A 71,766-nucleotide genomic window follows, 5' to 3' on the forward strand; every position below is an offset into this window, starting at 1 on the left:
ACAAGACGATAGGCAAAGGATAGTCGGGTCACACGCAGGGTCAATACCAAAAGATCAGATCTATAAGGGAACATCCAGGAGCAGAGTCAGGCAAGCCAAGGGGTCAGGACAGAAGGCAACAAGGTCAGACAATCCAGATCAGAGTACTCACTACACAGGAAACAGGATACAAAAGACCATTCGACAACAAGCGTCTGTGCAGGGCTGGCTTAAGTAGCCAGTTTTTGAAACACTCCAATCAGCCTGTCTGGCACCAACAACCATGCATTATTCAAAGTTACTTAAATCCCCTCTCTTTCCCATTCTGCTGCTTGGTTTAAACTTCAGCAAGTCGTCTTCACCATGTCTAAATGCATTGAGTTGCTACCAGGTAAAATATTGAACATGTCACCACTTTTCACACCAAATATATTTCTAAAGGTGCTATTGGCATTAAATTTTCTCCACATGTCAGTAACAACCCATGCAGTCCATACGTAACAAAGAAACCAGAGCTAATACGTTCAGAAATTAAGTTATCTGTAATAAAGTGGAATTACACAGGAAAAAAGTATTGAACACATGAAGAAAGGGAAGTGCAAAAAGGCATGGAAAGCCAAAACACCACCTGAAATCTATCAGTAATTAGAAATACTGCCCCTTATCAGTGCAAATTAATATCAGCTAGTTCAGTCTCAACTGATGGCCTATAAAAAGGTGTGTTATTACCAAAGGGTCACACAAGAAACATCTCAGGATGGGTAAAAGCAGAGAGCTTTCTCAAGACCTTTGCAACCTTATTGTTGCAAAACATACTGATGGCATTGGTTACAGAAGGATTTCTAAACTTCTGAATGTTCCAGTGAGCACTGTTGGGGCTGTAATTTGAAAGTGTAAAGGACATCATTTCTCCATAAACCGGCCACAACCAGGTACTCCTTGAAATATATCTGACAGAGGAGTGAAAAGAATTATCAAAAGAGTTGTCCAAGAGTCAAAAACCACTTGTTGAGAGCTTCAGAAAGACCTTGAATTAGCAGGTACAATTGTTTCAAAGAAAAAATAAGTAGTGCACTCAACTGTCATGGCCTGTATGCACGCTCACCCCACAAAACTCCATTGCTGAAGGAAAAGCATGTTGAAGCTTGTTTACAATTTGCTGCACAACATTTAGACAAGCCTGTGAAATACTACGAGAATATAATCTGGTCAGATGAGACCAAAATTGAACTCTGTATGCCATAATACACTCCATTTTCGGAGGTCAAATGGCACTGCACATCACCCCAAAAACACCATACCAACAGTGCAGTTTGGAATATCATGGTTTGGAACTGGCAAACTTTGTATCATTGAAGGAAGGATGAATGGAAAAATGTTCCAAGGCATTATTGATAAAAATCTGTTGCCATCTATCAGGATGATGAAGATGAAACAAAGAGAATTCCAGTAAGACAATGATCCCAAACACAAAGCCAAGGAAATGCTCAACTAGTTTCAAAGAAAGAAAATAAAGCTGCTAGAATGGCCCAGCCAATCACCTGACTTGAATCCAATAGAAAATCTATGGAAAGAACTAAAGATCAGAGTTCATAGAAGAGGCCCATGGAACCTTCAAGATTTGAAGACTGTGTGGAAGAATAGGCCGAGATCACACCTGAGCAATGCAAGTGACAGGAGGCATCTTGAAGCTGTCAATACTTTTCCCTGTGTCATTCCACTGTATTACAGATAAAACCAATTTCTGAACTTATTTGTTTTGGTTTCTTTGTGTGTATGGATTGCATGGGTTGTTACTGCCATGTGGTGAAAAATTCATGTCAATGGCACTTTTAGAAATATATTTACTGAGAAAAATAGTGAAGTGTTCAATACTTATTTTACCCGCTGTATGTATGTATGTATATATGTGTGTGTGTGTGTGTGTATATATATATATATATATATATATATATATATATATGTGTGTGTGTGTGTTTTCATTAGACCATGAAGCCATCATTTAAACTGACATGTTTGGGTTCCTCCACTTGTATGAGTTACACTTTTGTAATTATGCAGCTAAATGTTCATGAAATGTTTTTTTTTTTTGCATTCTTATTCAATTATTAATAGTTTGCAGCTAAATACACAAAGTTAATTACCCAGTGTGTAAAGGTGTATTTTTATAGACTTTAATTAGTGGCTGGGCAGATGATTGGTAAACAGGGGATATTTGTGTCAGCAGGCGATTGCTCCAGCACATTTACAGCTCAGTAGAGGGCGACTTGTCCTTTTGTTCAGTGACTGTATTGGAAGGGATCCCAGGGGACCCTCCTCAGACCACTACCTATAAATAGATATGTTCATCTCCAGTAAAAGTGTCCTATTAGCAGCTCGCTGTAATTCAATATTATTCTTTTTACAGGTCTCTACAAACCAAGGTCATCTTCTGAACAAGTACAGTCTTTCATTAGCAGACACACAATAACAACATGAAAATAGTATAAAATTTTATTTAATTTTTATAATTAGGTAGATTATATCAGAGGAGTTGTCATCTTACAGGTTAATGGAAAATAGATTACACATAGGTTACCTTTTACATTTACATAAGGTGCAAACTACAAAAGCTTGCTAAACACATCTCCACCAATAGAATATAATTTCTAATGTGAAATTTGTTAGCTGATCAGTGACAGATTATTCATGATACTACAAGAAAACCAAAATTAGGTAGCACAGACAAGGCATGATACACGTGGCAACATTCTCAGGGCAGGGTTGGGCTAGAGATCCGTTTACATCGTCGCCTTCTACACTGACATGCTGCAGTATGCATCAAACAAGATGCAGTAAAGAATTTAAAGTTAAGGCTGCCATGAAAAATTTGTATTTTATAATAAATGACACTAAAGTCTTTCAACATTTATTTTCTTTCCAGAGTTCATGTTATTAAATGTTTCTTCATCAGATTTACCAGTTCAACAAGGCTTTTTTTTTAACCTGATATGTGTGATTTATAGAAGATAATGATATCTGCACAACTCCTGAAAATTCATGAACATAACATTTACACATGAATTATATCAGCAGGTAGGCATTACAGTGCAAATTTTCACCTCCACGTAGTAAGAGCCATTTTGTGAGCTGTGCCAAGATTCATCAGACCAAGAATCTATATCTCCCATTGAATTGATAGTATTGCTTTAAACTGGTTGTAAACCTCTGATATGAAAAATGAGCAAAGCATATCCATCTATAGTGTGTACTTATAGTATAATTTCATTCTGCCAACACTTGAGAATGTTGCGAGACAGCCTTGACCCCCTCCTTACTTAACACACAGAAGATGGTTGACAGCCTTAGCTGTGCATGTTAGCCTATGAGACTGTTTGGGGGTGGGATCCATACCCTCTACTCAGGTCTCAGATTACACTCCGCTCCCTACTGTATGCTGTGTAGTGTGTGTCATCAGATCCCCACCCTGCCTTCTGAAACTCAGAAATGCTGTGTAAAATATGTGCTTTAGGAGGTTGTACAGAAGAGAGGGCTACAGATAAACAGGTATAACCTATGTAGGAGGATTTGATTCATCTCTTTTTATCACCTGAGACCAGTCATTTCAGTGCATATATGTAAGGGTTTACAACTACTTTAAATTCTGTCTGTCATAATGAAGATCTCACTGCATACTTGTCTGATTTTCCATAGGAGTCCAACTTCTAGTGAGAGGGGAGCAATGAGACAACAAGACTTGGAAGGTCTTACAGAAATGGATAGAAAAGTGAGTAATATTTTAGTCCACACACTCATGTAAACTATCTAGTTTAATTTTGGTTCAGCTTAGAAATGGCACTTTTGTCTTTAGATAGCCACATCTATCAGTATGATAATGTTACAAAAAATCTGCGGACATGTACCTTTTAAAGTCCCTAAGATATCAAGGCACATCAATTAGGTTTTACATTTTCTACCAGTTTTATGAGCTATCCTGCCACTTCTTGCACCTACCTACTGGCCTGTTACTAAGATGGTAGACCTTACTGGCCAATAGGCAGATGAGGGAGAGGGCTGGCCAGCTCTTGACACTTCAAAGAAATGCTGAAATTGGTATGATATGCTTCCCCAACATTTTGAGCTTCTGTGTCTCTCAGAAAACCTTCAAAAGCCTTTTAGTAAAATAATAGTATTGGCAGGTATCAGCTTAAGCACATGTGAGAATTTTAATCCCTTAGTCCCATTCACTTCAGATTCCAACATTTTGCAGATGAGACAACTTTCATCAAATGGGTCAATTACATCAACAAAGCGGTAAAACTATCACATGTAATTAAGCTAAACAGAGGCGTAGCTAGGGGGGCAGGGGGGTACATACAGTGAGGAACAGAAGTATTTGAACACCCTGCGATTTTGCAAGTTCTCCCACTTAGAATTCATGGAGGGGTTTGAAATTCACATTGTAGGTGCATTCCCACTCTGAGAAACAGAATTTTAAAAAAAATTCAGGAAATCACATTGTATGATTTTTAAAGAATGTATTTGTCTTGCACTGCTGAACATAAGTATTTGAACACCTGAGAAAATCAGTGTTATTATTTGGTACAGAAGCCTTTGTTTGCAATTACGGAGGTCAAACGTTTCCTGTAGTTCTTGACCAGGTTTGCACACACTGCAACAGGGATTTTGGCCCACTCCTCCACACAGATCTCCTCTAAATCTGTCAGGTTTCGGGGCTGTGGCTGAGCAACACGGAGTTTCAGCTCCCTCCAAAGATGTTCTATTGGATTTAGGTCTGGAGACTGGCTAGGCCACTCCAGAACCTTGATATGCTTTCTTACAGAGCCACTCCTTGGTTATCCTGTGTGCTTCGGGTCATTGTCATGTTGGAAGACCCAGCCACGACCCATCTTCAATGCTCTGACTGAGGGAAGGAGGTTGTTGCTCAAAATCTCACAATAAATGGCCCCATTCATCCTCTCCTTAATACAGTGCAGTCGTCCTGTCCCCTTAGCAAAAAAGCCCCCCCAAAGCATGATGTTACCACTCCCATGCTTCACAGTAAGGATGGTGTTCTTGGGATGCAACTCATCCTTCTTTTTCCTCCAAACACGACGAGTGAAGTTTAGACCAAAAAGTTCTACTTTGGTCCCATCTGACCACATGACTTTCTCCCATGCCTCCTCTGGATCATCCAAATGGTCATTGGCAAACTTCAGACGGGCCTGGACATGTGATGACTTGAGCAGGGGAACCTTCCGTGCAATGCATGATTTGAAACCATGTACCAACCAACCAGTAGTGTTCTACCGATAGTGACCTTTGAAACTGTGGTCCCAGCTCTCTTTATGTCTTTGACCAGCTCCTCCCTTGTAGTTCTGGGCTGATTCCTCACCGTTTTTATCATCAGTGATACCCCATGCGGTGAGATCTTGCATGGAGCCCCAGTCCGAGGGAGACTGACAGTCGTCTTTAGCCTCTTCCATTTTCTAACAATTGCTCCAACAGTTGATCTATTTTCACCAAGCTGCTTGGCAATTGTCCCGTAGCCCTTTCCAGCCTTGTGGAGGTCCAAAATTTTGTCTCTGGTGTCTTTTGACCGCTCTTTGGTCTTGCCCATGGTAGTAGTTGGCGTCTGACTGACTGTGGGGTGGACAGGTCTCTTTAAAGAGCTCAGACAGGTGCTCCTAAGTTAGATTAATGAGTGGAGTAGAGGTGGACTTTTTATAGGCACAGTAACAGGTCTTTGAGAGCCAGAATTCTTGCTGTTTCTTAGGTGTTCAAATATTTATGTTCAACAGTGCAAGACAAATAAATTCTTTAAAAATCATACAATGTGATTTCCTTAATTTTTTTTAAATTCTGTCTCTCAGATTGGGAATGCACCTACAATGTGAATTTCAGACCCCTCCATTATTTCTAAGTGGGAGAACTTGCAAAATCGCAGGGTGTTCAAATACTTCAGTTCCTCATTGTATGTACCCGGGAGCCAAGGTACAGGGGCGCCGAAATGAGGCTTACAACCAGGGGCGTGTTTGCCTAGGGCAGCACTTTTTAGGGGGGCGGCGCCAATTTTATAGTTCGTCCCCGGGCGCAAAATATCCTAGCTACTCCTCTGAAGCTAAATTAGCATTGCTTTATGGAATCTTGTGGCAATATCTGTCTAAGTTAATAGTCTAAAACAGTATCATTTTTCTTGTCAGATGTAACGTTATTTTATGCCAATTATCAGTTTTAAATGTGAATATTACATTATCTCTGAAATATATATACATCTTACACTAGTTAAACATTTATGCAGCTAGCTGTAATTATCAAAATTCTTCTTAAATATAATTAATATATTGCTTACTCCATCAAGTATTAGCTCTATTTAAAGTGTGATTCAACTAGCGGTCCAGTAACCTTTGGCCGTTATTATTTGTGAAAGCTGCATGACCACATTGGGTGAAAGAAGACCGATATTAAAGAACTAGTTCTTGGCTCTTAAAATGTTACAAAATGGTTAGCTCAAAAAAAGCGCCGTGTAATGCCACAGCCTCTATATTAACCATTTATAAAGTATATCTGCTGTTTAGTGCAAAAAAATAAGCAGCGATTTGCAGCATCCCATAGCAACCAGCTTTTATCTTAGCAGTGTTGTTTGCTATGGGTTAGTGCATTTGCTTTTTTCCTTTTTAAAGGTAGAGCTATGTCAAAGATTTAGGGCCCATTTACACAATGACTTTTAACAAATGTATTTCTTTCTAAGATGTTTGGGGAATGTACATTTTCTACATGTGTTAATTGGAGATATGAGAGAGGGGCAGGTGTAGACTGTCTCTGCAGTATTTAAATTTATATAAAACATAAGCATAGTGTATTTGATATGCTGAGACTAAGCAGGATTTTTAATGCACAATACAAAAACCAATTGATGAAACTTCTTGCACTTGGAGTTGTAATGTTAGATATGGTAAAGTATAATAAAGTGTAAATGGACCCTAAAACTGTTTTGCCAATTTTCTAAATAATTGTTCATATTGCTATAATGATATTCATCATGGACTGGTGTAGAATTTCAGCAAATGATAACCCAGATAAATATTAATATTCTCCCCAATCTCTTAGTTTGTCTGAGCAAGTCAGATACACTGTCCAGGCTATGCAATTATTTAGTACTTCCAGGAAAAAGGCCAGCCCATAATAATGGGATGATTAGAAAAGGGACATCGGTGAAAATGAAAGATTCCCATAATGGAATAAAATGAGCTTGTAATATAGAGCCTGGAAAAGAAATAGTGAAAAAGTTGGCCAACTCTACCTTTTTTACAAGCAATTTTTAGAAAAGAACTTTCGTTATATTTTAGGAACTAATTTTATTTAAAATTTCCAAGGAAGCCAGATCCCTCTTCTGTTTTGCTACCAGATCCATTGTCTGAGTAATCATGGCAGCTATAATCCACTTTGGGAGATCTTCCGGGGGCCCATACCACATGCAGATTACATGACACCATTTCCTAGGGGAGAGGAAGTGTATTATAATTAAATACATAATTCTTTTATTTAGAATTGATCTCATAAATATGTTTATCTGCTGACAAGTTATTTACCTCTGATGGTTTTTCATAAAGATAGAGCTCATAACTAAAGGCAATGAACTTATCCTGTCGTGGCTGGAAAAAAAACGAAAAAAAAAACAACACATTGAACATTTTGTAAATCACAAGAACAAACGTTCACAAACTCATAGTAGAATAGGGAACTGATCTGATACCAATACACAGTATGAGTTGAGTAGTGCTACTGATATTACATATAAGAAGTTTGCTTTTCGCATGATGGAAACCTCTCTGAACTACAGGAAAGAAAGGGCTGCACATGTTCACCCTCTTCTGAGTATACTTGCCATCTGCAGTTCAGTTACTCAAAGTAGAGCCATTCAATCAATAGGTCAACCAGAAAACAAGCATTTTCAAAAAGAGTTTAGTAAACTATAATATTGCAGTCCTCTTCCCCATATTGCAGTCCTCTTCCCCATTTTGCAAAGAGTCATTCCATTTAAAGTATATATGTCCTTATGTTTTCATATACAGTATGTGTTCCCCCTGAAACCTACACTACAGTCTTGACATTTTCATTTTTTTCTAATACATTGGAAAATAAAGCCAACAACTGCTTGCACAGCACCTCCAGTTCTCCTTTCCACATCCATATGTGCAAAACATGCATTACAGTATACATACATAATTCATTACAGTCTGTGAGCAACGTAGCCTACAATTTAATGCCTGTAGCCATCCAGGTGCATTAGAGTCAAGTTTGGTGTAACATTCCAATGTTTTGGAGGTTTGGGAGAAAACAAATGCACCTGCAGGAGACCAACACAAACTTGGGATGGATATGCAATATTGATGCAGACTTTGTCCTGTTTGTAACTTAACCAAGCGTTACAGCATTGTAAAACAAGCATGCTAACCATATACTGTAACTGCTTTTTAAACATGCCCAGGGCCAGATTATGAGCATCATTGGCCTGGTGCTGAGGATTTTGGTGGGCCTTTTTATGGCTGCAGTGGAGTAGATTTAGGAGTGTGGCAGAGATATGACGATATGTTGTATTTGATAACCACTGGGGTTTTTGTACTATATAAATGAAAAAAGACTGAACATTTTGGAAAAAACAATATTTTCTACTTTCTGTTCTAAAACATATCCAATTAAAAAAAATAATTGTTTCATAAGTTTAGGTTAATATGTATTCTGCTATATGTCTTTGGTGAAAAAAAAAATCCCAGTAGGTGTATTTTAATTGGTTTGTGCAAAAGTTATAACGTCTACAAACTATGGTGTATATATAATGGAATTTATGTAGCTATGAGGCTATACTGGCAATGGCGGTGATTAGACTTCTAGTGGAACTGTGGAAAGCAATCTGGCACTAACTGATGCTGACTAACTGACATTGACATCAACAATGACATTAATGAAGTGATCAGTGCTAATACTATACACAGTCACTGTACTATTAACACTGTCCGGGAAGGGGTTAACATCTAGGGGCAATCAAAGGGTTAACTGTGTGCTGAACAATGTGTAATATGTGCTGATTTTACTTTACTATCTGGCTGTTTTTGCTCCCTGCTTTCCAGGGAGAAGAAACAGACAGATCACTTCTCACGGTTTATAGAGTTCTGTATTTTTTTAAACACAGAACTCTGTGTGATTGGACACAGCCGATCAGCTGATTTCAGATGAAATCAGTGGCTGAAATCAGCTGCCAGACTCATGCTGTGTCCAATCACAGCACGGGCCGACAGGAGATGCGCGCCCCAAACCCTGAAGAAAGCGGATCATGTATATGATATGTGATTATGCCTGTACCTGCTGCCCACTTGCAGTACATTTACTGTGAGTGGTCGGCAGGTGGTTAACCCTGTCACCCGGCCCAGGTAGTGCGTGCGGAATGCAGGGCTGGTCAGGGGAGATTTCTATGTGTAAAACTATTAAATATCTAATCTGTGCTCCAGAAGCACCTATTAGCAATGCACGGAACCCTAACCCCAAAATGGTTGGTACTTTATACTTACAATTTGCTTTACACTCCTTATTTGGGCCATAGCATATTCACGGTCTTCTGTGGCCTTATCCACTATGACATAGCTGCTTCCCAAGATGGCTAATTGCCACACTGGCTCAAACTGTGGTTCAATGTTTCCATAGCTGTCTGATACCAGAAAAACGAAAGCCCATCAATACAATGTACCAAAACATATTGGGGGAATTTATTAAAACTAGAACAGAGTCTGGAGCAGCTGTGCCTGGCAACCAATCAGCTTCTGCCTTTCATTTTCAAAGCTTAACTGAACATGCTAAAGCTAGAAGCTGATTAGTTACTCTGCACAGCTGCTCCAGGTTATGAATGCACCATACTTAATAAATTTCCTCCATTGTATTTCTTATTTTAGTACCATAGAAGAAATACTTTAATTGATGTTATCAGTATTATGTAGTGTGTAAAAGGCTCTGAGTTAAACAAAAGGAAAGCAAGGAACTTTAATATTATGTGTATAATTTACTAATCGTATAAAGGAGAGAATATGACAAAATCACTAATTTCCTTAGCAGCCTTGTCCTTTCAAAACTAATAATAATAAGTGTGTTACATTTGTCTTGAGACTCTTGACAAATATTTTGTGAAGTCACCCCAGCTCCTGCCCTTGTATTGTAGCTAAACCTTAAGGGCCCTTCCCCTAATGCGCCTTAAATGCATTCCCATTCACTTACAGTGGAAGGTGCCTTTTGGAAAACTGCACAAAAGATGCAGCATGGATGACGTTTCAAAGCACAGCACACCTGCAATGTGAACAGTTACAAAGGATTTAATGGGGAATAGTTTCCATGCACTTTTGCCGCCGTGGACAAGAGCAGCAAAATTGCGTCAGCGTGATAGGGGCCTAGGCAATGGGAACAACAACAGTAACATGGGTCTGTTGTATGACCAGGGGTTGACTGGGAACTTTTGACCTGGGAGTCAAACACAATCAACTGGTCCATTCATGGTTAGGGCAGTTCTTGTTGGCTAAAAGTGCATTATGTAAACTGTGAGCAGGTATTGGTGGCCATTGGGAAAGGTGGGTCTTAAACAGCATGGTTCTGAGCATGATAGATGCTGTTACCAACTGCAGGTCCTGTGTTTGTTAGGGTTTGAATGGGGCAATATCTTCATTCAGAGCCACCAACCCAACATGAATTATTTGTACTGGCCCTAAGGAAAATGCCACTCTGCCACCTAGCTCAGTCCTACTCTGAGTCTTGCTGGGGGGGGGTAGGCACCTCCTTGTCAATGCATGGAAGAGAGATTAAAAACAGATGAATTACTAGTTAGCAAAAAACTAACCAGGAATATATTCTCCAGTAAGTGGGGAGGTTCGTGCTTTCATTTTCTGGTAGAACTCATAGTCATCATCCATAGCTTGCTTCTGAACTGTAGTGCCTGAGCAGTTAACGGAAATGGAAGGCCGAGGTTTCTCATCCAGGAAGAACACCGATGCGCTACACAATCCAACATTCTCCTATAAAGAGGAGAGATCTCAGTGGGTTAAATTCATGTACAAGTGTCCTCTACCATAAGTGCCAGTCATAGCTCAGCATATAACATGTATTTTCTGTTAGTTCCAGTCTTTATTTGGACTTACCATGGTTTGGTAGACATTGGCTGAAAATTCTACGTAGTATTTGTGTCCAACAAAAGGAAATGCCTGCAAGAAAAAGGGTCACATGTTAAGGTGGCTGCTCTGGTAGGACATAGAACAAACCATTAATAGATGGCCAAATAGTAGTGCAGCTACGTGGTTTACTCAACAATGTCTTATAAAGGATATACTGAAAGTTCTCTTCCATTCTTTCCTGTCAATCTGTGATCACTGACAAACTTCTCCAATAACCAGGAAGTTAGGCATATAAAATATCTGGGAAACAGCCAGCTCACTGAAAATCTGAGGAAGGACAAAGTAACCTATCAGTTCAGGGATATGTAGGGTGCTGATGCATGATTATAATATGTCTGGTTTTTATTGCTGTCTGTGCCCCCAATTTGGATTTTCAATCTATATTTGTCTTGGTGACTATTATCATCAAATGTGAAGGAAAATCCTAAATTTTGGGTTGTCACAAAAACAGGAATAGAGGAGGAATCTTTCCACCGAGAAGTACTGTACTGTATTTTTGGTGATCCTGGTGACAACCAGGGATTCCCTCAATTTGGAGGGATTTACTCTTGCTTCCTGTTTTGCAAATGGAATAGGAAATGAATGCAAATCTGGCATGTGTTATAATCCTTCCCTGCTCTATCCAAAATAAAAAGTTTTGCCCTTAAACTGGTTCTACAATCTTAAAGTATATATAAAACCTCATCATGGAAAATAACCCATACAGTTAAAACGAGAGATGAAAGGCAAACCATTTGTGTGAATATATATATATATATATATATATATATACATACACACATTATAAATACTTCTTTTTATAAGTGTTCACATACCCTCTGTTCTCAGCTGCAGAAAAAGCTGAGAGAGCTGGGGCAGTTCAAGTAGCAGTACATTGGTCTTCCCAGTGAATGGCTTTGCAGAGGGTGTGTGAGCAGAAGTTTGGTAATTGGAGGAGAGCAGGCTATGTTCCCAGCATAGCTAGAGAACTGACCACACTGTTCTGTCTAGTGTGGTCATTTTTTAATAGGAAAGCAGAGGGATTGGCAGGAACACCAGGGATTTCATACAAAGGAAGCAATACAAAGAGAACAGGATAATTTTTCATACAAATACACAGTATATATCAGGAATATGAAATGTTGGGTTTGCATACTCTTTAAATTGGTTGTAAAGACTGAAGGTTTTTTACCTTCACACATTCTATGCATGAAGGTAAAAAACCTTCAGTGTGCGGCTCTCCCCTCAGCCCCCCTAATAGTTACCTGAGCTCAATCTCAATCCAGCGATGTGCACGAGAGCAGCGACTCTCCTAGGTCTCTCCTCCTTATTGCCTCAGCCACAGCAACAGGAGCTATTGTTTCTCACCACTGTTAATCACAGCCAGTGAGGTCTTATAGACACACAGAGGCGGGAACGAGCACACACAAGGGCCCCCAGAGCAAGCAGCTTGCTCTGGGGGCACTCGATGGGAAGACCATTGACCAGAGCAGGTAAGTATAACATGTTTTCTGTTTTTAAAAGAAAACATCTGAACTTTTAGTATCCCTTTGAGTGAACCTGGTGCGTTGCCCTACAGAGTCAGTTCCTGTGTGACCGCACAAATCAAGCATAGCTTAGGGTACCTACCACCATCCTACAAGAACACTATAGGTCCAGTTCTTATCAATTATTTAGCCAATTAATCTTCCAATACATTTTGGGAGAAAACTGGAGCATTGGAGAACCCAAACAGAGAAGATGCAACATCTATGCAGAGGAGTCCAAAATACTGCTCATTGCAAAATATTCATTATATTAATTAGTGGCTACCATATTTTAATCTTTCAATAGCCACAGTTTTTGTAGGAGTGGAGGATAGTAGGAAAGCATGTCAAGTTTTGTTCTTAAGTGAACAAGATTTCTATGGCTACTGTCCTTTATTGGTGCTTCCGGATGTCAGAAGGGGAGGCACAAGTGACTGGTGTTGGGGAAATAATATCATAAAGGAGGAATAAAAAAAAAACAAATGAGAAATGTACAAAAACTTAAAGTGGTTAAAATCTGTGCTGTGTATTGATTACAGTATGAGTAATTAAAACTTTACTATGTAAGAAAAAAGGCTTCTAATGCAATAACTCTGTCCTTAATTCATCTGCCAAGCACAATTTGGATTTAATTAGCTGCTAAATTTAACTAAATGAACAGGTCTGCATTCCCTTCAAGCAAGCTTGTAATCAGTCATGCAAGAATTCCAAGCAGTGGTTAGCAAACCAAAGTAAAGCCATACCCTGAGCTTTATTTCCGGAGCCAAATGCCAGAATACAGATATAGCAACTCATTATTACTGGTAATTACAAGGAAACTTAAGAATACCATCTTCGAAAGGGGTAGAGGTGATACATAGTGTGGTATGGTTTGTAAGATCTCAGAAATATCAGCATCAGTAATACACTTCAATATATGCCAGGTCACAGATTACTACTTGTGGATTGGCTGTATATTTTTTTCATGTTGATCTCTTATTTTGAAAATGGACCTGAATCTAAAATGTGAGGATTTGCTGTTGTAGAAGGAACATATAGAAAGGAGTTCCCTGAAAAATGTACCTTTTTTCTTGAGTTCCTCCTGAAAAATAATAGAAGTCTTCCTGTTCCTTCATAGTTGTATATCTGCAGTGTGAGATCTAAGGCACTGCTGCCTCTGACTACTAGTCTCAGGAGATCTGGAGTGAAATTTAGTGATGAACAGTTGGTAGTGTTGAGAGAAAGCTGCAAGTGAGCATCTGCAGAGCAAGAATCATTCCTCTGTGGATCTGTGCTTTCTTCACCTCTCCTGCTGCTTCTTGAATATTCCCCCAGCAGTCGTTAGCCCACCAGTCATCAGGAGAGCAGTGTTGATGCAAGGTAGCAAACCTCTTCCGTCTTCTAAGATGACTACCTCCACACAGAATAAGGCATGGTAAAAACTTGGGAAAAAGATCTGTTGCAGAGAGCCTTTAGATCAGGGGTGGGCAAAGTGCGGCTCTCCAGCTGTTGTGGAACTACATTTCCCATGAGGCATTGCAAAGAACGGACATTGCAAAACTGTCAGAGGCATGATGGAACAGCTGGAGAGCCGCACATTGCCCACCCCTGCTTTAGACAATACTTTTGACTAGTCTTTTACCCTCTGGTTGCCTTTTCTGACCACACCTTCCACAGTTCAGGTCCTCTGTAAACCCCAACTGAACCTTTAATTTATTACTGTACACATACAATAACAAATATGTCTCTTTTTTACACTTTGCTCTTAATCTGCCAAATGCTACAGCAAAGAGTAAAAGGGTTTACACATTAAAAGTATTTAATTATACTTTAGGCTTTAACCACTTTAATACCGGGCACTTTTACCCCCTTCCTGCCCAGGCCAATTTTCATCATTCAGCGCTCTCACACTTTGTCATGCAAAGTTGTACTCAAACTAAATTTTTATAATTTTGTTCACACAACTAGAGCTTCCTTTTGGTGGTATTTAACCACCACTGGGGGTTTTATATTTTGCTAAATTAACAAAATAAGACGAATATATTTTGCTAAATTAACGAAAAACTAAAAAAAGAAAACTAATTTTTCTTTGTTTCTGTTATAAAATTTTGCAAATAAATAATTGTTCTTCATAAATTTAGGCCAAGTTGTATACTGCAACATTTCTTTGGTGAAAATAACCCAAATCAGTATTGATTATTTAGTCTGTAGGAAAGTTATAGAGTTTACAAACTACAGAATATATCTGAAAATTGATCATCCCTGAAGTGCTGACAGCCAATCTAATTTCTTGAGGACCAAAAATTTCAGGACAGTACAGATTTCCCTTAAATGATCCCTTCTTGCAAAGTAGACATTCCGAGGTATTTAATAAGAAGCATGGCGAGTTTTTTGAAATTGTAAAATTTTTGTCATAATGTTTTGGAAAGTGAAGAAATTAAGAGAAACATTTTCTCAATTTTTTTTTTTTTTTACATACTGTCACCAGTGCAGTACAGCGTTGTCATATAACTGGTGTGGTCATGATCAGGGACACTGACTGGTGACAGTACGAAAAATAAAAAAAATAACTTTTAAAAATTTTTATTATTATTTTTTTTTTTTTTTAATTACTTTTTTTTTGTTTTTAAAAAATTTTTTTTTCATAATACACTGTGACCAGAGTAGTATAATGCTACCATAGTAACAATGTACTACTTTGAGGAAGTGATCAGTGTTTTTTTTTACACATTAGGATTGCTTATAGCAAAGAATTCCTTTCTTCGGAAGGAGAGACTAGTTCTGGTGACCCTAGTGACACCCCAGGATTCCCTCACTTTGCAAGGATTTTTTTCTTACTTCCTGTTTTGGATATGACACAGGACGTGGGGGGAAATCTTCGCAATGGGCCACAGATGGCAAAATAATTTGCAGAGGTTTACATTGAAGGTGAGCAGACACTTTTGAGGGGTCGGTGGAGGCTTTCCACTTGGGAGTACACCTTTTCACATATCTGGAAAATCTTTGAACTGAGTGCATTCAGCACAGTTTTACCACAGGGTGCACAAATAAAATGTTCACATAGAAGAGTGACACCAGTTATCAATTTTTTGGTTCATTCATTTACCACTTGATTCAGTAAACATATAGAATTGTATATGTATATAAATTTGTTACAGTTGGATTTGATTAACTGCACCACAATTTTGTTACATATACACCAGATAACACCAGATAAGATAACCTCATCCTAAACCTCAAAAACATCTCTATCTGTGGGCAAAACACTATTTATGGAGTGCCTAATGGTAATGGCAACTCATCTAGTAGTGATGGCTGTGGATAGCAGAGACTAATAATGAAGTCTGGCAGCCAGGTAAGATGGTGACCAAGGAATGAATGTGTTATCCCACCCAAAAGCTCTACAAAGCCTCCAGGCTCCAGGACCTAGAACAAAATATAGTACAAAATATATTAATTATTAACTGTGGAGCCTCTCATCATGTGAAGGTGAAAAACCTTAGTGACACATATACATGGTCCAATATCCTGCCAGGCAGGGCCTCACAATATACACCGATCAGCCATCAAAATAGCTCCAACCAGTCTAGGCAAGGATTTCACTAGACCTCAAAAGGTATGCTGTGATATCTGCCACCAAGCCATCAGTAGCAGATCCTATATGTTATGTAACTTGCAAGGTTTTGACCTCCATGGATTGGATTTGTTTTTCCAGCACGTCCCACAGATGCTCCATGCTTGGTTTTTGTTCCTAAAACCATTATGTAATCATTTTTGCAGAATGGCAGGTTGCATTATCCTGTTGATTTGGGCCATTGTCATTAGGGAATACTATTTCCTTGAATTGGTGTACTTGGTCAGCAACAATATTTGGGTAAGTGGTATGTGTCAAAGTAACATCCACATGAATGGCAAAATATTGCCGAAAACATCACACTGCCTCTGCTGGTTTGTCTTCTTCCCATACTGCATCCTGGTGCCATCTCTTCCAGGCAACAAACACATCCACAAAATGTAAAAGAAAATGTGATCCATCAGACCAGGCCACCTTTTTCAATTGTTCTATGGTCCAGTTCTGATGCTCTCCTGCCCATTGGAGGTGCTTTTAGCTGTGGACGTGGGTCAGCATAGGCTCCCTGACTGGTCTGTGTCTACTCAGCTCCATAGACAAACTGTGATGCCCATTTTTATCTAATTTCAATACACTTCATGGACAACATGTTCACTTGCTGCCTAATATAGCCCTCCCACTTTCAGATGCCATTTTAACAAGATATTCAATGTTCTGTCAGTGGTCATAAAGTTATGGCTGATCGGTGAATATATTTGCATATATATACATATGTAAATAATTACCTAATAAAAAACCCTAAAGACTGAAGCCGTGTATGGCCACTCCTCCTACCTTGCATATCATAGTTAAAATAAATAATGTTGGAGACACCATGTTCCAATTAAGTGCTAATGATCTTACAACAAACTAGGTACTGGGGTTGATTTACTAAAACTGCTTGGTGCAAAATCTGGTGCAGCTCTGCATAGTAACTAATCAGCTTCCAGGTTTTATTGTCAAAGATTAATTGAACAAGCTGACGTTAGAAGCAGATTGGCTACCATGCACAGGTGCACCAGATTTTGCACTCTCCAGTTTTAGTAAATCAACCCCATAGATTGCAAACTATTTTCTTTGCTGTCCTTCTAGCTACCAAACTTGGGAGAACATTAATAAATCATAATAGATATATTAATGTTCTCCCAAGTGGAGGAGTTCTTTAGCAGATGGGACCAAGAATGTTATTGCTTTCTTTTAAAAGTATCCTTATTTGTAAGCATGTAGAAGAAAACGTGGCTATAAAAATATCCTTGTAAAGGGAATAACAGGATGTTCTAATCTGGGAAGAATTGCATAACATGACTTCAGTGAACAAATCATTTTACGTGTGCTGTTTATAGCGTCTGAGAGACTGGATATAAAGATGAATAATGCATTCCCTCAACATGCAGCTCCAGGGCTATTATTACATAACAGGTTTCCATTTATTGAATAAACCCTGATGCCTTCTTGTAATGAGAAAAAGAGGCTAAAAGATATGAATGATATAGAAGGTTGTTTCTTGTCTGAACTACTCATCATTTATAGCCTAGTTGAAACAATAATTCCACAGATTCCACAATATGGCCCTTTGGGGCATTTCAACTTGTTTTTATTATTAATACATATATCAGTTATACCAGACAAAGCAGGACTTTTATCCTTCTGTATCTGTGCATGTGGATCAGGGGATAGTTACATTTACAGCATCAGGGTAGGAAATGATTGGATCAAATAGTGCATATACACTCTATTGCCAATTGGGACACCCCTCCAAATCATTGGATTCAGGTGTTCCAATCACCTCCACGGCCACAGGTGTATAAAACCAGGCCCCTAGGCATGCAGACTGCTTCTACAAACATTTGTGAAAGAATGGGTTGCTCTCAGGAGCTCAGTGGATTCAAGCGTGGTACTGTGATAGGTTGCCACCTGTGCAATAAGTCCATCCATGAAATTTCCTTGCTACTAAATATTCCACGGTCAACTGTTAGTGGTATTATAACAAAGTGGAAGCAACTGGGAACAACAGCAACTCAGCCACAAAGTGGTAGGCCACGTAAAATGATGGATTGGGGTCAGCACATGCTGAAGCGCACAGTGTGTAGAAGTTGCCAACTGTCTGCAAAGTCAATAGCTAAAGATCTCCAAACTTCATGTGACCTTCAGATTAGCACAACAACAGTGTGTAGCGAGCTTCATGGAATGGGTTTCCATGGCTGAGTAGCTGCATCCAAGCCTTACATCACCAAGTGCAATGCAAAGCGTCGGATCCAGTGGTGCAAAGCACGCCGCCACTGGACTCTAAAGCAGCAGAGATGTGTTCTCTGGAGTGACAAATCATACTTCTCTGTCTGGTAATCTGGGGGATGTGTCTGGGTTTGGCGATAGCCAGTAAAAGGGTACTTGCCTGACTGCATTGTGCCAAGTGTAAAGTTTGGTGGAGGGGGGATTATGGTGTGGGGTTGTTTTTCAGGGGGTGGGCTTGGCCCTTTAGTTCCAGTGACGGGAACTCTTAAGGCATCAGCATACCAAGGCATTTTGGACAATTGTATGCTCCCAACTTTGTGGGAACAGTTTGGGGATGGCCCCTTCCTATTCCAACATGAAGACCTTTTCCATAAAGACATGTATGAGCGAGTTTGGTGTGGAGGAATGTGACTGGCCTGCACAGAGTCCTTACCTCAACCCGATAGAACACCTTTGCGATGAATTAGAGCGGAGACTGCAAGCCAGGCTTTCCTGTCCGACATCAGTGCCTGACCTCACAAATGCGCTTCTGAAAGAATGGTCAAACATTCTCATTGAAAATTTGTACCCTATGAACGTAAGAATGGGAAGTCATTAAAGTTCATGTGTGTGTAAAGGCAGGTGTTCCAATACTTCCAGTATATGGAGTGCTGCATGTATGGCAAACAAATGACATATTATGTAATAGTGTCAGATAAGTGAAAGGGTCATTGCCACCTGGTGGTAGCATGGAAGACTGCATATTCTTTATTAACGTCATTGCAGAGACACAATAGACTTTCACTGCTCATCAAACCATATCTAAACCCAAACCAAAAATGTAAAAGATCACATATTGGCAATCCTTAGATATGGCGGCTGCATTAGTTTTTTGTATTTTGTTTTTTTCCCTTTATTTCCAGCCAGTAACACACTTCCTGTCTTAGGGTGTCTCCACTATGAATGGAGGATCAACAAAGACACCCTTGGAAAGCAGCATTATCTGGAGAGGGTAGTGTTAGATGGACTAATAGATTTAGAAGGATTTTACCGAAGTGACTAACAAACTAAAGCCTAACTCCAGCTAAAACTTTTTAAACAGTTATAGAAACATTTTTTTCTTTTTGGGATAAAGGTTTTACATAAATAATAGCTGACCATTGTAAGTACCCCTGTCAGTGTTAGATGCTTTGTCTCAACCCTCTAACTGCCACTTTTGCTTGGTCTGTTAATGGAAGTTGAGGTCAGAAATGGTGTAATCCTCTGTTGACCTAATTCCCCCTTTTCCAGCTCTATCCCAGCCCACAACAGTATAGGAGGCACTCGATTAAAAAGCTGACCATTATAAGCACTCCTGGCAGTATTATATGGTTTGTTTAAACCCCTGTAACTGCTACTTTTGCTGGAGATTCTGAGCTGTTGAAGGACTTGGTAAAATAGCAGATCTACTGGCAAGTTCAACAGGTTATTGCTTTGTTACAGGGGGATTCAGAAATACAAAACTTGCTGGATTAATGCTAATGACAGTCTGTATAATGTATTTATTTTGCCTATAACTCCACTTTAAAATCAAGAGTGAATATTGTTTAGGAAAAAGACAGAATGAGTAGGCAATGGTCAGCTAATAGAGAAGCCAAAAAAGGGGAAAACGGGAAGTAAAGAGGAGGATAGAAAGCAGGCAGAATTAAAGTGAAAAAAAAATTAGAGGAAACAGATGGCTAAGATATAGGGACTGGTATACACACAGACTAAATGTTTGAAAATATTGGGTAGCTGACATCATAAGTTGACACAGGTGAGCACAAGGGACAATGAAAATCTATATAGTAGACTTTTTAGCATTCATAAATTGAATTAAAGCTGAAGTTCAGTTATGGCAGTCTTTCCATAGTTACATTGATCGAGCCTGGACCTTTATAAGTATGCATGTGCGATACCTGTGGGATCCCCCTGGAAGCTTGAAAATCAGCACCTGTAATTATTATTATTATACAGGATTTATATAGCGCCAACAGTTTGCGCAGCACTTTACAAAATGAATGCAGACATTACAGTTACAATACAATTTGGTACAAGCGGAAACAGAAGGCCCTGCTCATTAGAGCTTACAATCTAGGAAATTTGGCACTGCTACTACATGAATTTCCGCTACCTTCCAGAACATGTGCTGAGCTGTTGCCCTGCTGCATTGCGAATACTGGCTCGGCACGAGCACCGTTCAGGGAATATTTTGCATTTGCTCAGTGAATACAAAGCATTCCCTGACTGGATGTGGTGGAGAGTGGAAGGCACTGATATCTCAAATTCCACCTTGCCCATTTGTCTACGTACATTGCCTAAGGTGGACCAATACGGTATAACTATGTAAAAATACCATACCTAAAAGTTCAGCTTTAATGTGTTATGTTGGTGAGGTAGATGCGTGGAATTCCAGCAGACACATATTTCCATGAGTAAATTAATGTAGCATTCCAGCTAAATCCTAACTAGACTTAACCAGTTCCAGGACAGTCAAATTCTGACATTTCTCTTCTACATGTAAAAAATCTGCATTATTTTTGCTAGAAAACTACTTAGAGCCCCCAAAAATTATAATTTTTAAAGCAGAGGCCCCAACCAATAAAATGTTGCAATATTTTTATGTCACAAACACAAGTTTTTTTTTGAAAAAATACACTTAAAAAAATTTTTAATGCACAAAAACACAATATAATACTCAATTGTTTGGTAAACTATAAAAGACGATATTATGCTGAGTAAATAGATACCAAGTATGTCACGCTTTAAAATTGCGTACACCCTTGGAAGGGTGATAAACTATGGCACTTAAAAACCTCCATAGGCAATGCTTTCAAAGCCTTTACAGGTTACCAGTTTAGTGTTGCACAGGAGGTCATCACTAGAATTTTTGTTCTAGCTCTTACGTTCGTGGCGATACCTCATATGTGTGGTGCAATTTCCTATTAGATATGCGTGAAGGACCAACACGCACATTCACCTTTGCGTGTGAGCATTAGGGACAGAGACACTTTAAAAACGTTTTTCTATTATTGATTTTATTTAAGGTTTTATCAACTTTATTGCTATCACAAGGGATGAACAACATCCCTTGTTATAGCATGGGCCACGGCAGGTCCTCTTCATGGAGAGATCTGGGTTCTATTTGATCCATACCTCTTCTCTGGACTCCAAAGCATCATATCAAACCAAGATTAGTTTGATCTGATGCTTTCACAAGGAAATAATGCTCGTTGCTTCCGGTTTCTGACGCAGTGAGAGGAACAAAATCCCTTCCTCTCACTGTTTACCCAAAACCGGATGCCTCCAGTTGCATCCTTACCAGGCTCCCTGATCGGACAGGAGAGCCCGGTAAAGGTGGCGGTGGTGGGAGGAGGGGATTCCCTTCTTCCGTCTGTAAAATAATCCAGCAGCTTTATAGTTTTTCTCTGGGTCCAGAGTCTTCTGTCTTCTGCACTGGCCATGGATGACATAATTACCCTGCATGCACATAGGAGTCTTATTCCCAGCACCCAACTCTTACTCATGGCATCTGCAATTATTTTTTCAGTGTTCACAGCGAGCTGTACATACAAAAAATAGAAATTCGTGTACAAATAGAAAAAATGTTAGCAGCCTAGGAAAACATTTTTATGGCAGAACAGACACGCAAAGTCTATTCTGCCATTAAACTAAACAGGCTAGCAATGTTATTTTTAGTTCCAATTACTGGCATATCTTTGCAACACATGGGTAAAGCACAGGTTTGCATTAAGGAACTCTTTTACCTTTGAAATATTGATTTGAACTTCCCAAATAGGATCAAGAATATTAAAAAAAGAAAATGACAACTGCTCATAAACCTGAACAGCAAGGGCAAATGGCTAAATACCAAGGCCAGGTTCCAGGTATATCACGGATGCAAATAAAAACTCTGCTTTCCCTTTTAGGCAAGGTAATACATTAAGCCCAACCTATATGGTAGATAGTTAGTGCCAGTTATGGCTTGCTCTATTATCCATATTTGATTTTATGATACCCTGTTGTAGAAAAGCATTGCTGCTCCTCTGAAATGGATAACAATGATAAACACAGGGCAGGCTGGTACTGTATAAACTCGATGTAATGTATTACAGAGCACTGAACAGACAGCAGTCTTTCATGGTTTGCTCCTAAACCATTTTCTGCTTTATTTAACATGAACTCCTAGAAACGGTCTTCTTTTTATAGGTAGATGCAATAACTTTTGATGAGTCTCTCAAAAGGCAGGAGATGTGTGAGAAGACAGCCTTTGGTATGAACATTGGTTTATACAGTATAGTCTCCTAGATTGTAAGCTCCAAGGAGCAGGGTCCTTCTAACCCTCTTGTATTGAACTGTATTGTAGCTGTATTGTCTCTCTTTATATTGTAAAACGCTGAGCAAACTGTTGGCGCTATATAAATCCTGTATAATAATAATAAAATAATAGACTCTTGTGTGAATTAACTGCAGCCAACATTTTATTTTTTATTTGGATAAAGTTGGGAAGGGTTAAAACCCCTGTCAGGTCTTTACTGCTGTGTCAATGTGGAGGAGATTCGCCTTCTCTGTTCTAATGACCATTGTCACCAGGACAGAAAATACAAAACAAAAGTCTAAACATTTTCAGTTGTCAATGGAAAGGAAACAGAGGAGCCTCTTTTAATAGTTCCATCTAAGATATAAATCAAATTGATTCTGTATATTTTTAAGGCCTTGGGTACAGATCCCTGGTCTCTGTGGTAAGCATATTGCATTATTCTGGAGATCATTATTTTAGTATTGATTGAAAAAAGGATTGCGCTGTCTATACCCAAAACCACAAAGTAAATCCACCTTAAAGAGCAGCACATCAATCAGCCTATATACATATAAGCCGGAATTCTGATGTCAAACCAAATGTGGGGAAAAATTATATAAAAAAGGTGTATAAAAAAAGTGTATATAAAAAAAGTGGGAGTAGGCACTTTTTTACATACATCTTTTTATACACTTTTTAATATACCGTAATTTTTCCCCACATTGTTAAAGAGCACGGTCCATTTGGTTTGACATTACTTTAGTATTACCCAAGTCACTTTTATCAGAAAATAAATAATGTACTTATATACAAAATATTATGTTTATTTAGGGAAGTGACAGTTTATAATGTCTTCAAGTTCAAAGAAAACACAAGTGTTACCACTTACTAACTGCCTCTGACATTATCAATAGAATTTCTTGTAAAGCCACAGAAAAAAAATTTGAGTTTGGTTGTACAAATGATGTAAAAGTATGAGACATAGCATGTGATATGCGACCACAAACTTGAGTTCTGTGTGTGTGTGAAGAATTGAAGAATTCACATTATTAAATGTCCAAGCTATGTCAGAACCAACTGGACTCAATATGAAATAATAATATAAAAAAAATAACGTATATAAATCAGATTTAGTCTCATGTAATTATTCAAACTATTCCCATACTTCATATTGCTACAATCGCCTGACCTCCTACCTCACTGACAACAACCTTCTTGACCCTCTACAGTCTGGCTTTCGCTCACTCCACTTCACTGAAACTGCCCTACTAAAACTCACTAATGATCTACTAACTGTTAAAACTAATGGTCACTACTCCATACTCTTACTACTTGACCACTCTGTGGCTTTTGATACGGTTAACCATCCCCTCCTCCTCAAAAAAACTCCACTTTCTTGGCCTCCATGACTCTGCTCTCTCCTGGTTCTCCTCCTACCTATCGCAGCGCTCCTTCAGCATTACCTATAGCTCTGTCTCCTCCTCTCCAAACCCTCTTTCTGTTGGGGTCCCTCAAGGTTCCGTACTTGGGCCCCTACTCTTCTCCATCTACATCTCCTCCCTTGGTCACTTGATAAACTCCCATGGCTTTAAGTACCATCTCTATGCTGATGACACACAAATCTATCTTTCTACCCCTCACCTCACCCCTTCAGTCTCCTCTTGCATTACTAACCTACTAAGTGACATATCGGCATGGATGTCACTCCACTTCCTCAAACTCAATCTTTCCAAAACGGAGCTCTTAGTATTCCCTCCAGCCCGTGCCCCCTCCCATGACTTCACCATCAAGATCAATAACACAACCATCAGTCCCTCCCCCAATGCCAGGGTACTAGGTGTAATCCTGGACTCCCATCTGTCCTTTCAGCCCGAAATCCAATCACTGTTCAAATCTTGTAGACTTCACCACCGCAACATCTCCAAGATACGGCCGTTCTTAACCTTGGAAACTACTAAGCAATTTAGTCACTCTCTTGTTATCTCTCGTCTTGACTATTGTAACTCCCTCCTCAATGGCCTACCTAATCGCAGGCTATCCCCTCTTCAGTCTATCATGAATGCTGCTGCCAGACTCATCCACCTTACTAACCGTTCTGTATCTGCCACCCCTCTCTGCCAATCCCTCCACTGGCTTCCCATTGCCCAACGGATAAAATTCAAAACATTAACAATAACATATAAAGCCATTTATAACTCTGCCCCAAATTACATCACAGATCTTGCTTCCAAATATCACCCAAACCGTCCTCTCCGCTCCTCGCAAGATCTCCTGCTCTCTAGCTCCCTTCTCTCCTCCTCCCATGCTCATCTCCAAGACTTCTCGAAAGCTTTCCCCATCCTCTGGAACTTTCTACCCCAATCTATCAGACTATTGCCTACTCTGCTCACTTTTAGGAGATCTCTGAAAATCTCTTCAGGGAAGCCTATCTTGCCCTCAGCTAATAATGAAATTTTTCTATTCCTCCTACCAGTCCATCCCCCACAGTTATTACCTTTTGTACCACCAGCCTCTCCCTTTGAGATTGTAAGCTCCCAGGATCAGGCCCTCCTAACCCTCTTGTTTTGAACTGTATTGTCTCCCGTTATATTGTAAAGCGCTGAGCAAACTGTTGGTGCTATATAAATCCTGTATTATAATAATAATATCTATCTAATCCATCCACACATCTATCCGTCTGCAGCAATACAAACACATGGGGGTTGCTTTACTAAAGGGAAATAGGCTTTTTACTTTGCAAGAGAAGTTGTACTTTGCAAAGAAATTTGTCCCAGAGCATAGTGAATGAGGTGAAACTCTGCTAACTTCCATCATCCAATCATGTGCAAGCAAAATTGCTATTTTTTTTTCCTTTCATGTGATTGGGTCTTCTTTGCAAAGTAAAACCTAACTATATACACTAAGCTCTGCAGCACATTCCCTTGCAGCTTATTTGTCTTTAATAAATCAAACCCCTGGTCTCCTATGTTCAAAGGGTAGCACCTCTTTCCACTATGCTAGTTCTTGAGCAAGAAAGGAAAGCAAATTGTATTTTTGGCCAAGCAATACAAATGATGATCTGCAAGTGCAAGAACTCATGGCCATGAGATTACAGGTTACTGCTGTCTGTTCCACGAAAGATATTTTTTTATTGGCCACAAACAGGAAATGCATTGTGCACATTTGCATTCCTAAAATGTTTAAATGAGTACATGAGATCCAGTTTAGAAATGTAAAGCTTTGGTTAGTAAGTTGAAAAGTCCTTATCTTGAGTAGCAGAGGCTCCAGTGCTTCTTGATAATGACAAAAATTATGAATGTACACTCACTGGCCAGTTTATTAGGAACACCTTGCTTGCGCCAAGAAAATATCCCCCACGCCATTACACCACCACCAGCCTGAACCGTTTATACAAGGCAGGATGGATCCATGCTTTCATGCTGTTTACACCAAATTCTGACCCTACCATCTGAATGTCGCATCAATCAGTCTGCCCATTCTTCTCTGGTCTCTGACAACAGCAAGGCATTTTCATCCACACAACTGCCGCTCACTGGATATTTTCTCTTTTTTGGACGATTCTCTGTAAACCCTAGAGATGGTTGTGCATGAAAATCCCAGTAGATCAGCAGTTTATGAAATACTCAGACCAGCCCATCTGGCACCAACAGCCATGCTACATTCAAAGTCACTTAAATCCCCTTTCTTTCCAATTTTGATGCTCGGTTTGAACTTCAGCAAGTTGTCTTCACCACGTCTAGATACCTAAATGCATTGAGTTGCTGCCATGTGATTGGCTGATTAGCAATTTGTGTTACTGAGCAGTTGAACAGGTGTACCTAATAAAGTGGCTGGTGAGTTTATGTTTAAGTCCTACATATTGTAAAGATACAAATGCTACCTGGATGTGTATAGAGTAGCCAGTGCCATGACAACAGGTTTGCAAAGGAAAAGCTCAGTCCCAGCACAGAGCCCCGGAGATGTAAACCCATAGTAACATTCCTGCTGCAGTCACCGAGGACCAGTCTGTGTTCTTTGTGTTCTAACTAATGAATTCCCTCTTCCCTTCATCAAGCAGACTGCAAACATTACATTTATCAGCCAGACACAGCCAGTCCAGCCTGGGGAGGCTTTCAGGTGACTTTACTGGAAAGCTTTGTGTCCTTGTGATAAAATACTACATTGTTCTAAAATAATAGTACAGCAATAATTGGATACTCTTTCCTTCTGTATCCAGTCAAATTAACTGCAAATAAACACTTTATAGTTTAAAATGTATAAAGCAGGTATCGTCCCACAATCAGAATGGCTGGGAAAGATGTATTCTATCCACCACCTAGAAAGAATGGTCTCCTGGAACAGAGGCAATTTGGGTTCTTTTACAACTTCATGGTCTATAAGGGTTCATTTTTGACATTTCAGTTCAAGAAACAAATGATCATCTACTGATGTTCAGATGCTCTGAAGGTGGTGTTCAACGCCATATTTTCTCCTTTCCGTTCTGTTCTTCACCCTTACCTACTCTCTCCTTGAAAAAATTTTCTTGGTATTCTATTACTTTTCCTGTCCAACCTGTATTTCCCCCTTTACCTATTCACTACCTTCTCTCATTTTCACTTGAATTTACCTCCCCCCAACATACTCTTATACTCAACTTGGCTGTTATTTTCATACCCACAATGACATAAAATACCCCAAGCTCACACTTTGGGCTAAAGTTTCCCCTGGGACAGATACAGTTTTGTTCATATATTTTCCTATGATTTCTCATATAGCCCAGTATGGCCATCCAAAAAAAGCAGTTTTCAAATGTCAATACTGTTACAATGTACATTATTGTGTACATAAGCATGGCTTAAAGTGGATCTCCAGACTGTATTTTGTGTGGAAGAAATCAATTTTTAAATCAGATTTTGTTTAGTTAAGTTTTTTTTTGTCAAATATATAAAGATACAAGTCACACAGGAAAGAGAAAGATAAAAAAAAAAAAAAGAAAAGTCAGTATATACTGTACAGCTCAGCATACTTTGATAGTCCCTAAGTAAGTACAGAGAGTGGCTTAATTTCAGTTACAGGAAATCTACTGTATGGTCAAAGCATACCTTTTCGTTTTATAACATCAGCATTGCAAAAACAATACAAACAATAGTTATATTTTACAATCCAGTATAAGCTTACTTGAAAAAACTCCTTTCATATTGTGAGTGCTGGCCGGCTGCTGCTCATCTCTTTTCACAAAGTTTGGACAACAGCACTAAAGTGTGTGTGGGAGCACAGTGGCTAAATGGTAAGCACTTCCACCTGGCAGTACTAGGTTGCTGGTTCAAATCCCAACCACAGCACCTCCTGCCTGGAGTTTGGATGTTCTCCCTGTGCCTGCATGGGTTTCCTCCGTGTACTCCAGTTTCTTCCCACACTTCAAAGACATGGTTAATTGGATCCTGTCTAAATTGGCCCTAGTATGTGTATACGTATGAATGTAGGTTAGGGACCTTAGATTGTATGCCCCTTGAGGGTTAGGGACTGATGTGAATGTACAATATATATATGTAAAGCACTGCGTAAAATGTCAGCGCTATATAAGTACCTGAAATAAATGAATACTAAACCCATGGCCACTATATCCTGTCTTCCACAGAACATGGAAATGCAATTGCTATAGTAAATACAAACTTCTAAATACCTTTTCTCATCAACACTATATAGCAGTCTTGTGACTTCTATCATTGTCTGGCCAAGCACTAGTTAATCTTGTAGGAGGAATTTTCATTCTCCTCTGGCTGTCCTATAATGACCCCTAACCCTCTGTCTGGACAGTGCTGAGTGGTCCTATGCAGATCACATGCACTCTCCCAAAAAAAAAATCTCTAGCAATACACACCAAATAGAGCATGTGCAGACTTGCCACTGGGGCTTTGTACTATGGCAGATGGATTGGGGACAGTAAAAGAAAGGTAGGATCAGAGAAGACAGGATCAAACATCTTTTTTTACACAATGCAGAAGATTAACCCCTTAGGTTCCACAGTGAGCATAACAAGCATGCTTTGCGGCATATGCAGACTGATTTTACTGTTGTGAGTTTAGTAACACTTAAAGCAATGGGATAGGGAAGATAGTTATGCTACGGGTATTATTTTGTGATTGTAATGCATGTCGAAGTTGCAGGTACTGGTAAACCTATTTCTGGTCAAGTCTAAAATCTGTACATGCGGAGGAAATCATATTGACTTAATTCTGCCAATGAAAAACCTGACAGAGATTTCAAGTACAAATAAAAGGTATTTTGCGTAAGGGAGGGCTGTAATCCCTGTCAGGTTTTTTTTTTTGCCATCTGTGCCTAATTGGGAAGACTTGTCTTCACTTCTTGTCTCATAGCCAAAAAAGGAAGTAAGAGGAAATCCCTTAAAAGTGAGGAAAGTTGTCACCAGGGTCATAGAACTAGTGGCCCCATTGGAAAATTTCCCCCCTTTTACTGTTCAGTTGACAACCCAAAATGTGGGATTTTCCTTTACTTTCACTCTTGGTGAAAACAGGAAAAACAGGGAGGGTGAATCTACCTAACAGGCAGGACACAGGCAGCTATAAGACTGTTGCAGGTGTACTAATCCCTCCCTACTCTATTCAAAAGCAAAAAGCAAGAAAAACGCTTTGCCTTTACTTATACTCTGTTTAAAACTATAAAAACAATTTGGCTGGAGGTGCAATTTAGGCTTTTTACTTCATGATTTCACTGGCTCCATGTTTTCAGCAAATACCCTCTTTTGTAAGAATAGAGTTCTTTGCTATAAAAGGACACACTGAAGTTTCTATTTTAATCAACGTTTGTTAACTTTGGTACAGTATCCCAGTTTCTATGGAGGGAGTATAATAAGTATCCTGGGAGAAGTACACAAGAACATCTTGGAAGAATATTTGCAGGGTACCAAGTTAAGTTATTAAACTTGATTTAGTTGTAGATCGCTGGAGTGGATACAGAGAAATGTGACTTATTCGTGGGACTTATAAGCTCACATACATCTCTGCAGTAAATTTGTTTTTTCATAAATACTTTATATTTGCCATACAATTTTTAATACTAGATCTGTACTTTAAATAGAAGTAGGAGAATTTTGCCTATTCAGCCATAGGCTTGGGAGAAAGTCAAAGGTAAAATCCTGCCATGTGTAATGCTGAATGCCACTGTAAGGTCTACTGTAAAGGATACAAAGGCACTTAAACCAAAAGAAGGAATGAGCAGCTCTGCTTGTGTGTAGATTGGGAGCAGATATGTGAATCTTGCTTGAAGTTTCCTAACTTTGCACCAAACCCAACTGAAGCCCATGGGAAGGGGAGGGGTGTGAATCTTGTTATCCCAATCTGGCCATCTGTAAGGCTAAAAAGTACAAATGTTCTTTTTTAAGCAAATTTGAAGATGCTGTGGAAAAAATACCGTTTATTTCTATTACGTGAATAGTATGATTCTCACAGACAGCGTCATACAATGTATTTTGACATCACTTTTTTTATGTGTGATTTTTAACTTTTACATTTAGCTTTGCTTACATACAGAACCAGAACCCCAATCTGAATCATTTCAACTTGAAAAAGGGATTTTTAGGTAGTTGTGACTGCAAGAACTGATTTTAGTATATTCAGCAGTAATAGGTCTGAATTGACCAGTAGAAAAAGCAGCCACAACAGATCAAAATGCTATAGGAAAGTTTACTCTTAAAAAAATACAGCTAAAACTCTCAACTTTGTGCCAACTGTCCACAAGCAAAGCAGTATTTTAGTATAATTTATTATTTTCTTTTACATCGTACCACACTGTATTTTCTAAAAAGTTAAAAAAAATATCAGAGTCCACCAGAAAACCTAAAAAAAACACAACCCCACTTTCCACAGACTAGGCAGTTTTTATGGTAAAATAAAAATTTAGAGTGCTGTATTTCAGAGACCTTACTCACACATACTGTATAACTGTATACTGTACAGTAGCTAGAGTCTGTAAGCAGCTTGATTGAGCTGCAATGTAAAATTGAAAGGTTAAAGAGGAGGTTGTTAATCAGTTTCAGCTGATTTGGTGTTAATGAAATTAACAACAGGCGCACTAGATGGGCAACAATGAAACAACCCCCAAAACAGGAATGGTTGTACAGGTGGAGGCCACTGACATTTTTTCCCTACTCATCATTTCTGACTGTTTTTCACTAGTTTTGCATTTGGCTAAGGTTGGTGTCACTACTGATAGCATGAGGCAATACCTGGACCCTACAGAGGTTGCAAAGGCAGTCCAACTCCTCCAGGATGGCACATCAATATGTGCCATTGCCAGAAGGTTTGATGTGCCTCCCAGCACAGTCTCAAGAGCACAAAGGAGATTCCAGGAGACAGGCAGTTACTCTAGGAGAACTACACAGGGCTGTGGAAGTTCCTTCACCCATCAGCAGGACTGGTATCTGCTCCTTTGTGCAAGGAGGAACAGGATGAGCACTGCCAGAGCCCTACAAAATGACCTCCAGCAGGCCACTGGCGTGAATGTCTCGACCAAACAATCAGAAACAGACTTCATGAGGGTGGCCTGAGGACCCAACATCCTCTAGTGTGCCCTGTGCTCACTGCCCAGCACCATAGAGCTTGACTGGAATTTGCCAGAATTGGCAGGTCAACCACTGGCACCCTGTGCTTTTTACAGATGAGAGCAGGTTCAACCTGAGCACATGTGACAGACTTGAAAGGGTCTGGAGAAGCCATGGAGAATGTTATGCTGCTGTAACATCATTCAGCATGACCATTTTGGTGGTCAGTGATGGTCTGGTGAAAAATGTCCATGGAGGGACACACAGACCTCTACAGGCTAGACCAGCAATGGGCAAACTACGGCCCGGCGGACCTTTTAATCCGGCCCGCGGAGCTAGGCTCCCACTAGGCTCCTGTCACAGTCCGCCCTGAAGACCGATGTAGCATGAAAATCTGTCTCCTATGAGGATCTGTCCCCCTCGACGTATCTGCGCATGTGCCGGAGATCGCCGATCGGCTGCTAATGCCTGAAACTGGCACATGCGCAGATACGTCGAGGGGGGACAGATCCTCATAGGAGACAGATTTTCATGCTACACCGGAACGGCGCGGGAACACGGCGAGAGGAACGCGCGGAGCAAAGGTAAGTGAATTGACACAGGGGGGACTTGGGGACTTAATATGGGGGATGAATTAATATGGGGAATGAATTACTATAGGGGGGATGAATTACTATAGGGGGGATGAATTACTATATGGGGGATGAATTACTATGGGGCATGAATTACTATATGGGGGATGAATTACTATGGGGGATGAATTACTATATGGGGGATTAATTACTATGCTTACTATGGGGGAATATTACTATACTTACTATGGATGACACATACACATCATTCATCTACTCTTGGTCCGGCCCCGGGTCCAATATATGAACCCATTGCGGCCCTGAAGTCAAAAAGTTTGCCCACCCCTGGGCTAGACAATGGCACCCTGACTACCTTTAGGTATCGGAATGAAATCCTTGGACCCACTGTCAGACCCTACACTGGTGAAATGGATCCTGAGTTCCTCCTGGTGCACGACAATGCCTGGCCTCATGTGGCGAGAGTATGCAGGCAGTTTCTAGAAGATGAAGGAATTGATACCATTGAATGGCCCCCACGCTCGCCTGACCTAAATCCAATAGATCACCTCTTGGATATCATGTTTGGGTCCATCCAATGCCGCCAGGTTGCACCTCAGACTGTTCACGAGCTCAGTGATGCCCTGATCCAGATCTCGGTGGAAATACCCCAGGACACAATCCGTCTTCTCATTAGGAGTATGTCCCGACTGTTTCAGGCATGCATACAAGCACATGGGGGCCATACAAACTACCGAATACCATTTTGAGTTGCTGCAATGAAATTTCAGGAAAAATGGACTAGCCTGCTGCATACTTTTTTCACTTTGATTTTCGGGTGTCTTTGAATTCAGTCCTCTGTAGGTTGATCATTTTCATTTCCATCAAACGATGGGGCATCTGTATGTTCCTAAAACATTGCCCAGTCCATATCAGTATAGATATTAAAAGTGTTCCTTTAATTTTTTGAAGCAGTGTATATATATATATATATATATATATACACACACACACACACATACATACATACATACATACATACATACATATGTGTAGCTTCAAAAGCAAAGACTAGGTACGTTTTATTAGGAAATAGTTATTACAGCAAGCTATGACCAGTGTTTTTTTTTTACCTAGAACATAAAACATAAATATAAATCATTAAATAGAAAAAAATAACGTGAAAAACAGCTACTGATGTTTTGTGGACATACACAAAAAAGTAGTCCTAGAAAGAGTTGATGGGTCTATGCACTCTTAGCACAGAGGGCACAATAAGATATATCTGGCTGTATGACAAAGGACAAACTTCATTATTTCATTACAGGTAAGTTAGGTCAATAAAACTGTAGGGCTAAAAGATGTCTTTTCATCTGTATGTGGGAACGTCTGAACTGCATACTGGCACTCAGTGACGGTGAAGGCAGGCGCCCAGTATAACAGTTCCACAGGTGGCATTTTCAGATTCAAACCAACAATGACAACCTATATATATTTGTCTCATGACAGATTTGCTTTATGCCTACAGTGGTATATGGTTGCAATGAATATGCTGTAGTTTTAAGCCCACATAACAATAAATGTAGTTTCTACTTAAACCCCTCTTTCCACATTGCTTGCCAAATATGAAGGCCTATTTTATCTCCAAGTAATGAAAACAAAGTACTTTTATGAGTTCAAAGGGCTTTGTAGCTTTTTGTACAGCTGCTTTTTAACAAAGAGGCCCATTCATTTTTTCTTTAATTTGTATTTCTGTTTTCTCCCAAGCAATTGAATGTGAGGAATTATCAGTATCTGTTTTCCTGATGAACAAGGGTTAAACAAGAACAGAAATTTGACTGGGAAATGCGCACTGGAGTTTAGTGTTACATGTTCAGTATCAATCAGGGGTGGACTGAACATTTGCCCGGGGTCAGTAGGGGGCCCCATGAGATGCCCCTGGTACCTTTTTCAGAGGCTTTTTTGACACAGGGGCCCCATGATCCCCTATTGCCTGGGGGCCCCATGAGTTGTCAGTCTGCCCCAGGTATTAATAAACCTGCATAGGTTTGGGAAGCAAAATCAACCCACTTCCAAATTGTTGCCACCAGAACAGGCATGACGCTTGTTACTGTGAAAACTGTCTAACATATCCCCCAATTTCTGTTGAGTCTTCAGGACTGGAAATGAAGGAAAATCTCCCTACTGAAACATAGCAAAAGATTAAAAAAATTATTTAGTTTTAACCCTCTCCTGCTCTATCCAAAGTGAAATAATTTTTGGCTTTGGATATACTTTCATCTAATCTTAAGCACTTGCTGGCGTACGCCCCTCTGCTTTGCTGGAATCCCCTGTGATGAAGACCACTCCTTCAAGTGCTGAAAGATGTTAGCACCCTGGCACCGAAATATACTTTATCATTTTAGGCACTCCCTACTGCTTTCAGCTTTTCAAAGCAGAATACATTTTTAATAAATGTAACCTAAAATGAATTTAAACTAGAACATGCATAAATGTATGAAAACATCTGTGTTTCCAGTAAAATACATAAAATACACTTGTCACTTTCAGTTCTTAGATGGAATAGGCAGCTATTAGTAGCGCAGTTATATACATTTTAGTATTTGATGTCTAGGCATCAGAACTGAACATGGATATGTAGATTTCTCAGTTAGTTAAGCTATTGGTTTAACCAACCACACCGCCCCAACCCCCACACCGCTACAATTATCAGTACCTCTTTCCATCTCTGGTTACAACAAACAACAATTTGGCCCCAGATCTTTTGACTGTAGGTTGTCTTCTGAACAGGAGCACACCAAAAACTGTGCAACTCACAGGCAAGTCTTTCACATTCAGCTTGTTGGCAGACATTTCTAACCAGTGACAGATGGTACCACTCTAGTGCCAGCACTAAGGGTACACTGCAACTGCAGGGCACATACACAATAATCAATGCAAGATGCTTTCTCTATGCTGAGAATGAAGGACAGACTCACACTGCTCTATATAAGACAGTCTAACCTATGTTACAGACTTTGCTGACTATGGGGATTCTCCTCTGGGCACAAACTAGCACAAGGCAAACCAGCTCTCTGTGAAGTGCCACTATGTCCAAGCCTTGCATAGCACATGGCTCTCTTGACTATTGAAAAGCGGATGGCGCTAAAAAAATCTCTACTGGGGCAAAGTCTTTCAGTGCTAGTATGCAGGATGTTTTTAATTTTGGTGTCATGCAATGAAATATTACCAATGTCTGCAGTACACGTCAGAAAACTGATACGTTTCAGATCAGTGCACAAATATGGGGCTAAGAGTGTGAAAGAATAAAGTCCCTGGGTTGGTAGTGTCACCGAAAGGTAAAACTTTCCCTGCATCAGGGGTGTCACTGAAATGTACAAAATTGTCTTAATTTTCTTGAGCTGATGTTGTGAACAGATTTAAAAAATGTAACTGAATTGGTGGTGTCACTGAAAGAAAAATATGTTAGTGTATCGGTGATGTCACTGGAAGAAACACCACTACAAAGCTCCTCCTTATCCTCACCTTCCAGTACAGAGCTAATCACTCAACCCTGACCCTCTGATACACAGCTCTTCAATAGGGATGAGCTCAGGCATGTTCAGACATGAGTCTGAACCCACCTAAGCTATTCTGCCAGGAAACTGTCAAAGTCAACCACTGATCATAGATGGCAGAGCCATTCCCTGTCCTGCAGTCGCTTGTATAAATGCCGTTTGTATACATGTGGCTGCAGGACAGGGAATTGCTCTGCCACCTATGATCAGTGGTTGACTTTGACAGCTTTTCTGTGGTATAGCTCAGGCAGGTTCAGACTCGTGTCTGAACACACCTGAGCTCATCACTGCTCATTATCCATCCCACCCCCAATAAAGAACTCTCTCCTCCCACTACTAAGCTCCCCCCAATTTCAGTCAAGAGCTTTTCCACCCACCCCCAGCTACTTACCCAATCCTCAGTGCAGGAGAACTGGCTGCCAGGATGCTGGGCTGTTGATCTCTGTGTCAGTGTGTGACGGGAGTGACTTTTGGGGGTGGGGAGACCCCTGTATCATCTTCCCAAATTCCTCTTATGTTTAAGTCACCCTGTGCCTGTTAGGGGACAGGGTGAAGTGTTTTAATATTGGTGTGGGGGTTCTTCATTGTTCTCTGCCATGCGGCTGCATCCTATTGTTCTAGCAAACTATTATGGGATGCATGTGTTCCCCTATTGTCTACTGCCAAGTGGTATATCCCTTTGTTCTAATATGTGTCTTGGTTTGGTGGGGGGGGGGGTTTCTGGAAGCCCTTCCCTCCTGATGGGATGGCCTGTGATGTGTTTCCTGTTCCTGGTTGTATTTCCCCGCCCTGTGTATATATCTTGTGTTTGTGTTAAAATAAAGCAGTTGACTTCCTGTCTTAGAAGAGTCTGGTGCTGTCTTTTTCCTGCATGATCAGCGGTGGGGTACGTGGATTTGTGTTCGGACAGGGGAGCTAGAGTCTAACAGAAATACCCTAGTGCAGTCGGGGTCCGGTTCCGTTACAGAGTGCTCTCTGCTTTGCAGCATGACAGCGCAGCCGCCTGTCAGCTGCTCCTCCTGCACTGAAGAGGCTCTGTCACTTGAGGTGTGCTGTCACTCATAAACAGAAGCCATCAAACATAGCTGGCTTCTGCTTTTAGAATAAGTGACAGTGATGAGCACATGACTATTTCTATGACTGATAATTGGAGGTCCGGATGAAAAAAAATGCCTACTGACAGGAGTGACATTGCAGTCACTCCTGTCAGTGAGAAGCAGGAAGAAGGGAGCTTCTAGAGCTCCCAGCACACTCTTCCTGCACCTAGAGTGCCTGTCCTGATAGTATGGAACAGTTATTCCCACTGCTGATTTTTAGAGACCCCTTGGCCAAAATGAGCATCCTCTAAGAAGCACTGTTATGGCTTGTGTACGCAGGTATTTGTACAAGTCAGAACTACATATCTCCCCATACAAGTTAACAGGAATGTGACTACAGTTTGAACTATCTCAGAAGCACCTCTCAAACTGACCTCAAATACAAGTTGAATGCATATTTATTTATTTCAGGTACTTATATAGCACCGTCAATTTTACACAGCGCTTTACACATATATATTGTACATTCACATCAGTCCCTAACCCTCAAGGGATGTACAATCTAAGGTCCCTAACTTACATTTATACATACACATATTAGGGCCAATTTAGACAGGAGCCAATTAACCTACCAGCATGTCTTTGGAGTGTAGGAGGAAACCGGAGTACCTGGAGGAAACCCACGCAGGCAGAACATGCAAACTCTAGGCAGGTGGTGCCGTGGTTGGGATTCAAACCAATGACCCTAGTACTGCCAGGCAGAAGTGCTAACCATTTAGCCACTGTGCTGCCCTATGAAAGCAAGTTGCATTTTCCCATCAATATATGCCTTACACAGTTATAGGACCCCTTTCCCCAATCCCTCCCCAAAACGGAAAATGCTTTACTGTCCAAAAAGGGCACCTTCTCTATCTGATGAAGAGGCTCAAGCTCCACAACAGATCAATAGTGGAGGGAGATGCTGTAAAATCCGTTCACATGAAGGCTATCAACGAATGGCAATCTCCTCCACCTGTCTAAGTCGGTGCTCCTCTGTATTCCCTTCAGAACTGACAAGAATCATAGACCATGAAAGAGTTTTAAATAGGAAAAAAGAGATTTGGAATCACTGTTTATTGCTATGTCTGTCCTAATACATGATGAACATTAAAGTAGCATTTTAATCAAATCCTAACTATACCTAAAACTGATCCCTCTCCCATTCTAAGTCTGTTCTAACTACCGTGTAAAGAAAGATGTCTATACTTACCTATTCTGAGGGCACTCTGGTCTGGTCATATGGTCTCTCCACTGGCAGGCTTCAGTGAAGAGGAGAGATCGCTGACAACAGCTGCGGAGCCTGGGCGATGACAACACCCATGGACTTACTATGGGGATTCAGTTGTCAGCTGTCTCTCCTCCACACTGGGAACCAGGGGCGGACTGACCATTTGGAAACTCGGGAACTGCCCGAGGGCCCAGGGTCAGTAGGGGGCCCCATGAGATGCCCCTGGTACCTTTTTCATAGGTTTTTTTGAGTTTGGGCAAGGACACAGGGGCCCCATGATCCCCTATTGCCCGGGGGGCCCCATGAGTTGTCAGTCCGCCCCTGCTGGGAACCAATCATGTAACTGGACCAGAGCAATTTCAGCATAAGTAAGTAGAGACATCTTTCCTTTCACAAGTACCTAGAATAGGCTAAATACAGAGGTGAAAAAAGACTGAACTGTCTTTATCTGCCAAATGTTTTGTAATTCTGCCAGGCTCCATTTATGACTGCCATATGCTACAGCTTCAGGAATACAGTGGTGTCATTTCCCCACCCACAGCCTCCTGAATGGACAAGAAAAAAATCTACAACACACCGGTCACTCTGTTCCCCTATTATCACATGTGTAGGTAGCAGAGCCTGATTGGCTGGCAGTCAGAGTGCTATTATGCAGAGGATTGCAGAAGGCCTAAATCAAGACAAATTCAGATACCTACACTAGATACAAGTTAATATACAGTTAATTACTTTGAAAGGAATACACAACTACATTAAGCTGTGCTTCACATCTTCCAGGAGGTAAGCTTTAATTGTTCATAAAAAAGAACAATTCCGGTCATTAGTATAGTCAAGGCCCCAAAGATAGGCTGCAATGTGCCTCGTACATTCCAATAATGATGACCTTGCATACGCTGCCCTGATCTTGTCCGCACGGTAAAGTGCAATGCTGGTATCTAGAACAGGAGAGAGAAGAGCACTTGGAAACATAACTTTGTTATGACTGGTGGGACTGGGATAACAATGCAGAAACACATGCCGGTCCTTGCTGAAACAGAGCAGAGAAGTTATTGCTACAGTGACCTTCTAGGTTAGAACAAAATGGAGTCTGATGTGCCTGGTGCCTGCCTCTTACAATGTGTTAAAAATATGTGGAGAGCAGGAATTTTCTGTACTGTAGGAACAAAACATCATTTTAATAAATAACCTTTTTCATTCTCTTCGTGAATGTGTTACTTAAGATGTTCAATATGTAACTTCATCTAACTCATTTCATGTGTTCACTGCCAGGAGGCAGAACAAACAGGCCATGCAATGGATGTCAGACATGTGTGGATCATTCACATAGAGGGAAGCAGTGCTGTTTTATTACACTTTTCCAGAATATTTGATTATTGCTGCAACTGCATGTTGGACCTGTCAGTTGATACAAAAAAAAATGGAGCAAATGTTTATTTGTTGCCCATAGTATATAGATACCTTGTGTGGAAGGAAAAATACTATTTGCTGTGGGCAAAAGCTCCATTTATTCCTCCAGTTTTTATAAATCCATAAAGCAGGCTAATTTATCTTTTCAGATCTCTTAAACTGGGGTGTCAGCACAAGCCACATCATTGGAGGAAAGCAGGCTGAGTTCCCAGCACAGAGAGAGAACTGACCACACTGTCTTCTCCTGCTTAGTGTGGTCAGTTTTTAATAGGAAAGCAGAGGGACTAACAGGAACACCAGGAATTTCACACAAATTAAACAATACAAAGCAAACAGTACATGGTATAGCAGGCACATAACAGGAATATGAAATGTTAGAATTACATATTCTTTAAGTAGCCAAAATGTGTCATTCTATGGTCTTTAACTGAATATATTTAAAGAGACATCCCAGGTTTAACATGCACATGCATCATTTGTTACTTTACTTGCAGCATGATGTTGTTATGCAGGTGTGTACACATTGGTGATGATGTGGGCGCAAAGATGTAAAGTGCATTATTATTATTATTATTATACAGTATTTATAAAGCGCCGATAGTTCGCTCAGCGCTGTACATTACAAAGGGGGACAGAACATGTGACAGAACAATACCAATACAATGCAAAACATGAGGGGATCGAGGGCCCTGCTCTTTCGAGCTTACAATCTAGGAGGGAGGGGATGGTGGCACAGGAGGAGATAGCTGTGGGGGATGGCGTGGTAGGAAGAGTGGAGGAGGTCGGCAAGTTAGCAGGGGGTGGGGTAGGCTTCCCTAAAGAGATGGGTTTTCAGGGTGCGCATTATGACATCATTACGCCAATCTAAGTGCAATTATAAATAAAAGCCAGAAGATAGTGTCCATTTTTACATTTGTTTGTTTGGGCACCTTTTATTTCATGACACTCAGGGAAACATTGAGTTTTGGCTTTTTTTTTCTTTATTTAGTGTTTCTTTTGTGATTTATTGGGGTGTGTTAAGATCTGAATTTAGAATGTTTTTTTGAGGGAGAGATTGGGGGTTATTTACTAAAACTGAAGAGTGCAAAATGTGATGCAGCTCTGCATAGAAACCAATCAGCTTCCAGGTTTTATTGTCAAAACTTAATTGAACAAGCTGAAGTTATAAGCTAATTGGCTACCATGCACAACTGCATGAGATTCTGAGTGCACCAGTTTTAGTAAATCCACCCCATTGCATTCAGAGTCAGAGTGTGGACCTTTAAGCTGAGTCAAGATTACCTAGAGATTGCTTAAAACACTTTAAAGTTCACTCATAACTTCTCATGTCCCAGCATATACCTGTAGGAGATTATAGCCTAATTTGATATATTTCACCAACTTTTTCTATTTTATTTTTACTTATGTTATAATGAAACATAAGCCCAGTGGGCTTCATGTGCGGTGAGACACATGCATTGCTCTTATGTAATAATCAATATTGAAACTACTGAATTCATTGGATTAGCATAACAGTCAAGGCGTTAATTATGTAGATCAGGGGTCTTCAAACTTTCTTAAAAAAAGTGTCAGTTTCAGACTATAGGGGGGCTGGACTGTTGCAAGTGGTAGTAGAAAATGTCTCAGGTTTGTAGGTCAGTGGGAGTATCAAAAGTTATATAGTGCCTGTGGTTAGCAGGAGGAGGAATGATGACCCATCATTGGTATTAGTGGAAGGAATAATGCCCCATCAGTGGTGTCTGTGGGAGAAGCAGTGCCCCATCATTGGTGGCAGAAGGATGAATAGTGCCCCATCGTTGGTATTAATGATAGGAAAGTGCCCCATCATTGGTATCAGTGGGAGGAATAGTGCCCCATCATTGGTATCAGTGGGAGGAATAGTGCCTCATAATTGGTATCAGTAGGAGGAATAGTGCCCCATCATTGGTATGAGTGAGAGGAATAGTGCCCCATCGTTGCTACCAGTAGGAGGAAGAGTGGCCCATTGTTGGTGTCAGTGGGAGGAATAGTGCCCCATCACTGGTCTCAGTGGGAGGAATAGTGCCTCATCGTTGGTGTCAGTGGGAGGAATAGTGACTCATCGTCAGTGTCAGTGGGAGGAATAGTGCCCCATTATTGTGCTCTGTAGGAGCAATAGTGCCCCATTGTTGGTATCAGTAGGATGAATAGTGCTCCATCATTTGTGTCAGTGGAAGTAATAGTGCCCCATCATTGGTGTCAATTTCCTTTGTAGAGGTCTCCTTTAAAAAAAAAATCTCAGCTGTGTAATGGGACAAAATATTACAGTTGTGCCAGCTAGCCTTGAAAAATCAATATCCTTCATCTTGTTACTTTTGTTGCAAATTAGATGTTAAAAATTGCTCTACAAAAGATCTGAGTGTCATCTTTCCTTAAATGAACTTTTTCTGCTCAAATGTTTTACTTAATCAGGTATTCTTTTTTTCTTGCCATTAAAGAGTGCATGCAAGGTATATAAAATGTAACTTTAGCATGTCTGACTCTAGGCACTGGCAGAATTCACAAGTTAAATGGATTGATTGTAGTAAGCTATTTATATAGCAAAAGCCCTTCTCTTGTAAACAAATGCAAAGAAGCACGTAATTTAGTTAAATGGAACCATGCCACCCAATTAATGCCAGTGCAACAAAAAAAAACACAATTGATTGCCTGTTATGGCAACCGCTGAAGTATGCCATGAGTACTATAGCAACCAGCTAGATTTTCATTAATTCACAGCTTTTTATTTTATGCTAATGAGTTTATTGTTCCCTTTCAGGGGGCATGTACAACACAGGCACATAGGAAATACTAATGTACATCCAGAGGGTTCAGCCATTTGTAGGGGGATGGCAGCACCAGCTGACCCTTTACTCATGCCTTTACTTATGTATGCAAAAGCAAAATAAAAGTTATAATATGTTTTAGCTTGGTAAGTATATCCTGGTGTAGGCTGTCTAATTTAAATGACCCCTTGAGCAGTTATTACAACAACTTTTCTTAATCTTTATGCTCCATATGAACCCTTGAAATAGTTTTTTTGTCTTGTGTCTACTAAAACCAGTTTATTAGGGTCGAGGGGAAATTCCCATTACATTGGTGGTCACAATGCCACTTTTACATTGGTGATCAGTGGAAAATGCCGCTTACATTGGTGGTTAGTGAGAAGAATATGTCTTACATTGGTGGTCAGTGGGAAGAACGCTACTCACAATGGTGGTCAGTAGTAAGAGTTCCCCTTAAATTGGTGGTCAGTGGAAAATGTCTCTTATATTTGTGGTGAGTGGGGGGGATACCTCTTACATTGGTGGTCAATGAAAAATGCCTCTTACATTGGTGCTCAGAGGAAAAATGCCTCTTACATTGGTGGTCAGTTGGAGAAATGCCTCTTACATTGGAGGTCAGTGAGAAGAATACATTGTACATTGGTGGTCTGTGGGAAGAATGCCCTTTACATTGGTGGTCAGTGAAAACAATCCTCTTACATTGGTGGTCAGTGGGAGGAATATTCCTTATATTGGTGGTCATTGGGAGACATGTCTCTTACATTGGTGTAATTTACACCAATTGGTGTCATGCTGCTCTCTCTGCCAGTTGCTATTGGCACTAGAACCATGCAGGCACCATCAGAGGAGATGTCAATTGGCCAAAGATCAAGAAACCCCTAGGAACCTCTGGGGAACCCTAGGTTTCTATGGAACCCTGGTTGAGAATGGCTGTATTAGGTACCACCAAGTGTTTTCAAAACATTATAGACACTTTCACCAAGTGTCTATAATGTTTATAAACAACCAAAATATTTTACACACACACAAAATCAAATGGATTCTCCCATCCACACATGCAAGGTGGATGACAGAATCCTTCCTGCTGTGCCATTGTATTCTGACAGCCAGGACTCCTCCACTGTCATAATACACTGATCAGATGACTGTAGGCTGCTGATTGACAAACATTTTTCAACAGTCCCATTAGATAGTAGTTGATTGTTCGTTTAACTTCAGTTTAGCAAGAACAGCCATAGATGGTTCAAAATTTGGCCAGTCGCTGTTGAACTGACCAAAATTTCAATCCATCTATGGCCAGCTTTACCCAAACTATGTAATATGCAGACAAACCTATGCAATCTAGTTGATTAGTTTCAAATCAGATAGACACTATTACTATACAACTGATGGTAGAGCTAAAGGAGAATGTACAAATAGTATAGTTTATGGTTAAATTGATAATAAATCTTCTTTTTTTTAAATAAAAAACATGTTATACTTACCTGCTCTGTGCAATGGTTTTGCACAGAGTAGCCCCGATCCTCTTCTTCACGGTGCTCCAAGCTCCTCCTCCTTGACCAGTCTCCCCAATAGCAAGCCGCTTGCTGGGGAGTGCTCACTCCCAAGCCCAGCACTATGTGTCCATAGGACACATAGAGCAGTGGCTCAACCCAGCCCCACACTTTCCCCTCATTGGCTCACTGGCTGTGATTGACAGCAGTGGGAGCAATGGCTCCCACTGTTGTGTCTCAGCCAATGAACAGAGAAAGACCTGGGACAGCAGAGGCTCCTGTGCACATCACTGGATCAAGAGGGGGTTCAAGTGAGTATTAGAGAGGGCTGTGGGGTGAACACCATACAGAAGGTTTTTTTTACCTTCATGCACAGAATGCACGAAGGTAAAAATACTTCTGCCTTTAGAACCACTTTAACTTCACGTGACCATACATGCTTCAATAAATGATCAATAATGCTCGCTTCCGATAGGTTCCATTTGGTTGACATACCACATTGAGGGAAGTGAATTTCAATTATTGGTGAAGACACGATCATAATTCTTAATTGAAACTGATGACATCTCTGTTTTTACCATGTAATCTCATCATCAGATTGATCAAAATACGATTGTATTCATGAACGAAGTATCACGGTGCTGCTGATCAGTGCACGCCGATCCATAATTCTCTGGCCGATCAGCTCAATTTGATCAAATTGTAATGGAAATTGAGTCTAAATTGATCAGAAGGGAAGTTCTTGTTGGTTGATTTGATTGATTTGATCGGATGGCACATTGATCGGATGAAACAAATAAAAATAAAGAGTGTATGACCACCATTAATCTGATTAATACCAACCAACCTTCCTCAGCAGCATGTGTAGAGATTTTATCATTGGGAAGCCAGAAACAATTGAGTACTGACGTGATACTTTCTTTATTTGCACTAACATACATTGTATGTTACTGCAAATAAAAAAAATAAAAAAAGTATCATGTCAGTACTCAAATGTTTCTGTCGCAAGTGCACTAATACCGCTACAATCACCTCAAGCATCATTGGGAAGCAGAATGTTTTATATGTCATATAAACATGGAGGGGAAGATTAGTAGTAGATCTCATTGAAACATTCTGAAAGTAAATAAAGAATGTTAAAAAAGAACCAAACATTCAGAATCAAAGTGCACAAAGTAACAGAGAATGCAGAAAGTGAAGTAACCACAACAAGCTGCTGAGTGGTAGCTGCAGGTTACAGTTTAAATGTCACTTACCATGAGTGTGGCTTTCTTGACATCTGTCACTTCCAGCAGCTGATGGGGAGAGCCGGATTGGTAGTTGAAGGAGTGAAGTGCGAGTCGGGCTGCATGTCGGGCTACTCTGCTGTTAGTGGTGATGTCGGAGGGGGACTGATCCCGGGAGGGGGCAGCTTGTATGGTGAAGGGCAGCAGAGCCAGCAGGCAGCAGATCCCCGGAATCCTCATCATCATCATATGCTGTGTTGGTGGAGTTGTCTGTGATCAGAGCTGCGGATCCCGGCTACAAATAGTGTGAGTGTGCCTACCCCTCCTCCCAGAGGGTGTCCTGCCCCTTCCATCACCTCCTCCCACCAGGCTTATCTCTGCCATCCTCCAGCTCCCTCTCCTCTTTCCCATAAATCAGCTTATGCTCCAATGACTTCTACCTCCCAGATCTCTTCATTTCTTCCTGCTGGCATCTCCTCTCATTGTGTGTGCTGACTAATCACCCATCCCTCCACTATTCCCCCTCCATCCCTCCACCTGTGTGCTCTGATCACCATGACTGCACAGGTGAGGCAGGTGCCTGTCACATTCACCTCCTTCACTCCATTATATGGAGGAATGCAGGCTGTGACTCACAATCTACAAATAGAAATGTCAAAGTTTACACAAATCCAAAAAATGGAGGGGTTCACACAGGGGAAGAATGACAACTCATGGGGCCCCCAGGTAATAGGGGATCATGGGGCCCCTGTGTCCTCACCCACACTCAAACCACAAACAAAAAGCCTATGAAAGGTACCAGGGGCATCTCATGGGGCCCCCTACTGACCCCGGGCCCTCGGGCAGTGTCCAAGTACCCGAATGGTCAGTCTGCCCCTGGGTTCACATTGTTACCTTTCCATGTCTTTATGTGCAATGCATTCTCCTGCCATGTATCATGAAGAATGTATGGACATTATTGTTTTGTACCAATGCTGCACTAAACTGATGGAAATACACGTAAAGAAGAAGACACAGAAAAAAGAAAAAAACAAAACAAAAATACAAAAAAAATGTCACAAAGCACAGCTATATGCTGACATGTATGGACATTATTGTTCTGTACCAATGCTGCACTAAACTGATGTAAATACACATAAAGAAGAAGACACAGAAGAAAAACAAACAAAAAAACAGAACAAAAACAAAATTTTACAAAGCATAACTGCTGACATGCATGGACATTATTGTTCTGTACCAATGATGCACTAAACTGATGTAAATACACATAAAGAAGAAGACACTGAAAAAGAAAAAAATAACAAAACAAAAAACAAACAAACAAAATCTTACAAAGTACAGCTATATGCCGACATGTATGGACATTATTGTTCTGTACCAATGCTGCACTAAACTGATGTAAATACACAAAGAAGACACAAAAGAAAAAAAACGTATGCATGCATGTAGAAAATTCAAGTGGTATTAAACCCCAAAGCAAACATTTATTATGTTGCAGCTTACCAATTCTTAGATATGATGGCAACATTAGTTTTCTTTTTTAGGATTGTTTTCTTTAGTTTCTGCTAGTGATCCAGCCAGTAAATCTGTTGCTTTTAAAAAGAGCAAGCTCTCCACCAGAATGTATCAGTTACAGAATTTAGTCAAACCATTTAACACCAGCAGGGATGCTTACAATGGCCAGCTTTTATTTATGTATGTAAAATCTTTATTCCAAATGGAAAATAACTGTTGCTTTTAAAGTTTTAGCTGAAGCATGGCTTCAATTTGTTAGTGTCTCTAAATCTTCAAGTACATCTAACACTCCCCTCCCCCCAGACTGACAATGCTGCTGTCCAAAGGTGCCCCCCCCCCCCCCCCCCCGCTCATTCATTAAGAGTGGAGGCACTCTAATACAGGAGATATGTTACTAGCTCTGGCCAAATCGCCAGGTGAAAAATGCAAAAAAGCCTACAAAAAGAAAACTAGTGCAGCCACTACATCTAAGGATTGGAAAGCTGCGAGATATTACATTTTTGGTTTTGGCTATAATACCACTTTCAGCTTTGTGGATATCCCAGTTCTTTAGATCATCTCTGGTTCCCAGTATATTGTGATCAATTAGAATTAGTGCATAAGGCAAAGAGAAAGCAGCTTGTATGCTGAACACAAATAACCTATATCAGTGTTCATTGAAGAAGAACTGAATCATAATAAAATTGTAATTTTATAGAAACACTTGCTTTTTCAGCCTATTGTGAACATCCGTCCCCTATTGTTGGTTCTATGTAATACCATTTACTCATATGAGATGTGGTGTCATTACCACTACAAGTTAAACTTAAAGGTTAACTCCACTTTCACGAAAAAAAATATTATATAGCATATAGAATTGCTACACAAGCCATATTGTAATTTAGGGCCAGTTCACACTGATGCGGTTCAGGATTCACAGCAATTCCTGTGCATTTCCTGTACTGCATCACAGCTGCACTCCGTTCATGTGAACCACTGCGGGTGTCAATGTTAAGTTAATCACACCCCAAAAATGGTTCATAAATCGCAGTGCGATTGGCTGAATTGAACACCTATGCTAACCGATTTCAGTGCAGAAAAAAGCGTTCTGCACATTTTCTGTGGGTGTGGTGTGCAATTTGAGCCATACAAAATGAATGACTGAAATCGCATGTGATTTGAACAGAAATGTGGTGCAATTCCTGTCCACATCACATGCGGTTTCCCACAACGCATTAGTATGAACTGGCCCTGAATGTTATTAAAAATTGCCTTTCCTTTTCAATCTGTAGTCATTACAATTTTCTGCCCCTTTCAAAAGGTGCGGATTCTGTTGCAGTCACCAGAAGAACTGTCCGCTGATCCCCTGCTGATCGGTCAGAGGGGGAGATGACACATCCATGTCCATTCAGTGCCTGCAGAGCGGAGTAGGACTGGCCATAGAGGGATTACGTTAACGCAGTTGGCCAGCTTGTATTGCAATTTGTGAGAACTAAATATCCCTATTCTTTATTGCAAAGTCTGCTGGAAAGGGTATATACCAGTGTGCAGAGGGTCCTTCAGAATTTCTAGTGCAGAGCAGACATGGACACAGCCTGCTCTGATCTACGGGCAGTCAGAAGTAAACCAACTCTACTGTCCATTTACACCCAATTACCTCCAATCCTATCTGCCTAAACAGAAGAGGTCAGGGTCCTCTCCTGTTTCTTTAGGGTGCCTGATTGAACTCGGAGGTAAGTATCAGGAACAGTGATCTCACCATTACAGCTCCTGAGAGGTGCATTACCAAAAACTAAGTGGCTTAGTCAAAGGTTATCAGAAAAGTTGGTGATGACCACATCAACAATTTAAATAGCTGGTCCCTCCATTGTAAAGCAACAATAGTAGAACCATTGATTGCATAGGAATGAGACTCTGCATTCCAAGGGGATGAACTTTCAGATACAAAGGTTTTGTAATGTATGGAACCTTCCTTCATATCTGCAAATTATACTTGCTTCCAGGAACTTTTAAAAATTGGCAAGGGCCCTCCCCGCCAATCCATACCAAGTCCTTCGGGTCTGGTATTGATTTTGAGAGGAACCCCCACACCAATTTTTTTTTATATGGTGTGGGGGTCCCCCCAAAAATCCATACCAGACCCATAACTGAGCATGCAGCCTGACAGGTCAGGAAAGGGGAGGGGACGAGCAAGCACCCCCCTGAACCATACCAGGCCACATGCCCTCAACAAGGAAGGGTGCCTTGGGGCAGGGGGGGGGGCACCCCCCCAAAGCACCTTGTCCCCATGTTGATGGGGACAACGGCCTCTTCCCCACAACCGTGGCCGGTGGTTGTGGGGGTCTGCGGGTGGTGGGGGGCTTATTGGAATCTGGAAGCCCCCTTTAATGAGGGGGCCTCCAGATCCCAGCCCCCCCATGTGAATGAGTATGGGGTACATGGTACCTCTACCCATTCACAAAAGTAGATCCAAAAAGTAGATCCAAAGTCAATCACAATGCCGGCTGACACCGCTGACCTGAAAAAAAAACAAAAAACGCTCCACTCTCAACGCTGGCTCCCGCCATCTGACAGCTGCATCAGGATGACAGTTCTTAAATGCTATGATGATGTCATCCCCACCCCCTTGTGATGTTATCATGCGCTGTGATTGGCTAAAGCATTGCACTTGACCTGTGGTCAGGTGCATTGCTTTGACCAATCACAATACACTGCCAGGGTGCAGTGCATTGTGGGGCTGGCGGGTGAACAGCCCGCCAAACACCCTTACTGTTTGAACAGCCCATGTTGGAGTCAAACTTATGTTCGACTCGAACATGAAGCCCAACCCTATTGAGAAGTAGGTGTACAGAGTATAACAGTACAGTATGCGGTAGCATATGCATTTCACTGACAATGTGCACCAATAATAAGAAATGAACTTTTACATGTGAAGCATAAACTATAGCTTCCCAACTAGTGTACGACAAGAGACAACAGACAGATAATGTGGCAAGAGTATAGAGCTAAGATGTCTGGGTGTACCAATGTTGGGTGAGCTTGGCCTAGTCTCTCTCTCTCTCTCTCAAAAATGAATTATATACAGTCCTCAGCATGGATCCTCTGACAACTGTATTGGGACCCTTGTGTCGTTGATCACACCATTACAGCTCCTGAGAGGTGCATTACCAAAAACTAAGTAGCTTAGTCATAGGTTATCAGAAAAGTTGGTGATGACCACATCAACAATTTAAATAGCTGGTCCCTCCATTGTACAGCAATGATAGTAGAACCATTCATTGCAAAGGAATGAGACTCTGCATTCCAAGGGATTGAACTTTCAGATACAAAGGTTTTGTAATGCATGGAACCTTCCTCCATATCTCTGCATACTTGCTTCCAGGAACTTTTCAAGAGATCCTTCCTTATCTCAGAACTACAAAAAAGTATTCATGTAATATGTTTCCATAGCAACGGTTTACTAAGACTAGTCATGTTTATTATCTAATAGTCCTTTATTCACTCACGTTATCTATGTCAGCATACATTGTGACTGATTTTTAGGGTTGTAAAATCGTGCAGGTTGCCATTCCCAAATAGTACAACAAGGATAACCTAATTGACTCTATTAAAATTTAATGTGGTGCATACCCATGGGATTATGTGCATGCAAATTCACTAAAGTCAAGGACACATCAATATGGTTAATATAGCCTATTTTCATCCTTATATCAATACATCATTTACCTTGCAGGGGCAGGTCAGCAGGAATTCCAGCACTGAAACATTATTTTACCTATTTTATGGAAATGTGAGTGTTTGAAAATGCTTTAATAAAGTATAAAGAGCCCAAACTTTCTTGTTTTCAATAGAATAGCTAAGGGTAAAACCTCTATCAATTATTAATTGCTGGCTGTATCTCCGCTGGGTTTTAGAAGCAACAGGAATTGAGAAGAAATCCAAAGTAAAAGAAATCCTCTTGGACAGTGGTTGCTATAGCAAGTGTTGCCATAGGAAGATTTCTCCTCTAATTTCTTTAATGTTCACTTTCAGAGACAATGGTTACTAGAATAAATAAATAGGGTGAATCTACCCAAGTGGTGACACAACCCTTTCATACACTATACCAAACTAAGAAAGACAATTTTTGCTTTTGGATATGCTTTTGATATTGTACAGTATTTTTAAAACTATAGTGAAATGTTTCAGTATATAGTGATACTAAAAATATATGTGATTAAAAAGCTGGTAATTCTGCTACCCCACTTAATATTGCTCTGCATTTTGAAAATGCGTATCTACTAATATGAGGCCATCATTAAAATACATTGAAGCGGAACTCCACCTTTAACAGTTTATTTGGTTTTGAAGAAAATAGGGTAGCTTCAGATCCCATTGTACCTGTTTGAGGTGATTCCAGTGCTGCCTTGGCAGCCAGGGAGGACCTGGCAGTAAGATGGAGTGCTCGTTTTCTCTCTATAGTGGGAAATATACCATAATAAATGATTTTCAGGTCCACTAAAGCAGCCTATCCCAACCAGGGTTCTTTGAGCCCCAGGGTGCATGCAAAGATTGCTAGGAGTTTATTGAGCAGCAAGCAGTGGTGGATTGACTTACCAGCTGCCTATTTCTCATGTAGCACCCATTGAGCTATGGTTGTAGAAATGTAGTTCTTGGCCTGTAGGCAGGGAGAGCACTGATGGATTAGTTAGGTCTGCTCTGGGCTCTGTTGGTATGGGTTCAATCACTTCCCCCTGTCTCCTAAGGGACCCTGGTAGATAGTGAGTGGAAGAATGGTGACTCCAGCATGCTTTTAATATCTCCTTAGCCCACCCCTGGTCAATAAGGCAAGTTACCAGTTGGGGGCTGGGAGTGGTATCAATAGGCTAAGGCCCAGGGCAGAGGTCTCTTTTACCTGGGGGAGTAAGACCCAGCCTGAGGGCTGTGGCATCCCTGGGAGGTCTGCCTGGAACTACAAGCACCAGCTATGGTTTGGCTGAGGGAACTCTGTTCTATCCTCCCAGAGCATTCACAGAAAGCCTCCCATGGATCCAGGAAACAGGAAACTGGAATACAGAAGTTGACTGACCTTGCCGGTGTCTGCCAGAGATCAGGAAACAGTGAGTACCAGCCTTCTGGACCTAATAAAATTTGGGGGCTTTTCTGGGAGATCAGCAGTCAGTACTTGTGCACTCAGGACTATATTCCTGTTGAGGAGTCCCTGTTTGGTACTGTTCATCTATACACTTCAAAGGGGGTGATTTCACCCTGATGTTTTAATAAAGAGTTTAATACAGAGTCCTCATTTTCAGGTTTACAGTTACTGGAGGATCCCTAGGCTTGTCCTATCCCAGCTCTCTAACAAAATAAAAAACACTGGAAAAAAGAAATGGACAGCCTGCTGTCTGATTTGAGTGATTGGGAAATTCCATGTGCCAGGCTGTCTTGTATCTATCAGGGAATGGAACCTGGGATCAAACAGCCAAACCGATCCCACCTGTGTGCTACACAGGCAATAACACCACTCAGCAGAGCAAATGGCATGGGACTGGTGGAACATCTAATCTCATTTCTTAAGTACATAACCAAGCATACCAATGATGAATAGCTGTCCATAAAGGGGAATGTTTTTGTCCCATTTACCACCAATGTACGAAGCATCCTACTATCCACCAATGTTTGGGGCAGTACATCAGCCACCATTGTAATGGGCATTTTTCTCATTGACCGTGAGTGTAACACAGCAATTTACCACTGACAACAGGTGTAAGGGGGTGTTCTCTCACTAACCATCAGTATTATGTGGCTAAGGTACTGTAATCTGTAGATTGCTTCTCAGCCTTTTGGTTGGATCAAATGTAGTAACTATTTTGCCATCATTCCGGCCTTTTGGCTGGGATGGTTGACTGTATAGTATCCCTGCTGGTATGGTGGGGGCCACGAGGGATCTCCCCATGGGAACAGAAACCAGAATGTCCCTAGGCAGTGGAGGATTCCAAGGGGCCCAGTATCTCCTGATTTTACTGTGTTGCCTTGTCTGGTGAGGAGCTGGAAAGGCAGAGGGCCATGGTGTACACCACCCCCTGGGAGTGCCGAAGTAGAACTATGGGTTTGGGACCCCACTGTGTGAAACTGCACTAGGCTACAACACCTAAGATTTTTTTCTGCACTACCCCCATGGGCTAAGTCTGTTATAAGGCCACAGAGCAGTAGCACTTTTTTATTTTACATATTTATTTATTGTCTCTCCACTTGTGGGTCACCCTGCACTTATACGTGTGTTTTTTTCCTTTCACTCACACTGAAGGGTTTGGGCTATCTGGGCTTACCCTTAAGTCTAGGGGAAGAGGATGTGTGGGGGGGGGGGGTTGTCTTTCTTCTTGAGAATCTCCCACCTATAACTCGTGGTCGACTTTGGCTGATCCCAAGGAAAGGGGCCCACTGACCCTTTTTGCTAGGTGGGCTTGAGTGTGTCATACCCCCAATAGGAGTCTTGCGCCCTCATTGGCTGAGACACAGTAGTGAGAGCCATAAACTCCCACTGCTGTTAATCTTATAGACAAACAGAGTGGGCTCAGGAGTGAGCATGCACGAGTGACCCCAATGCAAACAGCTTGCTCTGGGGGCACTCAGAAGGGGGAAAAAGCAAGGAGTGCCATCAGGGGAGCCGAGAAGAAAAGGATAGGGGCTACTCTGTGCAAAGCAGGTAAATTTTACATGTTCAATAATTTCAAAAAAATAGACCTTAAGTATCACTTTAACCATTTGATTGCCCCTAGATGTTAACCCTTTCCCAGCATTGTCATTAGTACAATGACAGTGTACCATATTAGCACTGATCACTGTGTCAGTCAGTTAGTGTACAACCCATACAGCATCAGCTAACGTCAGATTGCCCGGCACACTATCACAGTTCCAGTATAAGTCGCTGATCATTACCTGTTTAGCGTCATACCTGCATAGATTACAGTATATATACTATAGTTTGTTGATGCTATACCCTTTGCACAAACCAATTAATATATGCTTATTGGGATTTTCTTTTACCAAATACATGTAGCAGAACTTTAAATGCTTGGGACATATTTTGACTTACAAAATCCACATAGTGTTTAGTTCAATCTTATTTTCTTGAAGTTATACAGAAACATAAAAAGCAAACATAACATAAAAACAGGCTACAGAAACATAAAACACAAACTCTTTAGCATCCAATGTACATAATATTGAACTCAACATGGTCCTTGAAAAATGAATATTGATAATACAAAGATACATCTGTATGATATCTAAATCTTAGATGTCAGAGTTAGAAGGAGAGGCACACCCCCATAACCTTTTTGGTTCAGCTGGTTCAAGAAAATAGTGAAGCTTGGTCTACGTTTTGTGGCCCTGGGAGAGTTCCAATTACTTGAGGAGTTAATGCCATTAGACATTTTTGTAGTGTTGGACAGAATGGTGAGGCATTAGAACTACCTTTCAGGATTTGTTTGCTGTCTGTGTCCCTGCAAGGGATATTCACCCTCTCTAGTTGTCCTACCAAAACCTGAAGAATGAAGAAGAATAGGAATAGAAAGGAAATCTTCCAAATGGGCACTTTCCTTGGGCACAGCTACGAGTGGATTTATTTACCTCACTTTGGGGAGATTTCCTCAGACTTTCTGGTGTGGCTTCTGGGCACAAAGTGAAGTAAAATTACCCCAATGGGGCACAAATAGCAAAAGGAGACCTGACAATTTGTTCTGAAAACTCCCTGCTGTTATCCAAAATGGAAAGAAAAATGTTTCAACGTTTTGGCTTTAGGTATGTTTTAATTACTTAATATAAAAACCCCAGCGCACAGGATCACCCCTTACAAAACAATAATGAACCAAGGTTGTGAATTGCTGCTGCACACAGGTCAAAAAAACCAAAACAGAAAAAAAACAATAATCAGCGCAGATCACCACCTCAATAAAATTATACATAAAATAATTGTGACAAAAAAATTATTAAATCAATATGTGAATATTCCAAAACAATTAAATAATTAATGTGTTGCCCATAATAAAGTGTCCAAAAATATATGTAAAGTCCAAATAAAAAATATTAAATCTTTTCTCCCCAGTGCCATAAAAAATACTTCCTCCATCCACCAGTGAAAAACCAACATCTACCACACTCACCAGATGTTGGTGAGTGTTGCACCTTTTAGGATTATTTTGGGCTCCTAGACCTCCAGGATTCCTTTCCACCAGAAAGTATAAGATATTCCTCCACTCGCTCCTGCCTTTTCCTCTCTCCAGCTCCACAGCAGTGCAGGGAAAAGAAATACCAATAGTGTAATACTGCTAATAAACTGTGTTATACCAAAAACCGTTTACCAGACCACTCACATTTCTCATGATCATAAACAGCGTTTATTGCTTTTTGAGCTCCCACAGAATCACAGGTTCCACATTTGTTTAAAGCCGAGACCTCACAGCCTGATCCAATTGCAGGATGACAGGATACACCATTCAACAATGAACCAAGATGGCCGCTTGGAACGCACCACTCAGCGTGCGTTCCACTCACCGGAAATGATGCGGGGTGTATGGACAGCCAACCGGAAGTGCATCGACGCGTTTCACCCCACCCACAGGGCATTCTCAAGACGCACACTGCTTGTCATAGGCCTCTTAAATAATGGGAAGTCCCTCCCCTTCATCCCCATGAAAATTAACCTCATTAGGTAAAATACATACCTGTCATCCCTTGTAACCACACCGTGAGGTCCCTTCACATAAGATACATGTAAATTATTCAACTCTCCATAGAAATAGCGGTAAATACCCTCAGCTCACCATAAAAACCAGTAAATACCTCAAAAAAGGGGCTTACAATCCATTTTCCCCTTAATCATGTCAATGATCATGAACTAACTACCAATAATTACGCATAATAAAATAATTATTTATTAAAAATTATTTAAAACCTTTATAACATATAAGTATATCCCTCCTGTATGTCCATAAAGAAAAACAAACAAAAAAACAATTAAATAAAAATATTTTTATATAAATATTTAAATAAAAATATGTTACAAAAATATGTATATAACCATATATATAATATAAGCGGGTACACAGTTGCAAGAAAAAGTATGTGAACCCCTTGGGATTACGTGGAGTTTTGCATGAATTGGGCATAAAATGTGCTCTGAACGTCATCTAAGTCACAACAATAGAAGAACACAGTCTGCTGAACATAATACTACACAAACATTAGATGTTGCCATGGTTTAATTGTACATAACATGTAAACATTCACAGTGCAGGGAGGAAAAAGTATGTGAACCTTTGGACTTAATAACTGGTTGACCCTCCTTTGGCAGCAATAACCTCAACCAAACGTTTCCTGTAGTTGCAGATTAGACCTGCACAACGATCTGGAGTATTTTTGGACCACTCCTCTTCACAAAACTGTTTCAGTGTAGCAATATTCTTGGGATGTTTGGTGTGAATCTCTCTCTTAAGGTCATGCCACAGCATTTCAATCGGGTTGAGGTCAGGACTCTGACTGGGCCACTCCAGAAGGCGTATTCTGTGCTGTTGCAGCCATTGTTTTGTTGAATTACTTGTATGCTTTGGGTCATTGTCCTGTTGCATCACCCATCCTCTGCGGAGCTTCAGTTGGCGGACAGATGGTCGTACGTTTTCCTGCAAAATGTCTTGATAAACTCTGGAATTCATTTTCCCATCAATGACAACAATCCGTCCAGGCCCTGAGGCAGCAAAGCAGCCCCAAACCATGATGCTCCCTCCGCCATGTTTTACAGAGGGGATGAGGTTTTGATGTTGGTGTGCTGTGCCTTTTTTTCTCCACACATAGTGTTGTGTGTTCTTCCCAAACAACTCAATCTTGGTTTCATCTGTCCACAGTATAATTTGCCAGTAGTGCTGTGGAACATCCAGGTGCTCTTTTGCAAACTTCAAATGTGCTGCAATATTCTTTTTGGACAGCAATGGCTTCCTCCGTGGTGTCCCCCCATGTACTCCATTCTTGTTTAATGTTTTCCTTATTGTAGATGTGTCAACAAAAATGTTAGCATGTGCCAGAGATTTCTGTAGGTCTTTAGCTGACACTCTGGGATTCTTCTTTACCTCATGCAGCATTCTGCGCTGTGCTCTTGCAGTCATTTTTACAGGACGACCATCCCTAGGGAGAGTAGCAACAGTGCTAAACTTTCACCATTTGTAGACAGTCTGTCTTACCGTGGACACATGAACATCAAGGCTTTTGGAGATACTTTTGTAACCCTTTCCAGCTTCATGCAAGTCAACAATTCTTGATCGTAGGTCTTCTGAGAGCTTTTTTCTGCGAGGCATGGTTCACATCAGACAGTGCTTCTTGAAACCAGTAAACCCAAAACAGGTGTGTGTTTTTTAAGGGCAGGACAGCTGTCAGCAACACATCCAATATCATCACACTGATTGGAGTCAAGGTTGGCTCACTCCTGGCTCCAATTAGCTCTGGGAGAAGTCATTAAGCTAGGGCCTCACATACTTTTTCCTCCCTGCACTGTGAATGTTTACATGTTATGTGCAATTAAACCATGGCAACATCTAATGTTTGTGTAGTATTATGTTCAGCAGACTGTGTTCTTCTATTGTTGTGACTTAGATGAAGTTCAGAGCACATTTTATGCCCAATTCATGCAAAACTCCACGTAATCCCAAGGGGTTCACATACTTTTTCTTGCAACTGTACATACTCCCTCAAAAAATAAAAAAATATAAATAATATAAAATAAAAATATAAAAAATATATGTATAAATGTATACACCCACATCCAAAAATCTGCACTCGGATAATATTGCTAGTAACTCAGATAATAATGCTGCCAATTGGATAGAAAACAATTAATGTCAATATCTGCATTTAACCCTTTGGGGCTCAGTGTCCCCATCTGATATATCCATTTCGTTTCATTTTGAGATATACTCTTGACCATGTCACCCCCTCTCTAAGGGGCATCAATCCTATCTATCCCACAGAATTTCAACGATGTTGGATCCCTGTTGTGATGGACTCTGAAATGGTACGACAAACTATAATGTTTGAATCCTTTCTTTATATTCCTAATATGTTCTCCCAATCTAACAGAAAGCTTTCTGGTGGTCCTCCCTATATACTGGAGTTTACAAGAGCACTCCAGCACATAGGTCACATAAGAGCTATCACAAGATATAAATTTCTTGATTTTAAAAGATTCACCGTTTGAACATGATTGGAAACTGTCATAATATCTTTTATCATCACCTTTTAGATGTTTGCACGCTATACACCTCCTACACTTAAAGAAGCCCACCCTATCCAGGAAAGTTACCACCTTCCTGGGCACATCTGGAACATTCTTTACAAGTCTCGTTCTCAAAGTTGGTGGCTTCCTATAAATGAACATAGGCTTCACAGGTAATAGTTTATTCAGTTTTTTCTGTTTTTTCTGTTTTTCTGTTTTAATTTCTTGTACAAATAGTAAGCTGTATCCCAGGTTTAACTGAGCACTGCATGTTTGCCCATGTGTACGGCCGTAAGTGTATGCAGAGGGTTCACGAGGAAACAAAAATGATTTTGCCAGTGGGTAGACAACAGCTCCACCAGGTGCAGGGACTGGGCTAGAGAGCTGTCCTTTAGGAGAGACGTGATTAAAACATTTAAATACATTAAGGGTGTGAATAATTTTTCAGGAGGGCAGTATTTTCTATATGTGATTAATAACATGGGGTGAAACTTCAAACTATTACGTGAACATTTCAAAACTAACCCTTGAATGTATTATTTTCAAAAGTTGTGGATACTTGGAACAGACTTTCAGTAGAGGTAGTAAGTCAGTCAACAGTAAGTGATTGCAAAAAAAGGCAGACTTGATAAACCATTTGGCACTTTTCTGTGTTTTTATGCTTAATCTCAAAGGAAATCTGAACTGACATAATAACTCTATCTCGATGCCACTGCTGACATAATGGCATAGAGAGTGCCATTGATTTTTGCTTTTTCTGGTTGTCATGCTGACCTTCTGGCTTCAAACCTTTGAATCACCAACTCAAAATAAGTATGCAGACAAGGATGTTTCTGTGATTTAACAAACTGTATACTTATACTAGATAAATACTGAAGCCATAAAGTCAACATAACAGCTAGGTAGCTCACCTTATCAGAGAGATCAGTGATGGCAATCAACTATGTGTACATCTCTCAGAACAGGTTTATTTTACATTTAAATGACTGGTTTACCTATCAATTCATCTGGCATTTACATTGCTTTTTAGACAGTCAGATATCTGTGGCATTATATGTTGCTAGATTGATGATGAAAAATGTGAAACTCAGCAAGTTCCTGACATGCCATATTTTTCCAGCTCTTTACAACATGGTATGTAATTCTTCCTGCAAAGCAGAAGATTAACTATTTAATATTGGACATTGTAATATACTATGTTATATTTACTGGTAATTAAGTCTACTCACATTGACTATAAATATTTAAAGTGTTTGTTACCCCAACATTTCATATTCCCGATATGTGTCTGTTGTACCATGCACTTGTCTTAAAAAGTATCCTGTTCTCTTTGCACTGCTTCCTATGTGTGAAATACTTGGTGATCCTGACAGTCCCCATGTTTTCATGTTTAAAACTGACCATGCTGTGTATGGAAGCACATCCTTCCCAGCATGGTAAGTTTTCTGGCTGTACAGGTTTCGACTTGCAAGATCAGTGTATTGTTGCTTCTTTGCCTCTTGCTGACACCCCCCCCCCCTTCACTCTACACCCCCACCTCTCTAAGCCTCTTATGCAGATGAAAACAGAGGTTATATGATCACTCAAGTGTAGTAGTGCATTTTAGTGAGTTCACACCAGACAGGAACTAAATTTCAGGGCTTAATGGCCCATGTGACAGACCACCTGTCACTCCCATTGGGCTGGACATCGCACCCAAGACTAGGCGACACAGCTTAGGTGCAAAACTGGAACTCTTTATTCAACAGAAATATAGTTTTTATACACTTCAGAAATAGGGGCAGTCCCCACATGAACAAAAAAAAACAACAAATATTACATAATGGGATAAATATCACACACTGATTAGGTAAAAGCTTGATCACATTATCCTAAGCAGGGCAAATTTTTGTCACGTGTGAATTTTTTTCACGTGTTTACTTTCACTTGTATAGTCTGTCCATCATAAGACAAAACTTATACAATATTCCAACAATCTAAAAAAGTGGAATTCATCTATCTTCATAGATTTCTTGAGGAAGATTGTTGGTAAATATTTCTATCCCAAGTGGAGGAGCTTCTCCAAACCAGTCTGCAGGAGGGCCCCATATTTCCTCTGACTATTACCTGTATAAGATTAATATTACACTTTTCCATCCATTCAAGAAAGGGAGCTGTATTGTCTTTACTTAGGGAATTGATCCCAGCCTCTCTCTCAGCGTTCATCACGTTGTTCTCCCTCATTAGAGAATGATTTGCGCTCTCCAGGGTTATAATCAGTGGGTAGAGGGCACAGCCCACTTTTATTGAAAATTAAAGTAAAGTCCAAAATAAAACAGTTTCCATTGCAGGGGGTTTCCTCTATAAACAGGAAAATAAATGATAAGCAGCCTTATGGCTGTCATCTGCTGATCCAGCCTCAACCCTAGGCCTTTACTTTGGTCCCTCAGACTTTTAAACAATACACTGGTGCTCACATACCCCTCGGTTCCTTTCTCACAGCTTTCTCTCTGCAGTATCACTGGGCTCATTGTGCAGACATGCAGACTCCTGGCTGCTCCCTTGCAGCCTCATAGATTCCTGGGGACAGGTGGTGCCCCAACTTGCTGTCAGGTCTTTGATTATAAGGGCTGGAAACACCTGCACACACCCTGCTTTTTCCCTTCCAAAGCTCTTTGAAGCCCCTGGACTGCAGACCCTGGTCTGGGAATAACAAAACCCAGAGAAAATCAGAATAGAATCAGAATGAAGTTCTAATGCTCGAGAAGGGATTTGTGAAGGGAGAAGCTGGCTAAGTTCACTTGGGATGGGGTGCCAGGTGTTAGAACACTGCTCAGTTGCATTCCAGCCCTGTCTAGAGTCGAGACAATTTTTATTGTGACACCCTGTTCAAGTGATTCGTATTAAGAAAAATGCAAGCAAATAGTGGACATGATAAAATTTGGTGTGAAATTGGGTAAAAGTGCATCAGAAACTTTGAAAATAGTGAGGAAAGCTTATGGAGAAGCTGTGCTATCATCTGCACAAATATACCGTTGGCACAAGGCCTTCAAGGAAGAATGAGAAGGTGTTGAAGATGAACAATGATCAGGATGACTCACTACCGAATGATTGCTGAGGAAATTGGAATTACCCAAGAAAGTGTTCATGAAATTGTGACTCAGGATTTGAACATGTGAAAAGTGTGTGCAAAACTTGTTCCAAAGAACTTGTCACCTGATCTGAAGGAACACTATCAACTCATTTGCTAAGACCTGTTGCTCGTTTGAAAAGAAAGCATGATTTCTTGAGTCGAGTGATCACAGGAGATGAATCCTGCGTGTTTGAGTACAATCTCGAGATGAAGAAACACAGATCAGAATGGTACACACCCACGTCATCTTGCCTCGAATGAGCAAATCAGAAGTCAAATCAATGGTCATTGCTTTGTTTGATTCACGTGGAATTGTCCATAAGGAATTTGTTCTTACCGGTCAAACTATGAATAAAAGATTTTACCTGGAAGTTCTTGAAACAAAAAGTTTTTTGGGTGCGTCCTGACAGCAACTCAACTTGGATCCTTCATCACGATAACGCACCGAGTCACAGTGCTTTAGCTGTCAGGCAGTTTTTGGCTGAAAAACACATTAAGGTGCTTCCCCATCCACCCTACTTCCCTGACTTGGCTCCTTGCGACTTTTTCATATTTCAAAAGATGAAGAAGGGTACTGCAGGTAGGTAGGTGGTCTTTTTCCTGTTCCTTGGGGGCCCCCTCAAGATACCAATGGTCACACCTGGACACAGCTACGAGATCTCGGAAAGTGAATGCACTCAAGTCACCTCAGTTGCGATTGCAAACACTTCAGCTTTATTGGCATAACATCAGGGTTTTTATACTGTAGCCTTTGGGCAGACTCACCTTCAGACCATTCAATCAAATACATGTACATTATTTTTACCTTAACTCAACAATTATTTCTATGAGGTGTGCATTTACACTCTTCTGCCTTATCTGTCACACCATATCTGGCCTAACGCCAAGACCATGGCTATAATCGGACCCAACGCCCAAGCTGTGGTTACAACCAGGGGCGGACTGACAACTCATGGGGCCCCTGTGTCTTTGCCCAAACTCAAAAAAGCCTATGAAAAAGGTACCGGGGGCATCTCATGGGGCCCCCTACTGACCCCTGGCCTGCGGGCAGTGCTCGAGTTTCCAAATGGTCAGTCCGCCCCTGGTTACAACTTTTCAGAAATGAGAGTAAGGGTTATCTCCTTTTTTGTAAAGTTTGCAAAAACACTTATTTCTACATGAAGCTGGCATAGACAGTTTTGTTAGTGTGTACAAACTTCATATATATGTGTATGTTAAACAAGCATCTTGTATTAGTGTATACAAAATGGATTTGGTTATATTCCATTAATCCTTTCAGGTACCAAAAGGATACCATTTTGGTAGTGTGGATAAGGTCCAAAGAGCCACTATGCAGGCTTTGAACGCCATCCCACTTTAAGACTTCCAGGGATGCTATGCAGAATGGAAAAATCGCTGGCAGCATTGTGTACACTCACAAGGTGCATACGTTAAAGGAGACAATGTTCAATTGTAAAGTTTTAAGTAAAAGAATTTTAAAATATCATTCTCATTACTTTCTAGACACATCTTAAGATGATTACCATATTGTGCTTTGATGTATGTTATTTTATGCTGCAAGCCTTCAGGACACTGTCAGAAAGGTCTGAGATCCTTATGAATGCTATCCTAAGCTGGACCTCATAGTCTTCGTAACTGTCTGTGGGTCTCTAATAATTGTTATGATGAACAAAGGTTACTGCAGGCTTTTTCACATTCCAGCACAGGCCCTCGTGATCCTAAATGGTGGTGATAAATTACTTTGGATTTGAATTTAGATCTGAATACTACAGGTCTGGTATTAGAAAATGTGGTGAAGTCAGTCACACAAGGGAGATTCTCATGCATGGAAGGACCTCTGTCTGTTCTAACATACAAATGAAGTAGAAAATTAATCCCCCACAACACATTGAGTTCATCACCTATAATTAAGACCATGTAGCAGTTGAAATGCTAAACAGCCTATGTCCTTGATAACTGTTATGCTCATATTATAATAAAACAGTGGAACTCAAAGTGTGCAGGATTCTTTTTGTACTTCATGTGTAAAGTCCAAGAGAACTGGGCACACGTTTTACCTCCTCATTTCACAATATAATGAGTTTTGTTAGAATCATACAGTTACTGTAACTAAATGCGTATAGTCATATAGTATCAAATGCATTCATAACATCTACTGATTTACAGATCCATTCTCAGTATGTTCGATTGACCATGGGAATGAATAGAGGGCCACTGAAATCAGCCAGGATGTTAGATTTAGCAAGGAAGAAGGGTGTGAGTATCTTATAAACACACATAAACAGTATGTAATACTTTGCCTTTAGATTATAATATATGCCCGCTGGAGTATGTTTTGTATTATATTTATTAGCAAACATGTTTACCAGGGTTTAGTTTAACAAACTTGGATACAATTGTATTTTTGCAGAAGTACTTCTAGGGGACAAGGTTGACTATGCTCTAGGCCAGGGGTCTCCAAACTTTTTAAACAAAGGGCCAGTTTATGGTCCTTAAGACTTTAGAGGGGCCACACTGACCATCGGGATTAGAAAATGTCCCAGTGCCAGTTGGAGTAAACAATGCCCCATCCTTGGTGTCATTGGGAGGAATTGTGCCCCATCATTGGTGTAATTTGGCCATATTGTTGGTGTCATTGGTAGGAATAGTGTCCTGTCATTGGTGTGATGGGGAGGAATTGTGCCCCTTTGTTGATGTAATTGGGAGGAATTGTGTCCCATCACTGATGTAATTGGGAGGAACTGTGCCCTATCACTGGCTTCATTGGAAGGATTTGTGCCCCATCATTGGGCCCCATTGTTGGTGTTATTGGGAGGAACTGTGCCCCATAATTGGTGTCATGTGGAGGAATTGTGCCCCATTGTTGGTGTCATTGGGAGGAACTGTGCCTGTCAGGAATGGACTCACCACTGGTGGTGCTGTGGCTCACTTGCTCTGTGGGCTGCAGTACCAGCTCCTACCAGAGGGTGCTTTCAGCAGCCAGGGTCTCACTCCTGCAATCAAGCCTGAGGCTAATTGCAGGAGGTCTATTTAAGCAGGACCAGGCCTGCAATCAGTGCCTTGGTGTTTGTTTCCAATGAGCCCCTGTACCTGGTATCCTGTGAATCTTTTGTTGTCGACCTCTGCATTGTTCCTGACCATGCTGACCGTCTCCTGTTTAACCCATGGCTTGCCTGACCATCCTTCTGCCTGATCCTCTGTACCGTGCTGCCCGTGAGTTACTGAACCCGGCTTGTGACCTTGACCATTATCTGCCTGCTCCTCCGGTACCTCGCTGCCCGCACGTTGCTGACCTGGCCTGCCTGACTACGCCTTACGCTACCCAGACGATCCATCCATCCCGCACGGATCTGTCCCTGTTACCAGGTCTGCCAGCCTCTTCACGTCAGGCTCCTTTCCCCGCACACCTCTGACGACGCTCTCTACCATTGCCGGACGTACTCAGGGGTCGCGACCTGGTCTTAGTCTGCTCCAAGTCCATCCCCACCATCAGGGGCCCTGGTGAATAAGCAGATTGGGACTTAGACCCCACGCCCTGAGGAACCCCGTGCTGTGGGCTGCTAGAGACGCCGCCAGGCGGTGCTTAACAGTACCAAACGGCCTGCCTGACCATTCCACCTCTCCAGCCCTGACTACACCTGTGTTCCCACATATTTCTGGTCATACCCGGATCCCTAACAGTGCCTCATCATTGGTATCATTTGGAGGAATTGTGCCCCATCATTAGTGCCATTGGGCCTCATTGTTGGTGTCATTGGGAGGAACTGTGCCCCATTGTTGGTGTCATGTGGAAGAATTGTGCCCCATCATTGGTGTCATTGGGAGGAACTGTGCCTCATCATTGGTATCATTGGGAGGAATTGTGCCCCATCATTGGCGTCATTAGTAGGAATTGTGCCCATTCCTTATTGCTATTGGGCCCCATTGTTGGTGTCTTTGGGAGGAACTGTGCCCCATTGTTGGTGTCATTGGGAGGAACTATGGCCCATCGTTGATGTCATTGGGAGGAACTGTGCCCCATTATTGGTGTCAGTGAATTAAATAGTGCCCCAAGGGCTGGATAAAAGCAAGCAAAGGGCCACATCCAGCCCCCAGACCGCAGTTTAGAGACCACTGCGCTAGGCTATGACATAGAATAAAAAAGCAGGAAGAGGAAAGAGACTGAAGACAATCATCAACTTATTATTATTATTATTATTATTGTACATAGTTCTCAATTCATGGAAACTGAAGGAGATTTATGAAATAGTGATTTTATCATTTGCAAAGTTTCCTTCAGCTGGAGGCAAGCTGTAGAGCTTGCCACAAACATTTTCTAATCAAATTTTCTTTACTTTGTAAAATGAAAATTTGCATAATTATTAAAAATGAAATATAGCAGTTTTGGTTCAGTATTATTTTTTTTTTTATTATAAGTTTTTCCTAATCTTTTTACATGAAATACAGTATACAGTACTTGTCCTTACAGCCTCGGAAAAAAAGGCACTATGATGTGCTACCTTTACAAAAAGCATAAGTGCATGAGTGTCTCTACAAATTAAAAAATATCATTCTTCATGGCCCTTCTTTTTCTATCAAAAAGCTAACTTTACCATGCAGATGCTGCCTTATGCTGCCTATCAGGCAACTATCAGATTATAGGGTTGAGTTACTAAAGCTGGAGAGTGCAAAATCTGGTGCAACTGGGCATGGTAGCCAATCAGCTTCTAACTTCAGCTTGTTCAAATAAACTTTGACAATAAAACTTGGAAGCTGATTTGGTAATCTTGAAGCTTCGATGGTAATTGGATTATTGACTTGATGATCAGCATACAGTGACTTCTGTATTAGAAAGAAAGTGTTTTCTGCTCAAAAAAAGATAAAGTGGGCTAGGAGGGAGAATAATTTTTTTTGGAGTAAATATGCACTTATCCATTAGAAGATGTACTATATCCAACTACACTTTCTGCAGCCAGCTGTGTTCTGAGCAATCTGCTTATCAGAAAGACATTGGCATTCAGTTCAATGCAGATCAGGACTCCTGACACCAAACAGCTCTCTCTAGTGGTGTCCAAGAACAGCTTGTTTCCAGATACGATACATGCAAACACAAGACAAAGTCATGTTGCTAACAACACAACTTATTTTCAAAGCAGAAATCCATCAAGATATTGGGGTAGATTTACTAAACCGGGAGCACTCAGAATCTAGTACATCTGTGCATGGTAGCCAATCAGCTTCTAACTTCAGCTTGTTCAATTAAGCTTTGGCAATAAAACCTGGAAGCTGGTTGGTTTTTATGCAGAGTTGTACCAGATTTTGCAGTTTTCAGTTTTAGTAAATAACCCCCACAGTCTTCTTAGGATGCACGAAAAAGTACAAATGTTTAGTGAAAGAGCATTTATACTTTACAATTTTCTTCAAAAACATGTGAAATGGAATCTATATTTGAGAAGAAGGAATATGATCAACATGTATAAATACATCAGTGGTTCATATAGTGAACTCAGTGTAGAGCTATTCACCCTGAGGTCATCACAGAGGACAAGGGGGCACTCTTTACGTCTGCAGGAAAAAAAATGTAATCTCCAAACACGGAAAGGTTTCTTCACAGTGAGAGCTGTGAAAATGTGGAATAGACTTCCTCAAGATTTGGTTCTGGTCAGCTCACTGGATTGCTTTAAAAAAGGCCTGGATTCTTTCTTAGATACACAGAATATAACTGGATACTAACATTTATAGGTAAAGTTGATCCATAGAATATCTGATTACCTCTCGGGGGATCAGGAAGGATTTTTTTTCCACTGCAGGAGCAAATTGGATCATGGTTTGCTGGGTTTTTTGCCTTCCTCTGGATCAACTGTGGGTATAGGATTATAATTTTTTTTTTTTTAATGGTTGAAGTGGATGGATTTTTGTCTTTTTTCAGCCAGACTAGCTATGTAACTATATGTAACTATGTAACTATAACACTGTCTGTTAGCTTGAAGTGGCCATGCACACTATTTTCAAGTTTACCCAACAAAAAATGAAACAATTTTTTACATTTTATTTCTTAGTCCCAAACAAAATGAAGATAGATAACGCTTACAAAACAGTACATATTTCTATTAATCAGGGAGTCATTTTATGATTTATATGATTAACTACAGTCAGTTATAGTACAATAGAAGAGAGAGCAGATACTCTTTATATTTCCTACATTGTCTGTTAGGCTCAATGCCATTTAGGCATAGATACAAAATGGAACTTCCTCAACTCTGTGGATGGTCACAATATGCACTCACTTGCTTCCTGCTTTTCTCTATGGCTGGCAAAGTTCTAATCAAATACATTTTCTCTTTCTAGAGCATCCTGAAGTTCTGAGTTTGCTTCGCTGTCATGAGAAGCATAATGGGGTTACCATTGCTGAATTGATTATAGTATTGCTTTAGTGACTCACCGGATTTAACACTTTCTGAGTCAGCCAGAAGAAGAAGGCAGGTCAGGCAAGTCAGAAGTTCTTCCAAACCTGTGCCTAAAAGTATTGAGTTCTGAGGGGCTGCATGACAGATATTTTCATAATAGGAGGTCTATCATGTTTTTGTCACGATAGGTTTATATTTAAGGCTTTAAAGTAGACAAACACAATGTAGTAATCAGTCCATCCCCACCACTTAACAATAAGGTCATGAAGGCAGTTATAAGAGTTTTTATTTTTAGTTCTGATTTTATTCACTCTGGACTGACACTAGAGAAGAAAGGTTAATAAGCTGAGAAGTTCTGACATGGCAGTGCGGGTATGTAGTCTTGTGGGGAATGATACAGGTGTTTGTGAAGGTTGTTAAATACCACCCTACTACAATATCTACAGTATCATCAAATGTGATAAAAGAAGAGGTTTGCATTTACCGTATCATTTGGCATACCTGTTCAGGAAGTCCTTATAAAAAAACTACCATTCATATGTCAACTATTTGTACCTAAGGTTGGAAAAAAACAATAGCAGTATAGGATGAAAAACATATTAATAGCTGTAGATAAGGAATGGAAACTAGTCAAGAATATGAGGGCAGCTGCATGTCTCATAAATCCTCAATGAACAGTAAAGAAAAGCGTGACAGGAATCTTCTAGTCGATGGAAAGGGCACGCTCTCATGAATATTTGATGACTGCACAGGAAATCTTGTTTCCTGTTTCTAAACTGATACCTATGATTTGAAAGAGAACTGCGGTGGTTAAAGTAGTGTATCAAAAATCACTGTTCAGGTTGAAATCCTTTTCTCTGCAATGATAAGTATGGGTGGAAAAGTTTGAGCAATTCATTGAAATTAGAAAGTGAAACTGAGGAAACATTTAGGCATCGTTCACACCATGTGCAGAGACGTCAGTTTTTCTGCACATGTTCTGCAAGGGTTCAAAGAAAACAATTGTTCTCTATGTGCCTTGTTCACACCACAACACTGGTATCATGTGCAGATTTCTTCTGAATAAATTTCAGTTAGCGTGTTCAATACTTTTTCCATGTGTCATTCCATTTTATTACATATAACGTCATTTGTTTTGGTTTCTTGTTATATGTAAGGATTGCATGGGTTGTTATCGACATGTGGTGAAAATTTCATGTCAGTTGTACCTTTAGAAATGTATTTACCTGGAAAAATGGTGATGTGTTCAATACTAATTTTACCCGCTGTATGATGTGAACGAGGCCTAATTCCCACTTTTCCTTAAACTTTTTGTTTCACTGTTCAAATGATGTTGAAAGGAATATTTTAATCAAATGTACTGCATATATGTATACAATACCCTTCTTCTGTTGATGTCACCCAGTATGGAGGTGCGAAGAGCAGGTGTCCCACTATATAACCAACCCACATTAAACACAGAAGCAAATACGTTTGAAAGTTTACCATAGTAGTAAGGCTGTAATTTGTTGACCTTGACAATATATTTATTTATTAAAACTGGAAAGTGCAAAATCAGGCTCACTGCGTAGAACCCAATCAGCTCCCAGGTTTTATTGCCAAGCTTAACTGAACAAGCTGAGGTTAGAAACTGATTGGTTTCTATCCATAAGTGAGCCTGATTCTGCACTCTCAAGCTTCAGTAAATAACTCCCTATGTGACATTTCATAGAAAGCTGGAACCTTCTAGGGACTCTGTATCTGAATTAAGTATAGGGACCCTACTACTTCAGCAACCATCTTCTTCCTCACAGTAATGTGTACAAGGTATTTGAGGTTTACATTCGCTGAACATGAGTCACACTCTAATGCAGGCCATAGATGGGTCGAAAATCGGCCGATTTTTCGGCCGAAAATAAAATCGGCCGATTTTCGGATCGTTAGTGGGCTATTTGTTCGGCCGTTTTTCGGTATTTTGCCCGTTTTTTTTTTTTGGTAAAGTTGGAAAAAAAGCGTCCGATTTTGCCGATCGGCCGATTTTCGCGGCAATTAGTGGGCAAATCGGCCGATTTTTTACCGATAAAAAATCTGCGCATGAGCAGTGACCTGCAAGAGGAAGACAAAAAGAAGAAAAAGAAGAAGAGGAAGAGGATGAAGAAGAGGATGAAGAAGAAGAAGAGGAAGAAGAAGAGGATGAAGAAGAAGAAGAGGAGGAGGATGAAGAAGAAGAAGAAGAAGAGGATGCGGATGAGGATGATGATGAAGAAGAAGGAGAAGAAGAGGATGAGGGTGAAGAAGAGGATGAGGATGAAGAAGAAGAAGAAGAAGAGGATGAGGATGAAGAAGAGGATGAGGATGAAGAAGAAGAGGATGAGGATGAAGAAGAAGAAGAAGAAGAAGATGAGGATGAGGATGAAGAAGAAGAAGGAGAAGAAGAAGAGGATGAGGATGAAGAAGAAGAAGAGGATGAGGATGAAGAAGAAGAAGGAGAAGAGGATGAAGAAGAAGAGGATGAGGATGAAGAAGAAGATGAGGAAGAAGAAGAAGAAGAAGAAAAAGAAGAAGAGGATGAGGATGAGAAGAAGAAGAAGAAGAGGATGAGGACGAAGAAGAAGAAGAGGATGAAGAAGAAGTAGAAGAAGAAGAAGAAGAGGATGAGGATGAAGAAGAAGAGGATGAGTATGAAGAAGAGGATGAGGATGAAGAAGAAAAAGAAGAGGATGAGGATGAGGAAGAAGAAGAAGATGAGGATGAAGAAGAAGATGAGGATGAAGAAGAGAAGAAGAAGAAGAAGGAGAAGAAGAAGAGGATGAGGATGAAGAAGAAGAAGAGGATGAGGATGAAGAAGGAGAAGAGGATGAAGAAGAAGAAGAGGATGAGGATGAAGAAGATGAGGAAGAAGAAGAAGAAGAGGATGAGGATGAAGAAGAAGAAGAAGAAGAGGATGAGGATGAAGAAGAAGAAGAAGAAGAAGAGGATGAAAATGATGATGAAGAAGAAGAAGACGAGGATGAGGATGAAGAAGAAGAAGAGGATGAGGATGAAGAAGAAGACGAAGAGGATGAGGATGAAGAAGAAGAAGAAGAAGAAGAAGAAGAGGATGAGAATGATGAAGAAGAAGAAGACGAGGATGAGGATGAAGAAGAGGATGAGGATGAAGAAGCAGAAGAAGAGGATGAGGATGATGATGATGAAGAAGAAGAGGGTGAGGATGAAGAAGAAGAAGAAGAAGAGGATGAGGAAGAAGAAGAAGAAGAAGAAGAAGAGGATGAGGATGAAGAAGAAGAAGAAGAAGAAGAAGAGGATGAGGATGAAGAAGAAGAAGTAGGATGAAAATAAGAGGAATTCCAGTCCAGCAAAAAGTGTCCCTGCAGAGAGCTCCGCTATTTCTTTGACAGTTCTTTGACAGTTCTTGGACATTTACAGCGGTTGCAACATTGTATCTATTTGTTTCCGAATAAAAACATCTGTATCCTAAATGGAAACAAATAGATACATTGTTGCAACCTCTATAAATGTCAAGGAACTGTCAGAGAACTGTCAAAGAAATAGCGGAGCTCTCTGCAGGGACACTTTTTGCCAGCTGTAGACGGGATGAAAATCGGCCGATTTTTTTTACCATTGATGGTAATGTCGGCCGCTTGGACGACCGATTTTTCGTTTTTTAAAAGAAAAATCTGCCGTTTTTCGACCCATCTATGGCCTGCATTAGGTTACACTGCTGAAAAACACCAAAGCAAAAGCTGATGTACCAAAGGTCAAGGGCAGCAGTGAGAGGAAGTAACAGGGAAGGGAACAATTTGGGGGTCTGCTATTATGGCAGAGGTTGTTGGGGCAGACAATGGGTATTGGTATGGGTGCAAGTGACCAAAGCAAAGATGTATGTTCTAAAGCAATGGGTCCAGGTATGGATGTAAACCATCATAATTGAGGGTCTAATAGCAATGTGGGAGACAGGCGAGTTGCTGTTGTGCCAGAATGGTGGGTGGAAAGTGCAACAATTCCTACTGTACACCTCCCAGTAAGCAAGCACAAAAGGCTAATAGGACGATTTCATAATTTTTGGTTAAAACAGAAGTTGTGTTGTATCAAGGAACCTCTGCAAAATGTGGTTCTTGACACTGCTAGCATTAGTAAATAGATAGGAAAGTTATATTATACTTATTTGTTTTAACGTTTTCTCTTACATTTTTTCAGTTACTTCCTGGTTTTCCGCCTAGGCCAGCAATGGGCAAACTATGGCCCGCGGGCCGTATACGACCCGGCGGACCTTTTAATCCGGCCCACGGAGCGTGATGTGAGGCTGTCAGGATGTGTGTAGGCGGGGCAGCGTGACGAACGTGAGGGGAGCTAGGCTCCTCTCACAGTCCGCCCTGAAGACCGGAACGGCGCGGGAACACGTCGAGAGGAACGCACGGAGCAAAGGTAAGTAAATTGACACAGGGGGGACTTACTATAGGGGGGATAAATTACTATATGGGGGATGAATTACTATATGGGGGATGAATTACTATGGGGGATGAATTACTATATGGGGGATGAATTACTATATGGGGGATGAATTACTATGGGGGATGAATTACTATATGGGGGATGAATTACTATGGGGAATGAATTACTATATGGGGGATGAATTACTATATGGGGGATGAATTACTATGGGGGATGAATTACTATGGGGGATGAATTAATATGGGGGATGAATTACTATGGGGGATGAATTAATATATATGGGGGATGAATTACTATGGGGGATGAATTACTATATGGGGGATGAATTACTATGGGGGATGAATTACTATATGGGGGATGAATTACTATATGGGGGATGAATTACTATGGGGGATGAATTACTATATGGGGGATGAATTACTATGGGGGATG

At 40.6% G+C, this 71,766-nt stretch overlaps 1 protein-coding gene across 1 annotated transcript; it reads right to left on the reverse strand.

Moving 5' to 3' along the window:
• Window positions 1–7,291: 7,291 nt before the first annotated feature.
• RARRES1 (retinoic acid receptor responder 1) lies at window positions 7,292–45,005 on the reverse strand. Its single transcript, XM_089675422.1, has 6 exons — window positions 44,700–45,005; window positions 11,136–11,198; window positions 10,838–11,012; window positions 9,528–9,664; window positions 7,551–7,613; window positions 7,292–7,457 (listed from the first exon to the last, which is right to left on the reverse strand). The coding sequence occupies exons 1-6, from the start codon at window positions 44,916–44,918 to the stop codon at window positions 7,317–7,319; spliced, it is 798 nt and encodes a 265-aa protein (XP_089531548.1). The 5' UTR covers window positions 44,919–45,005; the 3' UTR covers window positions 7,292–7,316.
• Window positions 45,006–71,766: the final 26,761 nt, after the last annotated feature.

The sequence above is a fragment of the Staurois parvus genome, unplaced genomic scaffold (assembly GCF_062004578.1).
Source record: "Staurois parvus isolate SC_StPar_1 unplaced genomic scaffold, SC_StPar_1.0 ptg000155l, whole genome shotgun sequence".
NCBI classification, from domain to species: domain Eukaryota; kingdom Metazoa; phylum Chordata; class Amphibia; order Anura; family Ranidae; genus Staurois; species Staurois parvus.

Excerpts from the sequence above, each read along its gene's own strand:
- RARRES1 (XM_089675422.1), bottom strand. The coding sequence starts at position 44,918 with ATGATGATGATGAGGATTCCGGGGATCTGCTGCCTGCTGGCTCTGCTG. Across the intron at positions 11,199-44,699 it reads TCAAGAAAGCCACACTCATG|GCATTTCCTTTTGTTGGACA; the intron begins GTAAGTGACATT and ends TTTTTCTTGCAG. Across the intron at positions 7,614-9,527 it reads TAAGGAGTGTAAAGCAAATT|CCACGACAGGATAAGTTCAT; the intron begins GTAAGTATAAAG and ends TTTTTTTTCCAG.